Source organism: Castor canadensis, chromosome 7 (genome assembly GCF_047511655.1).
Source record: "Castor canadensis chromosome 7, mCasCan1.hap1v2, whole genome shotgun sequence".
NCBI lineage: Eukaryota > Metazoa > Chordata > Mammalia > Rodentia > Castoridae > Castor > Castor canadensis.
The window spans coordinates 133,076,609-133,146,850 of record NC_133392.1 but is presented as its reverse complement, the minus strand read 5'-3'; the positions used below and the strand labels follow the sequence as shown (position 1 = coordinate 133,146,850).

Here is a 70,242-nt window from a genome sequence, read left to right as displayed (position 1 = left end):
CACCCAGGATAAACCTTTCACATCTGTAGTTCTGACTGCCATCACCCTCCCTTTTTTGGGGGGAGTACTGGAGTTTGAACCCAGGGCCTTGTGCTTGTTAGGCAGGCTCTCTATCACTTGACCCACACCCCCAGCCCTTTTTTGCTTTATTTTTTGACTAGGGTCTTGCTTTTATGTCTGGGCCAGCCTGGACCCTGACCTTCTATTTATGTTTCCCAAGAAGCTGGTGCATGCCACGTCACCCGGCTTTTTATTGGTTGAAATGGAATCTTGCTAAATGTTTGCCCAGGCTGGCCTAGGACTGCCATCCTCCTGATCTCTGCCTCCTGAGAAGCTAGGATTACAGGTGTGAGCCACTGTGCCCGGCATGTCATCACCTCTTGTGTGGATGGCTGGAACAACTTGGGAACCGGTTTGCATTCTTCTGTTTTTGCTTGTACCCAGTCTACTCATCCTCCACACAGAAACCAGAGTGACCTTTCAAAAACAGAACCTGTTCTTTCAGCCTTCTCTTGTGCCTCTTCTCTGGCTCCCCTTCAGAGACCTTGCCCCATCCTTCACTCTCTCCTGCTACCCTGGCCTGTATTGGTCGTAGTACCTTAGAGAAACAGAACCAATTCGGCGTATATGATAAACCTGGAGAGACAACCTTATTTAAGGAATTGGCTCATGTGATCTGGAGACAGGAAAATCTGAAATCTGTAGGGATGGCTGACACACTGGAAATTCAGGCAAGAGTTGATTTTACAGTCTTGAGTTGGTTTGAATGTTTATTTGACAATACTGGGGTTTGAACTCAGGCCTTCACACTTTCTAGGCAGGCACTGTACCACATGAGCCACTCCACCAGCCCAAGCAGTCTCAAGTTGGAAGGCTGGAAACCAAGTAGATTTTTATTCTGAAGTCTGAAGTCAGGGTTCCTTCTCAAGAGACCTGTCTTTGCTTTTAGGGCCTTCCACTGATTGAATGAGGCCCACCCGTATTATGGAGGAAACTATGCTTTACTCAAAGTCTACTGATCTAAATGCTGATCAGATCCAGAAGAGCACCTTCACAGCAATGGCTAGAGTGGTGTGTGACCAAACATCTGGGCACCATAGCCTAGCCATGTCGAGACACATAAAATCACATGACCTCTTTGCCATCCTTGAAGGTTGACATAAGTCCTGTCTCAGGGCCTTTCTGCTTACTTTTCTCTCTGCCCAAAGGCTCAGCTTCCAGATAGCCACACGCCTCCAAGCTATGTGCATAGCTGGCTCTCTCACCTCCTTTGAATTTTGCTGGTGTCTGTGCAGTGCAGCCCTCTCTGACTGTCCCACTGCAAGCCTCCTCCAGGCCCAGCACTCCCTGTCCCCATGCTCTAGAGAGAATTACCCTCTAGGGTCAGTGTATTAGTCAGGATTCTCCAGAGGCACAGAACCAACAGAATATATATAATTACAAAAGGGGATTTATTAGATTGGCTTATATGATCAGAGGCTGGGTAGTCCAGCTTCTGGCTTCTGTGCATGGTAGTACCAAGTGTGCCATGCCTCAAAGGCACATTTTCTACTCTTACATTCTAGTCATAAACAATTTTGTCCTGGACTATAAGCTTCTTAATAGTTTGTGCCTTATCTAACTTGCCTACTGTGCCAGTGATTAAGCTGTTATCCTCCAGTCCCAGCCCTCCCTTCTATAATCTGCTTGGTGAGGCCTGGGCTGGGACTCTGCAAACCACAGTTTTGCTCTGCTCACTGGCTCCATGTTAGGCTCTGTCGATAGTGGATACTATGGGGTGTTTTCAGGGGGCACCTGGGGATTGCTTCAATCAAGTATGATAAGACACACAGACACAGAAATGACTGTCATGAAGGAAGGAGTGTCTTACAGTTTCCTGGAAAGCAGAGGCATGCCACTCCATGTAGCAGGGAGGGAACACATGGAGAAGCACTGGGATCAGTTAGGAGAGGGAAGCAGGGGTACCTGTGGGCAAGATCCTTTATTGTGGTTTCACTAGAAGGAACAGGCAAGGCAGGGTTAGCAGCCTTGGGACTGGCAAGTTTGAGTAATTTCAGCAGGTTCTGGGTACAGGGACTGTCCTAAGCAGATAACGGTCCAGCTGCAGAGCCTCATACAGTTGGTGGTTGGGGCTTATAGGTGCAGATTTGTTTGGCTTATTTGCATATGAAAGGCATGCTCTAGAGTGAATTATCCTTCTAGGATCAGTGTATTAGTCTGGGTTCTCTAGAGAAACAGAACCAATAGGATATATGTAATTATGAAAGGAAATTTATGAGATTGGCTTACACGATCAGAGCCTGGGACAGTCCAACAATGGCTTATCTATACTCTGGTGAGCCAGAGAACACGGTAGCTGCCAAGAAACTGGAAGCCTCAGAACAAGGGAGACCGATGGCACAGTTCCAGTCCTAGACTGAAGGGCTGGAAGCTCCCTGGAGAGTTGCTGGTGTGAGTTCGCATTGAGAGGCTGCAGAAGCTGGAGTCTGATGTCCACAAAGATGGTAGCAGCATAGACGCATTTCCCTGGGACAGCAGAGCTTGCATGTGCTGCCTGGCTTCCTCCTTCTCCACCTTCTTCCCTCTGGGACCCAGCCCACATTCAGGACCCAGCCCACCTCTCAGTTGCTGTCCCACATGTCAATCATCTTTGGAAACACCTTTACAGACACACCCGGAAGTTTGCTTTACTAATCTCTTAGGGATCTCTTAATCCAATTGAGTTGACAATCAGGATCAACCATCACAGTCAGTAAGTCTCCAAGATGTTAAAGCATCAAATAAGGAAAGTGAAGGACTGGGGGTATGGCTCAAGTGGTACAGTACAGTGCCTGCTAAGTAAGTGAGAGGCCATGAGTCCAAACCCCAGTATTGCAAAAAGAAAAGAAAGAAAATTAAAAGACATGATTAATATTCAGGGAGAGAGCATTCATGGGTAGGTGCTGGAGAAGAAACTCGCTTCCTCTGCTGATTCCCTGTGAGCTTACTCCGGGTTCTCTAATAGCTTACAGTTTCGGGGAGCATCACTCCCAAAGTGCTTCTATTCTACTCCCTGGCAGCAGCAGCAAGAAGCACCATCTTGTAGCAGTGACTGAAATGAATGTGACACTTGTAAAACCAGTCCCTTCCTGGTCTTCACAGACACCAGCACCATCAACTGGCATCCTATCCCAAGAGTCTGAATCTTGATCCCATAGGACACTCTTTCAAGTTCAGAGACACTTGCACCAATCAGCAGTGGCCTATCAGAGGTATGAGTTTCAGCTCACCAGGGCCTTTCTTCTAAGTGTCTAAGTTTTAGTAATTCAAACCCTTTCTTCTTCTTCTCTCAGCTCTAAGGGTGATAGCTGAAATTCTTACCTCTGTGATATGTTGGTGTTTTAGGTTTTTTCCTGCCCTTTTATGCTAACAACTATGTACCTTAGCATTTATTTATATTCAGTTGTCTCTGTTCATGTTACTGCTGAAGTTCTGTCTCCTGATGCGTACTGAATGATTGAGAGATTGGTTTTCCAGGAGTGGACCCAGGAAACAGATCCTCCTCAAAGATGAGATTTTTTGGGGGTTGTGTTTTGCGGTTTGAACTCAGTGTTGAGTTCCTTGCTCATGGAAAATGGGAGGCTAGCAATCCATGGCACACAGCGACATCACAGTTAATCAAATTATCACATGTGGTTTTCTATGATGAAGTGTTTATTGAAAGTTCCGGAGACACAGTGGTGCTGCACTTAGTAGTAATGATGACAGCAATGATGACTGGAAGGATTATGGTATGAGATGGGTCTTTTGCATGTGCTAAATTACTTACAGAAAAAAAACGTCAAGTCTAACTGAATATTCAGTTTGGATTATAACCAAATATGACAAATAACTAACATATGTTAGAAGTAGATGCTATGAATCTGTCTCAGAGATAGATACCATGATTATTAAAACTTTGCCTTGCCTCATTTTGGAGAGAGAAGTAAATGTCTTTGTATGAAAAATAGTTGTAGCTTTTTAGAAATATAGACGAGAATATCCAAGGTCATTCTGAAAAATTAGCAAGATATGAGATTGCAATGGTTGGGATCATAAATGTCCCACTAAAGCTGATCATTGAAGGTGTGCAGCAGTGTTCAGGATCTTTGGGAGGTCCATGATTGGATCATGAGGGCTCTGACCTCATGAATGATTAATCCGTTTATGGATTCATAGCTTAATGGGCTCGAGAGGAAGGGCTTTGTTGTAAACGTGTTTTCTCTCTTTCTGCTTCCTGGCCACCATGATGTGAGCAGCTTTGTCCCACTATCTGCTCCTGCCATGATATGCTGCCTCACCACAGACCCAAGGCAATGGAGCCATATGGCCATGGACTGAAACCTCTGAAAACTATGCATCAAAATAAGTCTTTCTTTCTTTGGCTTTCTCATGCATCTTATCACAACAGAAAGCTGACTAACACAGAGATATAAAGATTTTCTATTTTCACAAACAACCCTGCCCTAGTAGCACTGCTGGGCCATCTGTGTTGGAGGGCAAGGGAGAGATGAGGGCAGCCCAGGGCAAGAATGCCATAGATTCCCACTGTTCTTACCTTCATAGATGGTATCTTGCTCTTTCTTTAAAAGAAATTGTCTTGGATATACTTGGGCATGTCTTCATCAAATGAATTTTAGAGTCCATTTGATTAGTTGTACAATAAATCCTGCTGAGTTTTTATTGGAATGATTTGAATTTGTAGGTTTCTTTGGGGGGAATAACTGACAAGTGACAAGAGAGAGTTGTCTTTATTGTCTTACGGAAGTTCAAATACATGAAGAAAAGTGCAAATGGATGTTAAGTAGCTAAAGCAATGGATTGCATTAGTTATTTAGCTATTGTGTATTAACTCCAACCCATCCCTTTACAGTCTGCTGGGACAGAGACTCTGTGGACCACATTTCTGTTTTGCCATAACAGGCTTCTTGTTAGACTCTATCAGGGGTGGTAGGAGAGGAAGACTACAAGACTGGAGCAGAGAGAAAGGACTGGTTTCTTTTCCTGGGGTTCCTGGGTTGTGAGCATCACCCAACAACCCTTCCTCACCTTGGCCTCAATAGTTCCTTCCTGTGGAGGTTGCTAAATCCAGTTGGCAGTTTTGCCAGCATTTACAGACCAACATCACTGTGCTTCAGTCAGAAACTCCAGCAAGAGCTGAGGAGCAACCCTCTTCTCCTTGGAGAGCTGCGTGTCAGCTCTGCGGGATTCCTCAGCTAAGCTTGTGTTTTTAATAATTTAAGTACCTTCCCTTTGTTTTTTCCAGCCCAAGAGGTGGTGGCTGCTTCCTGTAATTGCTGCCTCCAAGATACTTTAATGTCATTTTCTTGCCTGCATTTTATCACCTATCCTCTCAGAGCCATGCAGAGGGTAAGTCTATCTGTGCATGCTCAAGGCATATCAAAAATTTCCTCTCATCTCATTTGTACAGATGAAGAACCTGGTCCATGGAGCAATCAATTAACTTCCCTTGGTCACACAGTTGGTGACCAATAGAACTAGACTCTGGTAGGTGTGGTAGGTAATTTAGTGTTCATACGAATCAGTGTCCTGACGCCATCTTGCTTTACAGGTACCCATGTAGACCAAGCCTTCCTGGTCAAGCAGGTTGACTTCAGACCTGGTACATTTAACCACTTTGGTATACTGGTTCTATGGGAGGAAGAGAGAGAGAGAGAGAGAGAGAGAGAGAGAGAGAGAGATAGAGAGAGAGAGAGAGAGAGAGAGAGAGAGAGAGAGAAAGGGTGGGCACCAGTGGCTCACACCTATAATACTAACTACTCAAGAGGCAGAGATCAGGAGGATTGTGATTTGAAGCCAGCCAGGCAAATAGTTCACGATACCCTATCTCGAAAAAACCCAACATAAAAAAGGGCCGGTGGAGTGGCTCAAGTGGTAGAGTGGCTGGCAAGTATCAGGCCTTGAGTCAAACCCCAGTACTGCCAGAAAGAGGGAGAGAGAGAGAGAGAAGGAAGGAAGGAAGGAAGAAAGACAAAGGAAGGAGAGAAAGGAAAAAGGAAGGAGGGAGGAGAGATAGAGATGAGAGAGAAGAAGATGAAGAGGGAAAAGAGAAAGGAGAGACCTGTGGATTATTAACACAGGTAAGTTAATACGTCAGATCTACCTTTTGCTACTTACAACTTAAATAAGCAAAGCAAGTTACTTAGCTTTTCTAAGGCTCCATTTCATCCTCTGTAAAATGTGAAAAATAATAGATACCTAAAAGGGCACTAGGTTTTAATCTAGATAATTTTTTAAATTTATAGTCCATGACTGCCCCCTAGGGGTAAAATTAATTATGATAGTTATGAATCCATAACTATCAGAAATATAATCCTGGAAAGTCTTCTCTTCACAAACTGTCCAGCCATTAAGTCAGTAATTTCTGCAAGTCAAACAGCAGTTAACAGGCTGTCATTAGTGTCTCTGATCTCTTTGAACTGCAAATTCAGGCTTTCTCGAGGGAGTCAGGGTAACCAAGTTGGGTTCTGCAGGGCAGAAGGGCACCAGAGAACTAATTCTCATAAAAAACTTAGTTACTGCCACCAACAACACATGACCCACATAGCTTTACAAACAAGTTTATCACACTTTTTTTTTATTCATATGTGCATACAATACTTGGGTCATTTCTCCCCCCTGTCCCCATCCCCTCCCTTACCCCTCCACCCCGCCCCCTCCCTCTCCCCCCACCCCCTCTATACCTGGCAGAAATTATTTTGCCCTTATCTCTAATTTTGTTGAAGAGAGAGTATAAGCAATAATAGGAAGGAACAAGGGTTTTTGCTAGTTGAGATAAGGATGGCTATACAGGGAGTTGACTCACATTGATTTCCTGTGCATGTGTGTTACCTTCTAGGTTAATTCTTTTTGATCTAACCTTTTCTCTAGTTCCTGGTCCCCTTCTCCTACTGGTCTCAGTTACTTTTAAGGTATCTGCATTTGTTTCTCTGAGTTGAGGGCAACAAATGCTAGCTAATTTTTTAGGTGTCTTACCTATCCTCATATCTCTCTGTGGGCTCTCGCTTTTATCTTGTGATCAAAGTCCAATCACCATGTTGTGTTTGCCCTCGATCTAATGTCCACATATGAGGGGAAACATACGATTTTTGGTCTTTTGGGCCAGGCTAACCTCACTCAGAATGATGTTCTCCAATTCCATCCATTTACCGGCGAACGATAGCATTTCGTTCTTCTTCATAGATGCATAAAATTCCATTGTGTATAGATACCACATTTTCTTAATCCATTCGTCAGTAGTGGGACATCTTGGCTGTTTCCATAACTTGGCTATTGTGATCCATTCGTCAGTAGTGGTATCACACTTTTTTTTTGGTGGTACTTAGACTTGAATTCAGAGCCTTGTGCTTGTGCTGTGCCACTTGAGCCAGCAAGTGTCTAGTTCTTTTGCTTTTAGCATGTGTTTCAGATATCCTCATACTGACTTCATCTGGACCGGCCTTGAACCTCAGTCACCCTGCCTCTGCCTTTGCCTCTGCTTGCTGAGTAGCTGGCACCATAGGTATGCACCACCATACCTGGCTTGTTTATCAGATAGGGTCTCTCTGACTCTTTCCTAGGCTGACCTCAAATCGCAATCTCCTATCTGTGCCTCCTAAATTGCTGGGATTACAGGCATACACCACCCCATCTGGTTCCCCACACATTAAAGAAACAAATTATCCCTATCTTATGCTAGTGACCTTGTATAAACCACTAAGTAAACAAACAACAAGGGAACATGGCTCAATTCATTTCATTAGCCTAAAACAGGTTCAAAATCTTTTATTTTAAATGTTTTGAGGTTTAGAAAGATAATCTAATGTTTATATTGTACTATATAACACCCCAGAACAATCTAGAACATCACCCCATACTCAAATATTTCTGCTGCAAAACATACTAAGTAGGACCAAATAGTATCAGTTCAGACCAAATTTTGCTAAAAGATGGATTTGATGAAAACTTACCTCACTTACTCCTTGCCAGGCAGGGTGGTTCACGCCTATACTCCTAGCTAGTTAGGAGGTAGAGATCAGGCAGATCACGAGATTCCCATCTCAACCAATGGTTCAATGTGGTTGTGCATGCCTCACCAGCCCAGCTGTGCAGGGAAGCACAAATAGTCCACGACTGCGTGGGCATAAAGTGAGACCCTACCTCAAAAACAGTCAACACAAAAAAAGCTGGTGGCTAGCTCAAGTGGTAGAGTGACTGCCTAGCAATAATAAGGCCCTGAGTTTAGCCCCCAGTACTGCCAAAAAGCAAAATGAAACTTACCACCTACCTCCCAAAAACTCCACACAGCTACTTTTCAGAATCTTTTGAGTTTGGGAATTGCAGATAAAGGCTATAGTATAATAAAAGGAAATTTAGCTCAAACTCAAATATGAACATTTTGACAAAAATTCTAAAATAAAATGCTGGCAAGTAGAATCAGGCAGTGTATAAAAATAATATATCCTGGCCATTGAAATGGAGAGGTAGCACTGCGGTGTGATTTTGTGTTCACGTTTACAGTGAGACACACATAGATTGTAACCTGAATACAAGGCAGAGGTATGGAAGATGTTGCATCTTCATCTCACTGGGAGGCCCAGCAGCCACCCAAGGACAAGTCCTGTTATGGTTGCAAGGGTAAGTACAGCTGCCCACAATGTGTGTGGGGTGACCTTGACTCATGGAAGTCACAGCCTCTATTTTCCACCATTATTTCCTACCTCCACTCATGTAAGCCCACGGCCTGCATGCCGCAGCTTACCCTCACAACAAAGGCTGTATGCATACAGCCTTTATCTTAAACTGCAGTTTCCAAGGAAACAGTAATGTGGAAGACCAAGGTCAGTGTCAGGCAGGCTTGTATCAGCCCCTGCCTGATAGGAATTTTCTCTTTACTTACAAAAGAATGACTTAGCATTTGGGAAATCTGCCACTGTGTTCACTAGTTAATTGGTGAGGGAGAAAATCATTCAATCTTTTCAAAGGTGCAAAAACAACCAACCCATCAGATAAAACTAAATACGGATTCATTTCTAAAAGATTAGCAAGCTAAGAATGGAAGGGAACTTTTTCAATCTGTTAATAGAGTATCTACCCCAAACCTAAATTTGATTAAGATGAGAGTCTGAAAATGAGGTAAGATTGTTCTTCTATCAGCATTACAACTTACCACTTCACTGGAGTTCCTAGCTAGTGTAACAGGAGAAATAAATGAGAGGCAAAAGAATCAGAAAGAGGGCTGGTGGAATGGCTCAATAGGTAGAGGCCCTGAGTTCAAATCCTAGTACTGCAAAAAAAATCAACAAAAACACTATCCGTATTTGTAGGTGATATTACCATCAGTTTAGAAAACCTGGAGAAAAGCTAGAAAAACTAATGAGAGTTCAGCAGAGCTCCTAGAAACCAGAAGGTAAAACAGGCAAAAAGATTACACTCAGACTTTCAATAAAAACAGTAAGTCGTCTACTACTGTACCTTATAAAAGGCATGCTAGACCTTTGTAGAGGGTGATCTGCAGTAATTTTAAAGATATAAAAAAGAATATAAGCAATGAAAGCTTATGGAAAGTACCCTTAAAGAAATCACATGTCCAGCACAATAAACCTACAAATTCATTTCAATAAAAATTCAGCAGGATTTATTGTGCAACTAGTTAAATGGATTTTAAAATTCAAATGAAAGAATAAAGAAATGTTGCGCTGGGGGAGTGGCTCAAGAGGTAGAGCACCTGGCCTGCAAGCATAAGGCCCTGAGTTCAAACCCCAGTGCCACCAAAAAAAGAAAAGAAAGGAAATGTCTAAGAGTATAATTCTGAAAAAAGAAAAACAAACAAAAACAAGAGACTAGATACAAAGATTTATGATGAAGCTATAGAAATCAAATAGAGTAGAACTGATTCAGTTCAGTTTAAAGGGGCAGAGTGCCCAGATACAGACACTGACCTCCCTGAGCTCATCTCAGGGGCTCACCTTGGCTCACTCCATTTCAGCCACTCTGACCTTGTTGATCATTGAACAGGACAAACCCCTGGCATTGAGGGAACCGGGCACTGACTACCCCCATTGCTTGGAATACTCTTCATGAAGACAATTCCCCTTGCTCCTTCTGATCCTCATTCAAATGCAACCTTCTCCATGAGACCCAGGCTGACCACCCCATTTCCAATCATACCTCATCTGCCCCTAGCCCAGATCTCCCCCTAACCCCTAGAACTTATCACCTTCTGACATCATCTTCATTGTCTTTATTGTTTGTTCGGGTTTTTTTTTTTATCATCTGCCCCTGCTAGAATGTAAGCCCCACAAGGATAGGGACATTTGTTTCATTGTATCTCAAGCCCTGTAACAGTTCCTGGTACATAGTAGGCACACAATAAATGCTAGCCAAATAAATCTGTGCAACATGATAATTTCCAGTAGCAATAAATGCTTTGAAGCAAACAGCTTCAGAGTGTTTGGTGATATGACTGGGAGTAACTGATGGGACACTGTGACTGAATGACTATAGTGGTGAGCTGGTAATTAGCCACTGACTCTCCAGTTGTGGCTTTTGCCCATTTCTGTGGTGTAAATATTTCCCACCACAAGCCATTAGCACACCACCACTGAATGGGGTATTAGAAAGAAATGCATACAATTGGTGCTCACAAACCAGTGCCAACACACCACTGGACTTGTATAGAATGAGAGTGCTCCATAAATGTTTCTTGAATGAATCACCTGAACGTAAAGTCCATGAAGATAGAGACTTCCTCTGTATTCCCAGCACCTGGAACGTTTCCTGGCATATCGCAATGGCTCAGTAAATAGTTTTGAATGAATGAATACATACATAAATACAAGAATTTCCTCATTTGTCAGACACCAGTGACTCACACCTGTAGTCACAGCTATTTGGGAGGCTAAGATCAGGAGGATTGTGGTTTGAAGTAAGGCAAATAGTTCATGAGACCCCCTCATCTCCAAAATAACCAGACAAAATGGGCTGGAGCTGTGGCTCAAGTGGTAGAGTACCTGCTTTGCAAGCATGAAGCCTTGAGTTCAAACCCCAGTCCCACCAAAAAAGAAAAAAAGGAATTAACTCATACTTCTAAATTGCATTGATGTATTTTTTAGAAGAAAGGGAAAATCTTACTCTCACACATTGTTCTAGCACAATGAGGAATATTATTACTGGGTAACAGTAACTCAGTGGTAGAGCTTGTGATTAGCATGTGTGAGGCCAGGGATTCAAGCCCTGGTACCAAAAACATAAAATTATCATGATTTTTGAGACTTACATCTTGCAAATTTCTGCATTAAAACTGATCTTTTTGTATATTTGTATTCAATAGACATAGAGAGATTTTCCTCTTTTCATATGTAGTTGATTGAAAAATATGTTTTCTTAATTTCAAATTAGAAAAGATGCTTTTGCATGAAGCAACATATATGCAAATAATTAGAAAAGTCTTAAGCATAAGGTAAATTTGGCAAAGATTCATAAGAATTCCATCTCACAGTAAATTCCAAAAATTAAAGTTCTGTTCATGTATTCATTCTTTAGAATTCACTCTAGCAAATTTTAAATGTCTTCTCAGTCAGAAAATTTCTATTAAAATATTTACCATAGAATTCATCAAGCATTTCCATGATATTTGGTTAAAATAAAAAAAGGTTTTACTCCTGCAAAATTCAGAGAAATTTGCTAAGCGATAATAAACGTGAGCATTTATTTGATCCCTGATTCAGAATGAGAGCCAAGTTCTTGGTGAAAACAATTTAGTCAAACATTACCCATTTATTTCTTCTGGCAATGTAAACCCACCATCTATTCTTGCTTTTCTTAGCATTCTTTTCTGAACTTAAATTATTTTTTTACCCAAACACCATTTATTTCCATTTCGCTATTCCTCAATAACAAATGAACATCTGCACAAGTAGAAAGTGATGAATTTTGTACATTAGTAGAAAGTGATTAATTTTATATCAGCTTTATTGAGGTGTAATTTACATATCATTAATATGTACATTTATTGTAAGCATATAATTGATAATTTTTTAGTAATTCTATAAATCAGAATGCGGGTATAGAACATTTTGATCATCCAAAAAGTTTACTTGTGCCCATGTTTAGCCAATCCCTGCTCTTACCCAGGCCGAGAAAAAACTGATCTCTTTTTACTGTCTGCAGATTTGCCTTTTATGCAAATCTCACAAAAATAGAATCACAAACTATGTGGCTTTTGTGACTAGATTCTTTTACTTTTCAATTTTGAAGTTCATCAATATCATAGCACATATCAGTTTGTCCTTTTTATTAAGACAATAGCATTATTACATGGATATACTACATTACATATGTAATATGTATTCAAATTTTCTGCCTATTGTTAAATTGAATAATTTTTCTTATTTTTGAGTTGTAGGAGTACTTTACATATTCTGGATGCATGTCCTTTATCAATTATTGAGAATAAGTTTTTTAAATGCCTAACTATAATTGTTTTGTATTTCTCCTTTTAATTTTTATCAGTTTTTGCTTCATCTATTTTTGAGATGTTGTTGTTAGGTGCAAATATATTTGTAGTTGTTACACTTCCTGATGCTTTGACTTTTTATCATTGTGAAATGTTCCTCTGATCTCCAGTAATATTTCTTATCTTAAAGCCTATTTTGTCTGATAATACAGCTACTTCAGCTTTCTTTGAGTTATTCTGTGTATGGAATATCTTTTCCCATCCTTTCCAACCTGCTTGTCTTTTAATCTGATGTGTGTCTCTGATAGACAGCATATAATTGAATTTTGCTTTTTTTCAAAATCCAATCTGACAAACTCTGCTATTTATATTAAGTATTCAGTCTATCTACATTTAATGTAGCTATTCTTATAGCTGTATTTATGCCTGCCATTTTGCCACTTGTTTCCTGTATTCCTCATGCCTTCTTCTGTTTCTTTATCCCTCCTTGGTTTCTTTGTGTTAAAATATTTTAAGCAAAACTATTTTCCATAAAGATGGCACCATTTCACATTCCCACCAGCAATGTATGAAGGTTCCAGTTTTTTCATATCCTTACCAACACTTGTTATTTTCAATTTTATTTTAATTTTTTGGGGACAGTACTAGGGGGAGCTTGAACTCAGGGCCTTGCATTTTTTAAGCAGGTGCTCTACAACTTGAGCCACTCCCCCCCTATCTTATTTTCAATTTTATAGTATAGCCATCCTGATGTGTGATGGGATATCTCATGTTTTGAACTCAGGGCCTACACCTTGAGTCACTCCACCAGCATTTTTTGTGATGAGTTTTTTTTGAGATAGGGTCTCATGAACTATTTTGCCTGGGCTGGCTTTGAACTGCGTTCCTACTGATCTCTGCCTCCTGAGTAGCTAGGATTGCAGGCATAAGCCACCAGCACTGGACTCTCATTATGGTTTTGATTTACATTGCCCTGATAACAAATGGTGGTCATGTCATGTGCTTATTGATCTTTTGTCTGTTTTCTTCAGAGGAATGTCTATTCGAGTATTTTGCCCATTTATTAATAGGGTTATTTGTCTTTTTGTTGTTGAGTTGCAAGAATTCTTTATATAGTCTAATGATACACATACATAGCAAGAGTAGACTGTCACTAGATATTATTTACAAATGTCTTTTCCCTTTTTTGGGCTATCTTTTCACTCTCTTGACAGTGTTCTTTTATATATAACAGTTGTTAATTGTGATGAAGTCTAACTTACCTACGTTTTCCTTTATTGCTTGTGCTTTTGATATTTTCAGCTAGGAAACCATTGCCAAATTCATGAGGCGGTTTAAAGTTTAATATTTTCCTGGGCATTGTTCAAGGCTGAGACCCAGAGTTTAATAACCTTCATTTTAATAACCTTATCTAAAACTTCACTCCAGAAAGATAACTTGGGAAAGAAAAATCACATACAGTGCCATTCTCTTTAATTTTGGATCTACCGTTTAAATGCAGGAACCCATAGTAACACAGGAGGAGAGGCATGAACTGTGCCCAAAGCGAACTTCAAGGAGTTCAAAGTGTTCTGAACCACTAAGAACTTACTCTTCAAATAACACACGTAGCAGACTTCAAGTGTCTTGGGGATCAACTATACAATTAGATTCCCAAGTTAACTTTTTAATTAATTTTTACTAGGATAAATACATCCTAATATTATACAGGGGACTCATAGTGATAATTCCAATTAGACTTACATTGTACATTAGTTGCATTGCCCCCTCATCCTGACAAATTAACTTCTATGTAGAATATAATGCTCATTGTTCATTAAAGGCAAATCATAAAAATATGCTAATTTAAATCCTATTCAAGAATAATCACAATGGGCTAACTTGCAACTTGGACCACTGAAAACTTTCTCAGGAGTATTATGTGACCGATATTCTTTGAGTTGTCTGAGCATACTCACGATTAAATGTCACTGACTGGAGTCCTTACTCCCATTTCCTGCACAGAGAGCAGGAAATGTTTCTCTTTTCCCCCATTTCTCTCTACTTTTATCCCGTTGTACAAAATTCCTTTCCTAATAAGCTTTACTGTTACATTCACTAGTTTAAAAAAATCAGACTTTTTAGTTCTTTTAGTATTGTTTTAAAATTCTCTACAAACACCCCCTTACTTTTTGCACACAGAGTGGACTACTTTTACTACGCTGCTCTATTTTTTTTTTTTTTTTTTTTTTGAAATGAAATAATTTTATTTGGTGAAGAGGTGAGGAAGTTTTAATAGATGCTGAGGATATTCACTGCCAATTTATGTTCTTAAAGCACCCTCTTCTTTTTTTTTTTTTTTTTTTTTTTCATTTTTCTTTTATTATTCATATGTGCATACAAGGCTTGGTTCATTTCTCCCCCCTGCCCCCACCCCCTCCCTTACCACCCACTCCACCCCCTCCTGCTCCCCCCCTCAATACCCAGCAGAAACTATTTTGCCCTTATCTCTAATTTTGTTGTAGAGAGAGTATAAGCAATAATAGGAAGGAACAAGGGGTTTTGCTGGTTGAGATAAGGATACTACGCTGCTCTATTAAGCATATTAATGTTACAACTTCCTTGGAAAAATGGTTCTCAAAGCGTGGTTCTCAGGCCAGCAGCTTCTACGTCACCTGGGTTTTTTGTGGTGTTGTTTTTTTGGTGGGACTGGGGTTTTAACTCAGGGCTTAACGCTTGCAAAGCAGGCACTCTATCATTTAAGCCATGCCTCCATCACCGAGGAACTTACTAGATATAACATTCTTGGCTCCAGCCAAGACCTTCTAAGTCAGCAGCTCTGGAGTGGAACCCTGCAATCTGAGTTTGAATACGCCCCCTGGATGATTCTGATGAGGGATTCTGATGCAGGGTTTTAGAATGGCTGTCTTAGGATGTAGAACCTGCCATACCTAGGAGACTGGAGCCTCAGGTGGTATTAGTGAATCCAGAGCTGTGAGATGATAGTGTAAGAAAAGAAAAGTAGTCACTGGCTATAGATTGTGGCAGACTTGGACATCTCTCCCTCCTTCTGCCAGTGGAGAAATGTGTCCCTGAATGGTAAACAGAATGTTTTAGCTTCTAGTCCTTCAGTCTCCATGGTACAAACACTGACTCAGTTAGGAATCAAAGAAAGACTCCTGGAGACTGTGGTTGCTAAGAGCAATGGGCTTTAATTTGTTCTTTTCTTTGAGGAACCTGCTACTGTGCAGCTGTTGGCACCTTGGGCTGTCACACTCATGCTTGCTGCTCCCCCTCGGTTGTTTCTCCATGTAAGTATACCTTCAGTGTTGGCAGCCCACGGCATGTGATTCAGCCTTTGTGGGGGAGGCTAGACACCCAGTGTGCCAAGAACAGAATTTGCCATTTCAACTCTATTTGAAAGAAGCTTTTTTTCCTGCTTCATTCATCACATATTAAAACTTTACTAAGTGCCAAAGAATTGTGCAGTGGGCTGGGGTTACAGTGGTAAACAAACTGACAAGGTCCCTGCTCTCAAAATACTCTTTCTCTAGTAGGAGAGAAGGGGGATGTAAAAACCAAACACAAATCGTGCTGTGTGATATGATATCTAACAGCTCCCTTCAGAAATGCAGGAGAGAGACTGATGCTCCTCATTCTTCCACAAAATTCACCTACCTAAACCTCTCCAAAGATGGGAATTGCCAAAATTTAGTCACGTGAAAAGATGAGTCCTTTTCATTGTCTTCCGATTTGCTTCTGGGCTTGAGCTCATCACTGACATCATGCACTCATGTCTCCAGAGCACAGAGCACTTGATGAGAGTGGTAGTAATGGTATGTGATCATTTTTTCCGTTCTGGTATATTCTGGCCCAGTCATTTCTGGGAATCCTTCTAAAGAGGATAATAATGTGCTTTTTAGAGGAACAACAACAATAAAAAAAAGACTACCCTGCTAGATAGCACTGTAATTTTGCACTCTCCATAAACAAATGGAATTATTATTTTGCTAATATGTGTAAACTGCTTGCACTGGCTGGGTGTCATGGGACAAACGGTGTAAAATCTCTCTCTCCAAAAGCTTCTATGGCACCGGGTAAGGTGTTTCATGAATGTAGTTCCAGCTATTCAGCAGGTGAGACCCTACGTAGCATTTATATTACCACCACTTCCCTACCATGGACTGAATTCAGTCAGAAGCTGTTGCCTCGTCTTCCTTTCCCCCACAGCACTCTGAATTCAGCATTCGGGTGACGAATCGTTGAAGTGTCCTAACCTCAACCACCATCAAGCATCCCTTCCTTGGTGCTGACATGCTGCCTCTCCTAGTTCCTGGACACCCTAGCCTGAGTTCACACAGGTCAGGAGCTCTGGGGACTTTTTTGTTTTGTTTTGTTTTTCAGCTATTTCAAAGTGTAAAAACCATTTTAAAAAAAATCCTTTTAGCAGCACTGATATTTGAACTCAGGGCCCAAGTCCTCTAGGACTTGAGCTAAGCCCTCAGTCCTCTTTGCTTTACGTTCATTTTTCAGAAAGGGCCTTGTGTCTTTCCCTGGGGTCACAGACAGCTATCCTCCTATCTCTGACACCCAAGTAGCTGGGATTACAGTCTTACAACACCACGCCCTGCCTAAATACCATTCTTAGCTCCTGTGCTTCCAAAAATAGGCAACAGAGCGTCCCACGGACCACAGCTTATCTGTAGCTGATCATCTGCGTGTGATACCCCGGGTGATTCGGTCAAGATTTGCTTCCCTTAACACCACCAGCACCGGGAGCACACGCTCCCGTCAACTCCTTCACCACCGCGCGCCTCCCGCAACGCGGGACGTTAAAGAGTCAGAAGCCGTGCCACTCACGTAAGAGTGGGCGGGGCCTGCACTTGTCGAGACGCGGGGGCGTGGCGAGGGGGCGTGGCGAAGGCAAGGGGGCGGGCCGAGGCCGGCTTCCGGCGGAAAAACGCCGGCGCAAGATGGCCACTACTAAGCGTGTGCTGTACGTGGGTGAGCAGGCGCGGGCCTGGGCCCGCGGGTCCCGAGTGGGTCGGGGCGTGGAGAGGGACGGGTCCCCGCGGGGGGAGGGCGGCGGCATTGCTTTGCCTTAGGGTGTGAGCCCGAGAGGAGCCGGTCATTCCGTCTCCCTCCACAGGAACCTGGAGAAGTGGTAGAGGAATGTTACGGTCTTCCAAATCCTCGCGCCCTTTAATCTTCAGGAATGACTCAGCCTCTGCCCTAAAGAAAGGAGTTCCCAGACTAGTTAGGAGGAAGTGGGGAGAGCCCCAAACCACGCTCTGGTGGGAACGGACCATGGGGCTTGTATTGGGAGAAATGGCCCTTCCACGAGGAGAGATGAGGGTAAACTTTGCGGATGCGGGAGTTAGACAGGTAAGTCCTCTGCAAGGGAGCCGAAAGAGCGGAAGCTCAGAGGTGTGAAATAGCCCGACACTTGGGGCAGGTGGATCATTTTTGGCAAACCCAGGAAAATTCGGGAAGCAAAGTGAAAGATGCCGGAGAGATGGGCAAGGATCGGGTTATGAAGAACCTTGTGTTCACTGCTAAGGTGTTTGCACTGTAAGCCTTTGAAGTTTAAGCAGAGAAGTGATGAGTTCAAATTTTACTAAGATCTTCCTGATTGGCTTTGTGGGGTTGGCACAGGCAGTGGAGTGAGGGAGGTCAGTTATAAAGCTATTGCAGGAATCCTGGAGCTAGATGGAGGTCTGAAAGGATGAAGAGAGAAGTGTGCTTTGTGTATGGATGGGCAGCAGATGAGAGAGCTGTTTATGTAACCAAAGGAGTGGGTGGAGAGATCCCTTCCTTTGGCTAGCATGCTAACTGGCAGTTTGGACTCATGCAAGTGTCAAGGGCAGAGGTTCAGAAGGTCCTTGGCTTATTTGCAGGTGGACTGGCAGAAGAGGTGGACGACAAAGTTCTTCATGCTGCTTTTATTCCTTTTGGAGACATCACAGATATTCAGATTCCTCTGGATTATGAAACAGGTAAGTTCTTTTGGTGTGTCTTATGTTCAAAGGCCTCCTACTAGGAAAAGAACTTTAAAAAAATTAAAGTCATATCACAATTCTGAAGTTGCTTTCTCAGGAAGGTTCCTCCAAGCTTGTCTAGCACGTAGGACAATCTCCTATGGTTTAATCCCCAACACCGCAAAAAAAAGAAAAAGAAAAGAGGGCATTTTTAAAGATAGTTGGTATATGGGAAAGTTTAAGTCAGCAAGACAGTGACATTGATGCAGAAATAATGTTCTAAAACTGTGGTTATGGGCTGTAAATACTTTGCAAAGTCTCCCTCTGTTGGGTTTGATATTTGACATAAGACAAATTTTTCAGTAGACCAAGAGGAATGAACTATATCATTCTGAGTTTTGTTTCATACTGCCTTCCAGGCTACACCTTCACACCTCCTCCTTTCTTGGCAATTCTGTTAAGTGAGGCATCAGGAAATCCTGCTTTTTAAATAAATTTATATTGACTTCCTAAGGGCTCTTTTAGTGTCTGAGTTCTAAATTAACACTTGTCATTGGCCTCTAGTTAGATCAGCATTTGCCTGAGGGTAATGACTGAATATCCTTATCAGGTTTTAGGATTTGTGCCTTATGCAAAGTCAGTGCTCAAATTGTACATTTGGTTGCTTGTTGCTCAAGCTGGTTTCAAACTGGCAGCCCTCCTGCCAGCTGGGATTACAGGATACAGGTGACCACCTCTGCTCCAAGCTTCACATTGTATATTTGGATGAACCCCTGTCCCACCCTGAAAAATAATGATAATAATTGAATGCTCATTTTAAACACTAAAAATATAGTTTGTTACTTAGTTATGTCCATGAAGAAGTTTATTACTGATTAAAATGTTGTTTAAGAGGAATGAAAGAATGAGATTTCCTTCTTCCTAAACAGTGATTAAGTAGAATTTCTGGTGTCTGGGTATGACATATAACTGATTTTACATTCTTTAGGCCTGTTTTTTCTTGTTGCTCCACATGGTAATTACTTGGCTTTTTGTTTTGTTTCTTTTCCCCTTTTTACAGAAAAGCACCGAGGATTTGCTTTTGTTGAATTTGAGTTGGCAGAGGTAAGAAAATTCTGTGCTATCTTTGTTTAGTCTTTGGTTTGTGTTATTGTTACTGATTACAAAGGAAGCTATTCTTCATTTGGTTTGGATTCTGGGCCTTAGACTGATGCTTTCAGATGGCCAAAAGTGCTGCTTGAAAGAAAGCTTCTCACTTAATCAGACTGGGGACTATAGACAAGATCTTAGACCTTCTTCCAGACTCTGCTCCTCTGGAGCTCCTACAAATGTGTTCATTGAGCATTCTTGCCTGACATGCTGGCTGTTATTTCTTATATCTTCAGCTAGATGGCAAATTGCAGGACCTCAAGCTCAAAAACCAGCCAGGAAAGTGCTCTTAACTTAGTCATGCACACAAGGGGCAGCAGTGTAGAAGTGACCTTTTCCTGGTTGTTTTGCTGCTGGGTATGTGTTTAGATAACACAGGAAGTATTCAACTGCAAGCCTAAGCTTATACTTTGTCTTTCTTTGGCAGGATGCTGCAGCAGCTATCGACAACATGGTATGGTTGGGAATCCTCATTCTAACTGAAGTTGCCTTTTGGTGGTACAGAGGGTCCTTGTTCACATATTGGTTTTCTGAACCTCCAAAGTGTCAAGGTTGTGTGAGGAAGTAAAAATTGTCATCATGTGAAAATATTCGTTGTGAATTTATCCCTTGTAAAATTAGTTCTTATTCAGACACCTTTCCGTATTTAGCAGTAGTGTACATCGTAATCATTCTGTTGGCATGTTTCACGGCTCTCCCATGCTTCGGATAATAAATGGCAAATGCAAAGCAAATTAATTGCATAGTGAAACTGCATATTTTGCAAAAGCGACAGTATTTCATGAAGTGTTTAGACGAATTAACAATTGAGAAGTTCAAGAAGGATGACGACAAGGTGTGCTATTGACACAAATAATTTGAATGTCCTGGAAAAGTCCGTGGGAATGGTGGTGCTCTTCAGTGTTTGTGTTCTCCTTGAGATCCTTACCACATTTTCCTGTCAGATGAGATGTGCAAAGGAATATCATACTGCTGATAGAATTTTGTTGGGAAAAAAATCTTCAAACTAATCATCTGTTTTACATGTTTGTATTATAGGTCAGTGCATAGTTAAGCCTAAATATTAGCTAAACCACACTTATATTTTCATTAGTTTCCTTTTTTTTGGTGGAACTGGGTTTTGAACTTAGGGCTTTGTGCTTGCAAAGCAGGCACTCTACTGCTTGAGCCATACCTCCACCTCATTATTTCTAGTTTCATCACAGTCGCTGTTTTCACTTTTATCTTGAGACAGGGTCTCACTAAATTGCCAAGGCAACTTGTGGTCCTCCTGCCTCTGCCTCCTGAGTGCTTGGATTGCAGGTGTGCACCACCGTGCTCCACTTTTTTTCATTTTTTTGCCTTGAAATGTTTACCACTGCCTTAAGAGAGTCACATGAAGTGACCTTTCCCAGAGCTGGTTATGTTTGGATAGTGAAGCTGTCCTTTATTCCTGTTCTCTATTACTCATTCGCCATACATACTCCTTAGCTGTCAGAGAAATCTTTTTCACTAATTCAAAGCTGATCGTGGCTTTTGAAGGTAAACTCAGGTTCTGGGAAATTGTATTTATCCTTGTAATTCCAGAGTCTCCTGAATTCATGTCCTTGTCTACTATATTGAAAGAAAGGTGTGTGACGCCCAAGGAAGGAAATTCCCTGCAGTTTCTTCCTTGTGTGCTGTTTTGTGGTGAGGCACCATTTGTGCTAAGGACTCAGGGATGAAGGGAGAAGAAACCATGGCTCAGATGTGAATGGGAAGCTTTCTGGCTCTAATCTGACAGAGTCTAATTTTTTTCAGAATGAATCTGAGCTCTTTGGACGGACAATTCGTGTCAATTTGGCTAAACCAATGAGAATTAAGGAGGGCTCTTCTAGACCAGGTGAGTGGGGTCAACTCACAGATTCCCTGTTGTGCCCTCCAGTCTGGCTTCATTGCATTTTTATTGCTATTTAAATGAATGCTAGCTGTGCGGCACCTTGGATCACGCCTGTAATCCTTGCTACTCAGGAGGCAGAAATCAGGAGGATCATGGTTTGAAGCCAGCGTGGGCAAATAGTTCATAAGACCCTATCTTGAAAAATCTCTCCACAAAAAAAGGGCTGCTGGAGTGACTCAAGGTATAGGCCCTTGAGCCCCGATACCATGGCGGGGGGCCCGGGGGATAGGAATGCATGCTAAATGCTGCCTCTTAGATGGGGACAGGAGGGGAGGGTGCTTCACATTGGCGAAGGACATATGCCACCTTTACAGGGAAACAGTCTGAGCTCTGTAGCAAAGCCAGGATAACTATTTCTCTTGAGAGAAACTCTGCCTGGTCTCTTTTTTTTTTTTTTTTTTTTTTTAATTTTTATTTTTGGCAGTACTTGGGTATTGAACTTAGGGCCTAATGCTTGCTAGGTAGGTGCCTTACCACTTGAGCTACTCCACCACCCCTTCATGGTCTCTCTCTTTTTTTTTTTAATAAAAAGTTCAATGGAGCTATTAATTTTGTTTCATTTTCAAGCAACCAGGGTTTGTATATTGGCTTTAATGTCAAAATATGTTCATTACTTCGTGGTCTCCTCCATCTTCCCAGTTTTCTTGGCACTCCATTCCCAAGGAAGGGTTGAAACCTGCAAGGGCATTTTTATGTAGTCCTACTGAGAGCTGGACTTCAGGGCATTCCTGATGGGAACTTTCCTTAACCTTTGGGCATTACTCAAAGGCAGCCCCTCTGGCCAAGAGGACCAGATAGACCTTCCACCTGCCGACTTAGCAGTTGCCTGACAGTCTCAGTTTCTTAGCATTTGTTTGATTCTTTCAGTTTGGTCAGATGATGACTGGTTGAAGAAGTTTTCTGGGAAGACTCTTGAAGAGAATAAAGAGGAAGAAGGGTCAGAGCCTCCCAAAGCAGAAACCCAGGAGGTGAGAACAAAGGCTCATGCTTCTAGACGAGGGGCTGGTGCTTTCCACAGAAGACTTTTTTTTTAAAAGGTTTTAACATTTATTTGTTTGTTTATTTTTTTGGTACTGATGTTTGAATTTAGGTTCTTAATGCTTGCTAGGTATGTGCTCTACCACTTGAGCCACAACTCCAGCCATTAAAAAAGCTTTTATGGAAATTTGCAAATATATATGCAGAAGCAGAAAGCATAGATACTGAATTTAGTATTTTAGCAAAGGCTGTGAATAAAAAGAGAATCTTTGGGTGTCACATCCTTGTGCTGTGCTCAGGCATGGACTCTAATGCAGCTGACAAGGAAGATGAGGGCTCCTCTTGTTCTTTCCTCACGCAGGGGCGACAGGACAGGGTGGCAATACCTTCCCGTCAGCCTATGCATGGATTCAAGGCTCTCCTTTCCTAGAAGCCCTGCCCTGGCACTTTCTCCTGGTTTCAACACACCTCCCTGACCAGTGCTGTATGGGCTTCCCCTCCTCTGCGTTTCTCTTCCCTCAGTTGAAACAATAGTAATCAACTCAGACCGCACACAACTTGGATGCTGTACTGTTGACTTTTGTGGTCTTTGTTACTAGCACTGGGCTTCATGTAGTTCTACCTTCAAGCCTCATCGGTGGCTTCAGGTTGCATGGATGAGTTTCCCACTGCTCTTACCTTAATCCTCCTGTGTTCTCATTCTTGGTTAATTTGCTACCACCCATGCACACATTGGCCTAAGCTAGAAGTTTGGATGCAAAGCAGAATGCCTTAAGTGGCCCTTAGTGAACTTTCCTTCCTGGGTCACTCTGGACCTCTTAGGATGAAACCAGTGACAGCACTTTGTTCTGCCAAGTGTTTCTCAAAATCTTCTTGAAGTCCCCCTCTTCCCCCTTTGTGCTGTGCTCGCAGTCTAGCTTCTCGTCTTTCAATTGGATAATTATCTGCAGCAGCTTCTTGTTTGGCTGGTCTTTTGGAAGCACAGGTGCAGTCATTAGTGTTCCTGCTCAGAACTTTTCCCTTCTCCCTGTCTCCTGGGACAGCAGGGGCTCCAGGCTCGTGATCCCACCACTGCTGTACCACATGTCTGCTTGTTATTCTCTGCTTAGACTCATTGACTTAGTGCGCACAGCAAGGCCTCAGCCTCCAATGTCCTCTAAGAACTTAGCTTGAGCAAATGGGCTTCCCCTTGCTTCCACAGTAGCATGTGACACAACAGCATGTTACAGTACGGACTGGGCATGGAGAGAGAAGGTGGTTGTGTGTGAGTGAGTCCACTACCTGCAGTAAGGGTGAGCGTGGGGAGACACCCTGGGGTGGGGCTGCAGTTAAGAGTGCTGAGGTCTCCTGTCACCTGGATGCTGCGGCTGTGGTTCCTGCCTTCTGCAGTCCCGTTAGGGCTCAGGGCATTCCCTGTCAGCACCTTCATCCAGCCACTCTCTGGAGTCATGTTCTGGGGCTATGCAGAATACTCTATGCCAGTGTGGGGAGTTCACTCTAACTAGTGCTTTCTTGTGCACCTAGGGAGAGCCCACTGCAAAAAAAGCCCGGTCAAATCCTCAGGTATACATGGACATCAAGATCGGGAATAAGCCAGCTGGCCGGATCCAGATGCTCCTCCGCTCCGATGTTGTGCCCATGACAGCAGGTGAGCAGTCTCCTGTGGTCAGGTCAGTGGGAGTTTGGTGGCTGAGCCCTGAATCTTCCCAGCATTCCTGCTGCCTCAGTTCCTGTGCTGTTACAGCATTTCTGACCTGAGCTAATTTGAGATACCTCGGATCCTGAGATCTAGTAACAAAGTGAAAACAGACATTTTTGAAGCTGTTGAAGTGCTGCCTTACTATTTTTCAGTAATTTTAATACAAGTAAATAAAGTTCATGTTTTAAAAAAAAATAACACATACATTCCAACAATATTACATTCACTCATGCACTCTAAAAGTAATCTATGCTGTTTCTTTCTTTTTTTGGGGCAGTATTGGGGTTTTGAACTCAGAGCCTTGCACTGGCTAGGCAGGTGCTCTACCACTTAAGCCACACCTCCAGCCCTTTTTTGCTTCAGTTATTTTTCAGGTAGCATCTTGTGATTTTGCCTGGGGCTCTCTTTGGACCGAGATCCTACTTAGACTTCACCACAGCTGGGATTATAGCCATGTACCTCCATGCCCATTTTGTTGGTTGAGATGGGGTGCTAACATTTTGCCCTGCCTGGTGTCAAACTGCAATCCTCCACCTCTTGAGTAGCTGGGATTACAGCTGTGTACCACCACACACACATCACTTCCTGTTGCTCCACCTGTGCTGTTTCTTGAGTATCCTTTCTCGTTTGATAAATACTGACTTTTATTTGTTCTTTTCTATGTAAATTTCATTATGTACACATATGGTTAAAGAGTCCACATTATAAAACTTGTTTTGTGTTGTCCCATGCCCTCCTCTGCCCTGCCATCAACACCATTTGCTCCTCCTCAGAGGTGGCCAATTTCAACTCTTACTGATTCTTTTGGTTTTGACTTCCCCATTAGTAGGTAACAGTTTTTATATTCCTGATTTTTTTCCATTCTTATCATTATCTTTTGATTGATTTTCTGCTTCAGAAAAAGAATTAGCTTATTTTTCATGGTACTGGGGTTTGAACTCAGGGCCTTCACCTTGAGCTACTCTGCCAGCCTTTTTTTTTTGTGAAGGATTGTTTTGACATAGACTCTCATGAACTATTTGCCAGGCTGGCTTTGAACCTCGATCCTCCTGATCTCTGCCTCCTGAATTAGGATTACAGGTGTGAGCCACTGCTACCTGGCCAAGAATTAAGTTTTTAAAATCCCCTTCTGTGCTGCCTTATCTCTTTCCTGTTTAACCATAAGTTTAGTTAAGTCCTGGACTATTTTAGCAATGTAAGAATCATTTGTTAACTTCTTTCTGTACGCAGCATTTTGTTTTTATTTGAAATTGATAATTGCTTATGTACTTATTCCTGATTCCTTCCCAGACTGAAGGCTGTACATCCAGCTTTTTGCCATCCTGGTGGGGGAGATAGATACGGGGTTGAATGTCTCAACATTCACTTAGTCTCCATTTGTCATTGTGGTACCTCAGCCCTCAGCTACGTGTAGGGTAGCTGGCCCAGACCTTCTGCTTGAACCCATCAGAGAGAGAACCTTCAGCTGGCTTCCAGGACAGATCTAGGAGAAGACCCCAGCTGCAGAGTCTAGGAGAAGATGTCGGGTTAACTGCTGCTTTAAACAGGACTCAGCTAGACTCTGTTTTTGGCCCATTTAATAACTGGATTGTCTTGTCTTTATGTTTTGAATTATAGGAGTTTGTGACATATCTGGGTATAAACCATTACCAAATATGATATACCGTATTTTTCCCATTCTGTGGGTTGCCTTTCATTCTGTTGGTAGTGTTCTTTATACCTAAGTTTTAAATTTTGGTAAAGTCTGATTTATCTGTTTTTGTTTGGTTCGCTGTGCATTCATGTAAGAAACCACTGCCGACCCCGAAGTCGTGAAGATTTGTCCTGTGTTTCTTTCTAAGATCCTTTGGGGGCTCCTTTTAAAAAATCACTTTACCACCACTCAAGTGTGGTTTGGGGAGGCAGCAGAGCTAGAATGCACATACTCAGTTCTCCCTCTTTAATCAGAATATGCCCTGTTGTCCTTTAGGAGGTCAATATCATAAATGTTTATAGTGAATTTTTTTAAAACAAAAATTCAGTCATCCTTCCCTATCCATGGGATCTACACCTTAGTTCAACCAACCACAGATCAAAAATATTTGGGAGAAAAAAAACTCATCTGGGGCTGGTGAAATGGCTCAAGCAATAGAGGGCCTGCCTAGCAAACATGAGGCCCTGAGTTCAAACCCCAGTACCGCCAAAAAAAAAAAATCGAAAGAAACTCATCTGTATTGAATATGTTTGGATTTTTTTTTCCTTTCCATTCCACACACAGTACATTTTTGACAGCTATTTACATCGCACTAGGCATTACGTAGTCTAGGGATGACATGACAATTCGGTGGGGGGGGGGTGTGGGTTAGAAAGGCTTGCGCACACTCAGATTTTGATTCCCGTGTGCATGCTGTACCGACATTAAACAAAATACGGTTTCAAAGGTTTTGTTGCCTTTTAACCTCAGCACTGTTTCCCCTCTCTACCTCAGAGAATTTCCGTTGCCTGTGCACCCATGAGAAAGGCTTTGGCTTCAAGGGAAGCAGCTTCCACCGTATCATTCCCCAGTTCATGTGCCAGGGCGGGGACTTCACAAACCACAACGGCACCGGGGGCAAGTCCATCTACGGGAAGAAGTTCGATGATGAAAACTTCATCCTCAAACATACAGGACCAGGTAGCTGCCCAGCAGAGTGTGGTGACGGGCTGGGCCAGGGCAGAATGGCTGTACAGGCTGGAAGGATGGGCTGTGCTTCTGGCTGAGGGGCAGGCTTGGGAAGACCCAGTTTCTGAACGCAAGAGAAAAGTTCAGCCTTACTGGGGTGAGTCTGCTTGCTTGTGACCATGTACTGCCCATTCCCCCTTCCGCCGTGCTCTACTCCTTAGTAGCCTAGCTTAGATTCTGTGGTCTGCCATTACAAGCTGTCTCTTGTGCCCTCAATCCTCAGTCAAGTCCTCGCCCACACCCTCAGTCTGACTTAACCTTTACCTCTTGAAGCCTCAGTGGTTGATCCCCCTGCAACTAGAAAAAGAATTGTGCTGAGCAGTCCCACTTGAAGTTTATGACTACAGCTGACTCCCTAGTTGGTGCTTGGTTCCAATTAGAGATGATGACTCCATGCCTGTCCTCAATCCTGAAGCCTCCATATCACCTTCCTACCTCATCTGATGCCTCGCTTCCTTCCTCTCCACACATGCATACTCTGGCTGCCCTCTAGTTACAGAGGCCAGGCTCTCCCCTACTTGGGAACTCCTGCCAGTGTCCTTCTCTACCATGTATAATGTATTTCCTCACTTTGCTAGATTGACCCATCAACATACAAGCATGCAGTATCAATCTTTTAAAAACAAATCATCCTTGGCAAAGGACATTGACTCACACCTATAATCCCAGCTACCAGGGAAGCAGAGATTAGGAGGATTGCAGTTATAGGCCAGCATGGGCAAAAATTTAGCAAGACCACATCTCAACATGCAAGTTCGGTGTAATATTACACAGCTGTAATCCTAGCTATGTAGGAGGTGTAGATAGAAGGATTGTGGTCCAAAGCCTGGGCAAAAAGCATCAGTACCCTATCTGAAAAATGAGTGACACAACCCCGCTCATCCTGCCTCACTAGAGAGTAAAGACGGAAGTGCCGCAGCCACAGGGTCCGCATCCCAAGCCCAAGCTGCCCTCAGAGAGGCTGCCTACAGTCTGCACAGTAGGCTTTCAGGGCTGGGAGCAGGTGGAGGGAGCTGACAAGGTCATTCTCTCCCAGGCCTCCTTTCCATGGCCAACTCCGGCCCAAACACCAATGGCTCCCAGTTCTTCCTGACCTGTGATAAGACAGATTGGCTGGACGGCAAGCACGTGGTGTTTGGGGAGGTCACTGAAGGCCTGGATGTCTTGCGGCAGATTGAGGTAGGTGGCCGAACAGCCCTTTCCCCACCCGGGTCCCTGGTGCATAGCTCTGTGGGAGGTTGGAGGGGACGCCCTGTGGCTGGGGAGGTTCCAGGTGGGGGTGGGGTCCCCTGAGCAGCTCCTCGCTCCCTCAGTCCCTGACTTCTCTTCTGCTCTGTCTGCAAAGGCCCAAGGCAGCAAGGATGGGAAGCCCAAGCAGAAAGTGATCATCGCCGACTGTGGGGAGTACCTGTGAGCTGGACCTGCTCTGCACCTCTGCTCTGCGCCTCTGCTCTTGCCCCTGTGGTCGTGGCTCAGAGTGTCGTGTGAAACAAGCCATGGGGTGGCTGAGCCCTTTCTCAGGAAGGTTTCTCTGCAGCTCAGCCTGAAGCCAGCCCAGCAGGGGCGCCACAACGGGCTTTCCCAGGCCTGTGCTGCCGGAGCCTGTCCTGGGCCACCTGTGGCTCCTGGATGGTTTCTTTGGTAAAATAAATCTTGGTTTTTGTACTGTAGCCTTCAGCAGTTTTTTGGGACTTGCCTATTACAGAGGACGTGCATAGCTAAGTTGTCCCCTGGAAGTGGATAGGGCTTAGTGCCTTCCCACAGCTTTTGTTTCCTTCTTGAGCCAGTTCCTTAAATGCCAGGTGATGTATCTTCATGCCAGCTGTCTCTGTCAGGCCACATAAGGGCAATGGAAATCAGAGGTCATATAGCAGTTCCTGTCTTCAGCTGCCTCTGTTCCTACACTCATGCCAGTCTTGTGGCCCACCCGTGTGCTGATTGGCCTCACTGGTTCCTATGTTTATTTGTTCACTTTCAGTCTACAGATATTTTAAATACTTAATGATTCAAGGTGCCTTCTCTTCCAGGTACTATGCTTATTTTTATCAGGAGACAGGAGGTTGGAAACTACCGGGACCTAATCCAGCTCATTGCCTGTTTTTATGAATAAAGTTTATTGGAACACAGTCACATCCATTTGTTTGTATATTATCTATGGCTGCTTTCTCACTACAGCAGCAGAGTTGAGTAGTTGGAGACAAATACTGTTTGGTCCCTATATTTGTCAGAGTTTTCCAGAGAAACGTACGTGTGTGTGTGTGTGTGTGTGTGTGTGTGTGTCTAAAACATACCTTCACAGCAACACTAGACTGGTGTTTGACCAAAAATGGGGTACCATGGCCAAGTTGATCCTGTTAAGCTCTTTATGCTCGGAGGGCAGTCACCAGCTTTGGGACAGGCATTTGAAGCTGGTGACTATAATACTGACTTCCTTGTACAAGAACCAAGAGGCCATGGGTAAAGAGCTTGGCACAGCCTACCTCTCATGAGAGGACAGAGTCCCATGATGCTAGCCTGGTCACTACTGGGTAGCCTGGGGAAGTGAGGCCATTAGGTACTTCTGATAACTCAGGTTTGGAATCATTGGGTATTCATTTCTCTCCCAGTGCTTACGTGGGTGTCCATACTGGAATCCTGCACAGGTAAACTGAAGCTCAAATGATGTGACTGCCACAGGTCACTCAATGGTGTGGCAGAGCTGGCCTGCCTTTCACCATGGCAGTGGAGTTCCAAGGGGCTTACTGGGCTCAATCTCAGCTCAATGGGGGTGGAAGGCCCAAGTTCTTGTGGGGAAACAGGAAATGTACTATGCTGGGCAGGAGGAGAAAGGATGCGCAGTAGCCTGGCTACCTCAACCACTCAGCACCAGCCCCTGTTCCCATCTGGGAAGCGGACCCAGGGGCGCTGCATTGGGCCCAAAGGGCAAGGCTGTCCCTTCCTGTCCATGTTCCCATTGTTCCAGCACCAAGACCAGGTGCAGAGTTCGGCACCATTATGTGCCCTGCCTGTGACAGCTACACAAAGACCAGGACTGCTGCTTCCAGTTGCTGCAACACCTGGCATAGTTAAGGCAGCTTCCACAGCCCTCAGGAATGGACGCCGACATTTCAGTGGTGAAGAGTCTCCTACAGTCTAGGTGATGGGGAACTACGGAGTCATGTTTCAAAAAATATTAGTAGGAAAGTTTTCACTACATAATGAAGAAAAGCATAAGTAATTCATGTAGTATAGCATACTAGTTTTGTAAAAATTATAATATGTAAAAAATTTTATATGTATATTTTAAGAAGCCTAGAAGTAAAGTAACCAAAATAATAATGGTGTATTTATCTGAGTCACTGGACTATGGGGATTAGAATTGTATGGTTTTTTTTTTTTATATTGTCCACTTTCCTCCAAAAGTGTTTTAGAAATGAAAGTATTTTTAAAAGTGGGTCAAATGCTTGCACAAGGTCTTCGTATTACTAGTAGAACCCTGGATGGTCAATTACCTCATTCAAATTACGTGGAGGGTACCTGGTGTGGGCCTCAATGTCTTTGGGATCACAGGAGGTTCACAGTGGGTCACCCTTCTCATCAGGTATTTGCCAGGCTTTTACGGGTAGTGAGACAAGTCTTGCTCGCCAAGGAATGCCTTGTGTAAATTTTTTAGGAAAAACAGCTCTGAAATAAATAAACACTCCATCATTTGCAGAACACGGTTTTGTTTAATGGACAGACCCAGAAACAGTTCTGATGAGCAGTTCATTTGTAAGAGTAACAGGTACCAGTTGTAAGCACTTCCATCCCAGGTATCCTACATGTTTGTACATGTCTAATCTTTGTAATGTCTCTGGAAGAACCAATGTCCTTCTCTATAGAGGAAGAAGCAGAACCTGGATTTGCATCCATTTTCTTTGAAAAATCTGTACTCTCAAAACATAGCCTCTTTTCCTATTTCATAGGAATTTTTCAGGAATGGGTGACATGGCCTGGAGGCCAGTATTGCTGTGCATTTCTATTTTTGAGTCTTCCTTCCTGTCAACTGTCACTGATTTCTCACCCCATCAGTGGGTCTGAACTGACCACCTTTATTTAACCTCCTGGTCTGGTGCAACCAGATAAACAGGCCCCTCCCTAAGGCAAGGGAAGGGGAAACAACATCAGGGCTGCCAGCCAGGACACCAGTTCAGTTGTTTCTGCTTGGCTCAGCAGAAACGTAACTCCCAGGGAAAATGCATGGGTTTTGTGTCCATTCACAAACTGTTTCATTGCTCAAGGGCTTTTCCACTTGATTTCATTTGCTAACCGTCAAAAATTCCAAGTTGATGGCCAGGTAGGTGGTGATGCCTTACTGTCTTTCAATTCTGTGTGGAAAAAGATGACAGCTGCTATCGTTCCTCCTATTGTGCACAGCTTGACTGCCTAGAAAACTTTGTGACCTCACAGACATTCCCTAACTATGCCAGATCATTGGCTACTCACTAAAGATACCAGAAGTTAAAAAAAGTTGTCAAAATAACTGGCTAATTTGAATTTTACAATTGTGTAAAAGACAATCCTTGATGTCGAGAAGAAAGATTTGGTAGAGAAGTTCTAGAAAGCATCCATGTTGTGTGCCAACTGATTTTGTGGCAGCTACCTGGGCTCCACATTCAGCAACACGAGGCTGCATTTGTGCCCAGTGTGATAGACTTGGACCTCTCTGCTTAAATTCCCTGGCTGAAGGCCCTTTTGAAATCAAAAAGTCCCATTTCCTCATGTTATAGAGAGAAATGGAGGCCAAGATAAAGTAGCTCCTTAAGGTCAGGTCTCCTTATATGCAGGCAGGAGCTGAGATTCCCACACAGATGGGGAACCTTCTAGACTGTCTGGACCCACCTCAGGGAGGGTCCCTTCCTCTGCACAAGGGAGGCTCTCCCAAGCCCAGGTAGAGGGGCTGCTGTCCTGCAGCGTGGCCCTGGCCTCACCCCTGCTGCCAGATCTGCCTCCTGAAGGCCCAGCAGGTGTGCAGAGGAGCACATCCCTGGGCCCCACCTTACTGTTGTGCCTGTGGATGGGACGGGCCCAGGATCTGCTCTTAATGACACAGTTTGGGTAGCTGGACTCTGTCTGTTCCCGCAGGTAAATTACAGGCTTAGTGAGTCCAAAATCAAATAAACACTGCAACTCCCAGCAGCTGCTCCAAGGAGAACAGCCATTTCCGGGAACAGTGGAGGCTGAGACAAACCTCTCCACCCAACTTAGTCTAATTACTACCTGTCACTCCCCTGGGACAGGGGCCCTTCTTTGACTCACATGCCCCAGAAACAGCACAGGGCTGCTGGGCCCCAAGAGTGACAACAACTTTAGTGACCCATGTTTTTAAAACTCTAAGACACAAAAGCACGTGCTGACAAGTCCCTGACCTTGCTTAGGCCAGGTGACAGGCTGCTCAATGTTGCAGATACATTGCTCTGGGGGAAATGGATTGCCCTTTAACATTGCAGAGGATGGCAATCAGGTCTCACTTCACATGCCACTCTGATCTGTTGTCAGACTGCCTGGAGTCCTGTGCTGATCATTTGGGAATTCTGTCCAGATTCAGAAGAAAAAACATCAAGGTTGAATATCGATGTCTGCCATGCAGAAGGAAAAGAAAGATGGTAGCATCTGTGCTATGCACTGTCTTCATGGACCACCCAGAACAGCCACCCTGCTTGCTCAGCAAAAACAAGTTTGCCACAGCCCTGAGTGCCTGGTGGGTCAGTGTGATGGCAGACAGATGGGTGAATTGGAAACCCCCGAGATTTTTCTGTTTCTTCAAAACAAAATGTCCATGTACTGTATGTCTTTCCCAGACAAGGCAGGAAGATGGGGGAGATACGTGCCATGGCGTTCCTTCAGCTTGTTTGTGAGCTGACCCTGAATGCCTATCTGTGGCCAGAGGGTTGGTAATTCAGATTCATAAATATACACTACTGAGGGCAGGTCCGTATTTAACGCTTCTCCAGAAATGCCCACTTTTGCACCTGGGAGGGACAGGCTACAGGTTTGGAGGGGTTGAAGGAGTCAGACCAGACCCTGTCCACACAGGGAAATGGACAGTGAAGAGCACCAGGTGGCCAATTTAGGGCTCCAGGTGCCTTTCAGGTCACACCACACCTGCCCACAACACGGACCTGTAATAGGCATGAATAGGACTACAGACAGGACTTTTATGCCAACGCATGTCTCCGGTGAGGAGCTGGTGGACTGCTGCTAAGGACTCAGACCCCTAGGGCTGCAGGCAGGACTCTCACTATTCTGGGCCTGGACAGGACCAAACCCTGGCGCGAAGGAGGAAGGGGTGGGGACATGAGGTTTGAAGGCCCTCCCTGCCACCCTACCCTTGGGACTGGTTGGGTCTGAAGGTTTCCTGCCTCTGGAGAGCGGGCTGACCCCGATGGGGAGCGGCGGCTGCAGCAGGGCAGGTCCGCAGGGCCTTGGTGTGGCCTCAGTGGCAGCCGCAGGCCTTGACCACCATGTTGCGGTGCTTGCGCAGGATGACGTTGTTGCTGCTGTCATAGTAAAGCACAGACGTGGCGCTTAGCTTGGTGGGCGCACAGCACGCCTTGGGGACAGTGTCTGGCTTCATCAGGTGCACCTGGCCAGGGAAGGGACACAGGCAGGGTCATGAGCACAGCGGCCTCCTTCAAGGACCTGCCCAGCCCAGCCCCAGCTCGTGCCTGCTGCCCACCCCAACCTGTCTCACAGGTCTCAGTCCCCTAGCCACACCTGAGGTCATTATCCACCCACGACCAGGGCACGTCCCCCCATGCAGGTCTGTCCTGCCCACTGCCCTCAGGGCACAGCTGGGACACCTGGCAAGGCTGATGAGACCCTGCACACCTGTGCTTCAGCTCTCCAGACCCCCTGCCCACTCCCTGCATCACCCACTCCGGCCCAGACGTGGACAAACTTGCTGGCCAGTAGCACCACCTCCCCTGGGGCCTCCCTTCCCTACTCTTCTCTGTGCTTCTACTATGTCCCATCAGGTCTCAGCAGCAGCCTTGCAGACTGTCAGCCAAGGAATGCACACGGAATCAAAGGGTTCCCCTCTCCCAGCCTCTGGCCTCTGGGGAAGAGGGTGGGGAGACGGGAGTGTTTCAATGGACACATATAACAAAAGCAGAGCCAGCTGAGCACAGGACACATGGGAGGTTGGATGGGTAGGCAGGGTGGCTAGTGAGGGGCCTGGCATCCTAGGCCAAGGGCTAAGAGCTGTTCTGGGGATAACAGGAAGGACCCAGAATCTCTCAGTCAAGAATAACACAGGCCAGTTTCCATATTAGGAAGATCCCACAGGTTGCTGTGTGGACAGAGGCTATAAGGGGTGCTCCTGGAGGGACAGCTCTTGGCCCTCAGGACCCCAAGGCTCTCCTCATGAATCCCAGACTCTCCTTGGGCCACTGTGGCTCCTCTTCCTGCCCAGGTAGCCCTGTCTCCTCTCCTTCCTCCTCCCCCTCATCCTCCTCCTCTTCCTCTTTGGCCACTTCTCCTGCAGGGTTGCTGCTCCTCTCTAGGGGTCTCGTCTGGAGTCAGGACAGAGATGTCCACGTGCATGGCTCTCACACTCCAACATCGCCTTGGACCTCTGCTCAGCACCACCGTGCAGATCCACCTGTGCACCTGGCCTACCATGTGGGGTCTGGTAGGGCCTCAGCACGGCTACTGATGTCCTCTGACCCTGACAGCAATTCTGCCTCCATGCCAAACCGTCCAGTCTTCATCCTCACCTCACCTCAGTGGGTGGTGCCCTCATCTGCGTGGGGCTCAGGCCCTACCTGGGGCCTCCTTGGCTCCCCTCTTCCTTCTACCTGCTCCCCGAGTGTGGAGGATGCTCAGCACCCACTGTCTACGCAGACCACTTCCCAACCCCCACCAACCTGCCCTGACTCCTGTTGGGGCCATAGTCAACCTCACTGACCTCCTTGCCTCCTCCACTCTTCACTCTTATGGTCTACCCTGCCACAGCTGCTACACTTCTAGAGAGGAATTCAGTTGCAATAGGTGCTTTGCTAAACCTCCAACAGCTTCTCAGTTTACTAGGACAGCTTCTCAGTTTACTAGGACTGATGTCCTTACAGGGATCCCAGGCCATAGAGGAACCCGCCATGTCCACCCCAATCCCATGCCCTCCCCCCTTCTTGCCCTTCTCCCTGCAGGCCCCTCCAGTCTTAGGGCATTTGCACTTGCTCCTTGTCGTGGACAATTTTCTCTACCCCCTGCTCCTAGTGCAAACAGGCCCAGACCTGGCTTCCTCTTCATCTTTGAATGACTTCCCACTGGGCTTGCCTGTGTCCTCACTGTGTCTTCCACAGAAGACAGTGGCTATTCTGTCTTGTTTGCTGCTTGACAGGTGGTGAGCACTCACTTTTCTGAGTCCCTGGGGCCTGGGAGGCCAGTGGCTAGAGGCCATGGCTGAGACATGGTGGGGAGGGGATGATCCCTGAAGGGGCAGCACACCCATCACACCAGGGGCCTCCCTCCCCTGAGGCAAAAGGGCTGGGTGCCTCGGCAGCCCACACATCCTATCACCACCCTCAGTTGCTTCTTTCAAGACAGCATCTTCTGGGCATCCATCTAGTGACGCACTGCCCGTTGTGAAAGGAAGTGGTAGTTAGCATGGCTCAAAGGGGCTCCTGTTAGTTCCTTACTCTCTTCCAAGAAAGCACTTGGAACAAAGACCTGCTAGAAAAACATAAGGTGTAGGATACTGGGCTCTAGGATTCCAGGCAAAAAGTTCAACACCAGAACCAAAGCACAAAACTTGGCAATAAGGCACCGTGATCCCACTGGAAACTTCTCCATGGTGAGTGTGGCTAACTGAGGCTTCACCAACGCAGCGAGCTGGGAAATCACTGCCAGGAAAGAAGCCAGGGTACGCCCCAGTAGAAGCCAGGTGCAGGGCACACTGGGGAGTATCTGGCCAGGCGAGGGTGGTGAGTAGGCAGATGCCACATGTGCACTGTGTGTCTGTGTTTCAGGGAGGCCACCTACCAGTGTACCCAGTGGACCAATGCATGGAGATCACACAGGCATGTTCATCTGTGTCATGTGCACCTGACTCAGACCACAGAGCTGTGCCTGTGTCCATCAGGACCCACCCCACAGGTCACTGAGCCCCACACAAGAAGCATAGTGTCCAGAACCTGTGTGGACCCAACTGTCTAGCATTAAGTCTGCTGGGCACACATGCAGCTGAAGGAGGAAGCAGCTTTTCAGAGTGGGGCTGTGGCTACCTGGCTGAGTCCCTGCAGAGAAAGCACCTCTGGGCAGCAACTCTCTTCCTTCCAGCAGAGAATTTCTTTCCTCAGCCCCCCACCCCAGGGGTCCAGCGGCTGCAGTACTGACCAGGGACTGCAGGATGGCATGGTTGGTGGCATTCATGCATGAGTCCAGCGGGAAGGAGCACTCTCCATCACAGTAATAGGCCGAGTAGCCCTGAGGGGCGATGACCCAGTCCTAGGGGAAGGGAGAAGGTGAGTTCAAGCCATGTGGCCTCTCCAGGGCTCTTCAGCCCAGTCCTGACAAAGGAGGCCTGGGGCTGCCCCTCAACCTCCCTGAGCCTCAGTGCCCAGTATCCCACCCTCAGTTCCTCTTGGGTAGCCCACATCCCAGAAGCCTGAATCTGGTCAGTGACCCTCAGTAGATGGGGTTGGGTGCAAGTTCTGTCCCTGACACACCCCATCCTCTGCTGTTTTCCCTGAGCCTGCCACCTTACATCCCCTGGGGCTGCAGTTATAGCAAATGGTGGAGGCCCTGTCCACGAAGCCTCAGTTTCCCTGCAGTAACAATGACAGTTCAGTTGGCTGAGGGCTCAGGTAGTCTCCGTGTTCATGGTTTTTATATTAAAACCACTTTTACACCATGAAAGCAGCGTGTTCTCACTTTAGAGAACTTGAAAAACTCAGAAGGAAAAACTACAGAACAAAATGAAAGCTGTCTGCATTTCCATCCTCCCAGGATATGCCATGGCAGTGAGTTTGGGAGAAGGAAAGGAAGGAAGTACCAGCCATCCGAGGTCCTGGAAGCTGACGTAGAGCTCATGCCGACGGCATAGCTGCCGACCACGGGAGCCGTGGCTGTCATCTGCAGGGACAGACAGTGCCAGGTCAATTCTGGGGCTCCTGCTCTGAGCAGTTACCATGGCGGGGCAGAGGGGCACATTTATCAAATAAAGGAGCAACAGGAAACTAAACCATTGGGTTTCACAAATCCTATTCTGGATCCCTGCTCAGGTCTTGACCCAGCTCAACAACCTTCAATGGCTCCAATCGCCTTGTCTTGCAGGCCTTCGAACTTCAGAATCCAGAACACAGCCCAGCAGGAACCTCAGCCATCTATCCCATGCTTCCACTTTCCTCTGAACACTGCTCCTGACTCCAGCCCACCTCCCTGCCAGGCCCACTCCACAGGCTCAAGGGCTTAGGGATCCTCCCTGGGAAGTAGGCTGCAGCCCAAGCCCAGGCCCAGGCCCTGCACTCACCAAAGATCCCTGGGAGTTTGTTGGGGTGCGGCAGCTCATTGGGCTTTTTTGGCTGCCTCCTCTTCGGGGGCCTCACTGCACGTGGGACACGGGTAGGACTTGGGCTGGCTCTGAAGAAGGTGACCATGAAAGGCTGTCTGGAGCGTGGTGCCTGTCGCCCCAGCAGACCGGCCAGGCCAGGATCCACACTGTGCCCTGAGACAGAGAGGACAGAGAGTTACTCACTGATGGTGGCCCTGCTGGGGACACAGCAGGGGCCTCTCTGCTCCTCAGCAGGAGCTAGAGGCTGGGGACCTGAGAGGACCCTCTGAACCTTGGTTTCCTCATCTGGAGCAGGGAGTCCCAAGTCCAGCTCCAGCTCCCTGACTGCTGTCTGAGGTGGGGGAGGGGGATGTTGTCAGAGGGCCTCAGGGACCCCAGGCATCACTGCCAATGACCTGGAGGTCATGGATATCTGTGCACCATTTGACAGGTTTTTCCCCACTAGTTACCTCAGCACTCCTTACAGTAGTCCATATTTCATACTTCACAGAAAACCCATCAGGGTCACCCAGTGATGACCACAGTCCACTGCTAGTGTTACTAGGAACCAGGGCTCCCTCTGCAGCCAGAGGACCCAAGGCCCGGGTGGGCCCTGTCCTCTGCCCGCACTGTCTGGGGACGTGAATGTGTGATTTATGAACCAGCAGCTCATGGCAACCTTAGCTAGGACTTGGCCAGGACTTGTTCTGCCAGCAATGTCCTGCAGGGCCTTCCCCAGTGGGGACATCACTGGGAAGACATCAGAACAAAGTCATAGAGCCCGGAGTTGGCCTGAGTCAACTCATTCCAGGGCCAAGGTCACTAGACCGGGCTGGTGGTTAGAAAGAAAGAAGGAAAAGGATGCAGGGAAACATGATCTGGGCCTCAGTCCCAGAAAGAGGAAGACCATGAAATGGACTTTACAGATTGGGGATGCCATTAAAAACAGAGTCAGCCTCAATATGCAGGCCTCCACCAAAACCAGCCTGCCTGCTGCTGTGTCCTGCAATTGGCCTCTTGTCTTTTTCAGTGATAAAAGCAGTGTAATAAATAACCACAGTGAAGAAACTCCTGATGGACCAAAGTGGTGCCATAGGCCTGTAATTCCAGCTACATGGGAAGTAGAGATTGGAGGATGGTGGTTTTAGGCCAGCCTTGGCAAAAAGTTAGGGAGACTCTCATCTCAACCAATAAGCCAGATGTGGTGGTACACCTCTATAATACCAGTTACACAAAAGCAAAGATAGAAGGATTTCAGTCCAAGTCTGGCCCTGGGCAAAAATTCAAGATCCTCCCAGCACCGATGCTCATTTCACATTTCTGGGCTTATTCCATTGTGCTGATTTAAGTTTTACACAGTCGTCAGCACAGCAAAGAAGTCTGTATTTTTAAAAACTTTCTAACATAAATGTTTTCCCTATTAAGCTTAGATCCCACAGAAGGGAACCAGCAGGGTGGGGGAGAGGCTGATGGGGTGAATATGCTCTAAGTACATCATATGCATGTATGAAAATAGCATAATGAACCCACTAAAAGCTGTTAAAAAGAAGGGGGTTAAGAAAGAGGAATATAATTTGATGAATTTAAATATACATTACAGGTATGTATGTAAATATCACAATAAAGCTCTTTGTACAATTGATTCATGCTAATTAAATTTTTTTTAACTAGTCCTGACAGGAAACATTTCAAATTCCTAAAATCCCTTCGAGCAGATATCCTGGACTTAATCATTAGCTCATCATTAGGAGTCAGGTTATTTCCTGGTTCTGTTATAGAGATGAGGATGCAGAACCTCCTCACTCTGAAATTCCTCATACCGAAGCACAGAAGCTCGGTGCTGTTCATTTTTGTGTCTCACTAGACACAAAAATGAACAGTTAACAGAAGAGTACACTGTATGTCCATGTTGTAAGCACCAATGCACAGGCACACATTGCTCTTTTCACAGACAGACACATGCACGTTCATGTGTGCATTCTGCACTCAGGTCTGTTTATTCCACACGTATCCTACCAGCTTCTCCACTGCACAGCACAAGTCAAGGCCACTGCCTGCTCCACCTACAGTCCATGCAAAGGTCAGCCCTTCAGCAGCTGGGGCCTCAGACCAGGTGTCCACTGGCTATTTGATGGAACGACCCATCCACCTGGAGACCACACTTTGATGTATACATCATCTGCACCAACAAATGTGCTGGGACCTTGAGGTCAAAAGGCATGGGGTCAGCGCTACAAACTGCAGGGCTGGCACTGAGAGGAGGCCAGGGAGAGCCATACGAGAGTGCAGAACTGGCTGGGTAGAGGCCATGAGGAGTCAGCCGCTGTGAGGATGCTGAGTCACAGGTGTAGAGGAAAAGGCAATAGAGATCCCAGAGCACACGATGGATTGGCTGTGAGCAGAACTGGTATGGGAGGTGGGGCATAGTGGCACGGGGATGGTCATAGTGCTTAGCACAGGAGTGGGTCCCACAGTCTGACACATGGGGTTGCCTCAGAGCTAGGGCAGACGCTAGGCCTGTGTGTGCCACTGCTCCCTCCTGGGGAGCCCTGAGCCCTGGTTGACAAGAAGCTACCGAGGCAGTCTGCCCCATGCTTGGTCCTCCTTTGCTTTTCTTTTGGAGAACTGTGTTCAAGGGTCTTCCAGGGTTTCTGGCCATGGAACTGTATAACATATTAGGTCAGTTATGTGGAAGATCCTTGCAGAACTCCTTGGAGCCAGCCTGGGTAGGTATTGGGGACCTCTGGGGCTTTCACAGCCAAGAGAGCTAGACTGAGGGCCTTTGGGTGCAGCAAATCCAAGGTTCCCATTTTCCAGAAGCATTAATTAAGGCTTGGAAAGAACAGGAATTTTTCAAGTGCCTGAAGCAAACAGATGCAGAGAGGGATATTTGTACCCTGCCCAGCAGACAGTAGAGGCCTGTTTGGGGTCTGGGGTAGGGGTAGGGTAGGAGCGCAAGTAGTCTCACACTGGCTTTCCTTCTGAGCTATGCATCCAGCATTGCTGCAGAAGCCACCACCCTTGCTGAGCCCAGAGCTCCCCCATCCCGACAGATCTTCACTTTGCCCCTCAACCTTGGACAGACCCCTGTTCCAACTGGCTTCAGGGGAGGCCCAGAGAGGCCTGGGCAGACCCCCACCCGAGAAAGGCAAAGGTGGGACTTCACGAGCCTCAGGGGTCCAGGATCCCTGTCTCTGGTGTGACCTTGTGAGTCAAGTTGAGTGTGTGCTCAGCCTTTTACAGTTGAGTATATGCTGGCCTGTGCTAAGATGTGGGAAGTCCTGTGTCCTTCCCCCATAGGCATTGATGGAAGATGCTACCCCTCTGGGCCCAGGGAGCCCCCTGAGGCTCCAGCTTTACCTGCAGCTGTCAGGCTCCTCCTGATCCCTTGCAGGGTTCAAGCCTTCATTCATGTCCATTCCACAGTTGTGTCAGGACACATGTTGCCCCATCTCTCCCCAAGGTGTCCTTCTGCTTTGGGGCCAGGTGGCCCTTCCTGCAGCCCTGGCCCCACCTCGCCCTGCAGGTGAAAGTGACCCTGATGTCATTGGACCATTTGTCTCCCTCTCCTTATTCTCCTGACAGACCTCCCACCTGTCAACATCTGGAAACTTCTGCCTCTCTACACTGCTTCTGGAGACTTTTCCCCACCCCCAGGGCAAAGCAGGTGTCCAGAGGCCCAGAAAGTGCCTGGTTGTTGACTCAATATATCCCATCACCCCCATCTGCTGGAGTCCCTCCCCTTCCCCACACCATAGGTTGATCTCTCCATCCTGGGATCTGATCCTTCCTTGAAGTGAGGATCTAATGCGGCCCTCAGAAAGGAGAGTAGAATCTACTCTCTGACCAGCGCTCCTGTGGCTGTGAGGATCCTGGAGTTGAAGGTACCAAGAGAACCCTGCACAACAGGCCCTCAAAGCACCTCCACATACAACACACACACTCTCACATATAACACACACATTCTCTCTCTGACACACACACACACACACACACACACACACACACAGCTATCTACAGATTGTTTGACTTTAGGTGTGAGACTATAGATTCACATTCCAGAGATGCTGTTCAGTGAGGAGGGAAAATTTCACACAGGCCTGTTGAGCCTCCAGAACACAAGGGAGGACGGACATTATGTAATGTGGCTGACATGGGATACTGCAGCCTAAGTAGAGAGACCTGGTCCAGGCCATCAGCTAGGTTTCTAGGCCTTTGTGACACACATGGGGACTGGTTATGTACAGAGGAGCCATCTAGGTAGAATGCCAGCACCACCCATCCCCCCCCCCCGCCCTCCCCAGTTACCAGGTCCCTTCCCATGAAGATGTTCCTGCCTTCCTTTTAAGAACACCTATGCAGCTCCCAGGAGAAGGGATGAGCGAGGAGGAGGGCAGGCCACAGGGAAATACAATCAGGATAAAATGCAGGTCTGGGAAGAGGGGTCAGAGGGGCTAAAGGACAACAGCTTCCATGAGCACAGCCTTATGCAAACTTAGGTTTGTGTAGTTTTCATGGCAACCGTAAATGGAACCATAGGTGAACTCTGGGTGCGGTTCTTTTCTCTGTCATCATTTCCCCACATGTCGAGATTCAATTGTGAGGAGAGGCACTGAAGTGAAATCCTGCTGGGGACCCTCTGGAGCTACAGGTGATTTACTGTAACACCACAGAGGGTGGCTGAGGGAGGGACATCTAGTGGCCTCAGTGAGTTTGGCAGAGGTCTCTGTGGTACTCACAGGACACATGGGTTCAGGTTAGACTTTTTCCCTCTGTTTTTAATTAAAGTCACCTGCTCCTGACGGAACATAGTTTGTCTGGCTACAGAAGCCTGAGAGCCCAGCAGCACTAGTGAGGTCCTGTGCAGAGCATTCAGGTGGTCACTGCGCTCTCTGGGGAGAGCAGCCCCAGAGCCCACACTTGGGTCAGGGCTGCTCCCACATCAGGTTGCCACCTGCTGCATGGGCCTGAGGTTTGGGGACACAGCAAAGTCACAGCCTGTGCTCTTCTTGAGTTCATCCATGGTACAGCCTTCCCAGAGCTCCATTAGCATCAGCCCCTTGCTTTCATTCACGTCAAACACGGCCTTCTCAGTGATGATGCGGTGCACACAGTTCTTCCCGGTCAGCGGCAAGGTGCATGTCTCCAGGATTTTGGGGGTCTTTTCTTTGGTGCAGTGCTCCATGGTGATCACCACTCTAGTATTGGGACTGGACACCAAATCCATAGCCCCACCCATCCCTTTCACCTTCTTTCCAGGTATCATCCAGTTGGCCAAGTCCCCATATCTAGAAACCTGCATTGCACCAAGCATGGTCAGTTGGAGGTGTCCCCCTCTGATCATGGCAAAGGACTCATCACTGGAGAAGAAGCAGCCCCCAGGAACCACAGTGACTGTCTGCTTGCCTGCATTGATGATGTCCGGGTCCACTTCTTCCTTTAATGGGAAGGGGCCCAAGCCCAGGATCCCGTTTTCGCTGTGCAGATAAACTGTCTTGTCGGGGCTGATGAAGTTGCTGGCCAGGACAGGAATCCCGATGCCCAGATTGGCATACATGCCATCCTCGAATTCCAGAGCTGCGCGTTTGACGATCCGGGTCTTAATGTCCTCTTTCAAGCTGGATTTGCTGTCTCCCTTGTTCCGAGTGGTTAGACGCTCGATTCTCTTCTCGAATTTTGGCCCCTTGATCACGCGATCTACATAAATGTTGGAAACGTGAACATCTTCTGGAGGAAATGTGCCCACATCCACAATCTCTTCCACCTCCACCACGGTGACATCAGCGGCCTTGCACATGGGCAAGTTGAAGTTGCAGGCGCTTCCCCTGAAGACCACGTTGCCTGAGCGGTCAGCCTTCCAGCCCTTCACGAAGGCGAAGTCCGCCCTGATTGCATGCTCCAGGAGGTAGTGCTGGCCCTCGAACTCCCGCACCTCCCGGGGCTGACTCAGGCTGAGCCGGTGGCCATCTGTGGAGTAGAGGACAGGTGCACCCCCTTCCTGCACCATGGTCCCGTATCCGGTGGGCGTGTAGAAGGCAGGCACACCTATACCACCCGCACGAATGCGCTCGGCCAGAGTGCCCTGAGGGGTCATCTCCAGTTCCAGCTGGCCAGACAGGAACTGCTTCTCACACAGCGCGTTCTCCCCCAGGTACGAGCAGATTATGCGCTTGACCTGCTTGGTGGTGAGCAGGAGGCCCAGGCCGAAGTCGTCTACGCCCACGTTGCTGCTGACCACCTTGAGGTCCTTCACGCGCGTCTTGAGCAGTGCCCCGATCAGGTTCTCCGGGATCCCGCACAGCCCGAAGCCCCCGAGCATGACGGTCGCCCCGTCTTTGACGTCAATCACCGCCTCCACAGGGTCTGTGTAGAACTTGACGCGGGAGCAGGGACTGGTGGAGAAGCGGCGGGCGCAACCCTGGAACAGCTCGGGCCCCGCATGGCCGGCGGGGACGCCACGCCCCAGCGCAGACGCCAGGAGCCGCAGCGCCGCCATGGTCCGCCCGGCTCCACGGCCAAGGACCGGCCAGAGACCCGCCAGTTGCACCCCAGGAGCGCGCCCTGGCTACGGCGCGCGTCACAGAGCAGGGAGGGCGCGCATCCCGGACCACGTAACAGCTTCACCGAGTTCCTGGCCAGCCGACATCCCAAACCCGCCGAGCTTCCCGCGACAGTGGGTGCCTGATGAAGGGGCGCTGCAGGATCACCTGATCTGGCTGATGCCCAGGGTACAGCCACCGTTCACTGAGCAGTGGTTAAGCACTTGGTTAGTCCCCTTGGTAACTTGCAGTGAGTCACTCAATGTGGGGAAGTTACCTCTCCCTCTTAGAAAGGGAGGGTCTTATTTTTTTCTTTGTTTTTTGTCGTACTGGGGTTTGAACTCAGGGCCCCTTGCTTCCTAGGCTGGTGCTCTACCACTTGAGCCACTCTGCCATCTCTGTTTTGTGTTGGAATTTTCAAGATAGGGTCTCGAGAACTATTTGCCTGAGGATCCTTCTGATCTCTGCCTCCAGAGTAGGTAGAATTACAGATGTGAGCCACTGGCCTTGGCTCAGAGGTTGTTTGTTGCTGTTGCTTTTGGCACTACTGGAGTCTGAACTCAGTACCTCACAGTTTGGTACCCCATCACTTAAGCCACACCCCCATCCTCTTTTGCTTTTGCTTATTTTTCAGGTAGGGTCTGGTGTTTTGGGTCTGACCCAGCTGGACCAAGATCTTCCTATCTAAAGCCTCCCATGTAGCAGCATTACAGGCCACTACCACACATGGCTTATTGATTGACATGTCTCAGGTTGTACGCCAACAGAGAACTTCCTGATCCAGAGAGTTCTTTAAGATCCTGATACTAACTCTCGCTCTCTCTCTCTCTCTCTCTCTCTCTTTCCTGTACACTGCTGTTAAACTCTGAACACCTTGCCCAGGTCTAACCTGACTCAGAGTGACCCCTAGCCACTCCTCTGTCACCTCTCCTTCCAAACTCTCCCTCCAAGGCTCTGCTCCTCCATTTGGCCATCTTGCTGGACCTTAGTCCAGTCTTGTGTCCACTTTGGGCCTCGTGCCCACTTTTGCCTCATGTAGAGGAAGCGCTACCAAAACACTGTGTGAATGAGTGAGTGAACCTCATTCTGTGGATGAAGAAACAGCTGTGGAAAGGGCAGTGGCCTGCCGAGGTCACTGACTTAGGACACCGCAGAGTCAGGATTCCAACCCAGACCCTAGCACTCAGAGCCTGAGGGTGCAAGATGTCCCCCCTGTGCCCTGCAGTGAGGAACCTAGGCTGCTGCATAGGGAGAGGCACCCTTTTCTGGACAGGACCAGGGACTCTCTCTTAGGAGCTCAGATGCTCTGTAGACCCAGAGGAGGAAGCAGTCTCCTGAGGGCACCTCTCTCTTTCCACTCACTGAGTCCTCATAGTGGGCACAGACAAGAAAGCTGGGCACATGGCCCCAGTGAGGCCACTCTGTACAGTAGCCAGGCCTCTGCTGGAGCCACCAGGAGCCCAGAGGCAGCTCCCAGCCGAGCACTGAGCCTCACCATCCTCGGTTTCCACACAGAGGCGGAGTCCCAGGTCCTTGTTACGGTTCAACAGCCAGCGGTCACTGGCTGCCGTGACGTCCAGCACCAGCCAGCCCTCGTCCCCAGCTCGGAGCGTCTGAAGATCCAAAAAGAACAAGTCAGACTCCCTGTGGACACGAAAGAACAATTAACTGAGGGTGCCAAGGCCAGGCACAGAGCCTCTGTGTGTCTGTTGCCCACTTTAGGGGCATTACTGGAGCATCTCGCTGCCCTGGCTCTGGGCTGGGCCCCTTTGGTGCCATACTTCACTGATAACTCAAAAATGTGTTATTGTACCCATGTACAGATGGGGAAGCTGAGGCTCAATGGTTCAGTGACACATCCAAAGCCCCCAGTCAGGACAGCAAGGTGAGGACTTTCTGGCCATGCATCTTTTCCCAACTCTGGGGCTGTCCTCCAAGGAACCTTCCCTTTCTGGGAAATGTCCTACCATACCCAGGGCTCCACAAAACCTTAACCATTAGACAATGAGGTGGGGTGGGTGCCTTGGGCAAGGGAAGGTACCTGTTGGAGTGCTCCTGGACCACCTCGAACATGCTGACATGCAGGGTCATGTTGAGCAGATGGATGCTGGGCTCCTTATAAATCCGGAACTCAGCAGCTGTGACTGCCTCCCCGGCTGGAATCTGGGTCAGGTCAAAGTGGAACTCCTTCCAGTGGGGCTCCTGGTGGTCCAAGGCACGGTCACGCTCCACTGGAAGGCAAAGCAGGGGCCCACAGTCACTAGCAGCTGGGATGGCTTGAGCTTCAGAGTAGGGCTCCAGGCAGCCTGCTTCCTCCTCTGCAAGCAGGCTTGTTCCAGGCTCTGCCCCAGGTGTAGATGGGGATCCAAGAGGTCATGTGCTGAGGAACTCAGCAAATGCTCAATAGGCTCAAGCCCCACTGTGACCCTCACCAGGTACCCTACTTGTTCCATGAACCACAGATGAGACAGCAAACAGGCCCTCCTCTGGGAGCTCCCAGGAAAAAAGGGAGATGGATGTCAGACCCAAGGCAGAAAAAGGCCACAGTCCCAGGAGGAAACCTGGTGGACAGGGACATAACTGACTGCATTTAAGTGGGACAGGGGATACCCCAGAGCCTGACCTTGTGCTTGGATTGGAGATGGGAAGCTGAGAGCTTAAATTTGACAGCTGAATGGGGCCATCAGGGAAAGAGCACCACAGGAAGGCCCAGTCCAAGCAAGGCTGAGGACAGAAGGACCTGAGGGCAGGGAGGGAGAACCACTGCCAGAAACCAGAGAAGAAATTACCCAAGTTCTCTTTAGGGGGTAAGAAGGAAGAAGAGTCAAGGCGTAAAGGAATAAGAAACACAGAGGCAGAATGACAAACTCCTGGAGAAGCTTTCAAGTGCTAGAGAAATCTCAGGATCCATCAGTGTGGTGAGATCTGAGCAACCTTCATGGAGGAGGTGACATCTAAACTGCCTTGAAGGATGGGAAGGTGTCCTAGTGGGTGGAGGAGGTGGTAGGGGTGCTATAGGCAGAAAGGAACTGGTATTCCCAGATGAGGAAGATAGGAGCCATCCACACACCTGCACTGTGGGGTGCAGCAGTACTTTCAGTCGGGGGGAAGGTGGAGGGACTTGGAATCAGGGCTGGAAGTGAGCTGTGCCTCTGGTTAGTGTAGAGCCGTGTGATCTGAGAGGTGGACTGGAGGAAACCATGGAGGTAAGGGTGAAGGGTTAAGGATAGGCTGGGGATGTGAGCTGAGGTAGAGACCAGGGTGGGGCAGTCCTAGCTGTCTGGACAAAGCCTAAAGTTGTGGAATAAAGTCCACATCTGCTCAGCTGCACCAAAATGTCCAGCACGGTATATTTCGGGCAGTCAGTCTTTAGCCTCCTGTCACTTTCAAACATCAGAAATCTGTGTTTCCGGAAAGCAGGGGTGGGAGCCATGCAGTGCCTATCCCAAACCCAACACTGAGATTTTAATTATATGTGTTGTGTGTCTTTTTAAAAACTGTCTCTGGCTACTGGGCTTAGCAACCACATGTCAGGTTTTAAAAAGCACCAGGCTATGTGGCTGGGGCGGATGTGGGGAGCACTTCCTGTCCTAGTGGTGGGGACCTGGTCCAGGGATGGACATGCACACAGCTGTGCTAGGAGGCCAGGAGGTGGGAAGGCACATTGTGCAGGAAGCTCCATCCCCAGACCAGGGAGGAGAAGAAATGGAACATGCAGTGCCCCATAGCAGCTCAGGCTAGTTTTTGAAGTTTTACTTTATGATCAGAACAAGACTTTAAAATACCTTTTCCAAAATAGATGTATTCACTCACTCATTTATTCTTGCATAATACTGTTCTGGATACTGTAAATGCCTGAGGCCCTGGGTTTGATCCTCAACACCACAAAACAAGTGTGGCTCAAGTGGTAGAGTGCCTGTCTAGCAAGCACAAGGCGATAAGTTCAAAACCCAGTATCACCAAAAAAAAAAAAAGTAAAATAGGGGATCTTTTTTTGTAAGTGGTAAGAAAAACATAGAATTATGGGCTCAAGAATGATGGCAGGGGTTAGATGCTTTCCATAGGGGCTTAGCATGGCCACTGAGAAACAGGTGAGATCAGATGTGAGCATTCTCACATAATGCTGATAGCATGCTGTTTAGAGGCATTTTGTAATGCTTAGCAAAATTTCACATGAATTTACTATTTGGCCCATCAATTCCAAAGGATCACTAGGTAAACTATGAAAAGACCTGGAGAAACCAATTCGCTGGGCACAGGAAAAGTTATGCCCAGTTCCATAGGCACCTCTAAATGTTTATTTTCCACAAAATCATAAAGCTGCCCAAAATGTTCAGACAGTGAACCAGCTTCTGTGTAGGGAAGTAGCAAATGGATTTACTTTCTTCGGCCTTAATGTGGCTCCCAGAAAAATAAACAATCATGAATCACCAACATGTGCCAATGGAACCCATGGCCTCTGCTGGAGTCTGATAAAAGCACCTCCAGATACCATGTTTCCTCCTGCCCACTGTGGGCAGGAGGAGGCCTCCCTGACCAGGCACTGTCCACATTCTGCCTATTCACACTAGGGGCCCTGTACCTACCATTCACCCAGCCCTTCAGATGTCAAACCATGTATCTATCAGTCCAACACCAACAAAGAACTGGCTATTTTTGATTCCTAGACAAAATGAGACTCACACAGATGACCTAAATCTGTCTTGTTTCTGACCAAAAAAAAAAAAAAAGACTTCAAAAGATTCTCCCTTCTTCCTCCAAGTCAGAGTGGCTGTCAGGAGAATCAAATATTCTGAGCTGTCTGACCTCTCCTGCCTCCCCTCAAACCTTTCTTAGCTCTCCCCTCAGGGCCCACAGGAGGATCCTATGCTCAGTTCTGTGACCCAAGGTCCTCTCTGAGCCAGCCCGGCCATGTGTCTATCTGCTGTGCTTCTGCCTGCAGACATCTTCCTCCAGAGTCACTTTTGGGGCTGTGCTCTCTGAGGTGGCTCCCTCCTGCCATGTCTAAAGGCTGCTCTCCCCTCAGTTCATCTGAGGAGCATCCTCTTCCCCTTCCCACCCCTCACAGACCAGGCAGTTGGCCTGTCCTTTCCCTAGTGATGGGAGTATATGTCCTGGTATGCTGCCCCTCTGGATGAACTCTTTAGGGTAGAGGCTGAATATGTGGGGTGTCAGGTAGCTCTCAGCAGCAGACTCATTAAGTCCTGTGTTTCAGGATGGAGAAAGTACCTTCTGTCCTTTCTCAGGGTGCTTGTCCCAGCACAGAGGCTCAGTGTTCAGCCTCCAGTCCCTCAGGCTGGGGCATCACTGCTGGTCTGGAAGTGGCTTCCACATCACAACATCCTCACCAGAGGCCACTTAAGATTCTATATTGCTAGGACTTTTTGCTTCTCCTACCTAAGGTAAGAAACAGTCTCCCCAGAGCCCTGGAGGAAGATAGACTGGGACTGTCTGGCTAGTCCTGCCTACTAACAAAGGCTGAGGAGCCCCATTTAGACCTAAAAAAAGACCCTGGTCTCCTCAGCCCCTTCAGGTTAGAGGAGGAAGAGCCAAGGAATTGGTGAACTGTGGATTCTGCATCCTGAAGGGATTTCTTACACCAGATACCTCAGCACTGTGGAGAGGAAGCCCAGGTTCATTTCTGAGGTATTTTCAGCCAGTCTCATTACAAACTTTCTTCAAGAGCTGTTGTCCTAAGTGGCTATGCACACATAATTACTGGTCCACTCATCAGATAGATTCAGACCCTAAATTAAAAGAGAACACCCGCCCAGGCTACCACATCAAGCCTGCCAAGGTCAAAAATAGTCCCCAGGATATGAGCAAGAAGGATGCAATTCCTCCCGTTGAAATTCGGGAAAGAACTGAACAGTGGGAATTTTCCAGAAATTGGTGATCATGGTGACAGTTCCTCTTGCCTGAGAGGGAGGGGCTTCTGTGATGAGGTATGTTAGTTTATACCTCCCCACCTCATGCTCATCACTGGTGGATCCCATAAGTGGGCAGGGAGTGAGCACATTCTTTGCTGCAGGGGTGGGGAAACTGAGGCCCAGAAGGGGCAGAGACTTTGTGAAGGTCACATGTGAGGTTAGGGGCCCTTATGTGGACTTTTAGATTTGGTGCCAATATGAAATGAGTGGCCCTAGAGTTCGGTGTAGCTGTGATATTGGGATTGGGGGATCCCATTAACAAGGGTCCCTAGAATGTCTGCTGAATACATTTTCCTGCAGGCAGGGCCCGGTGCAACTTAGGGTCTCAGGGGAGGACTCAGGAAGTTGCTGCACCCATTATCAGCACCACAAAAGGGTGGACGGGTGGTTTCTGTCCCGCTGGATGGGACCCAGGCTCTATCACCTGACTTCAAAGGTCCCAGGCCCCTGCCACTCCTCTCCACCTTTGTGTCTGCCCTGAGCACCTACACACAGGAGCTGGGGCACATGGTGGAATGGGGATGCCATGACGAGTCAGATTTGGTCTGTTTTCAGGTTGCTCAGTTTCCCAAGGACCAGGAGAAAGAGGAGCTGGGGGTGTTTCTGAATTAGACAGAGTGAGCCTGGGATCCTAAGAGACATATGCACTATGTGGGCTGGGACTCCATTGCTGAACAAGCCTGCCTCTGCAGCATGGAGTTGGGCTGGGGTTTAGGGAAGCCCTCGTCTACCCCCTTTTAAAAGAGAGGTGGAATTCTGGCAAGCAGAAGAGGAGATGGAAATGTTCTTGGCAGAGGGTACAAAGCAAGATAAGCACAGAGGTAGGACATAATAGATCAGCTCCATTTATTAACTTCCTGCTGTGTCTACATCCAACTGGTCACAATGCACATCTGCCCTGTTCTACAGAAGCCTGGGGGACCAGCTTCACTTACTTTGCCTTAAAGATATAGAAACTTGGTTTGGAGACTTTAAGCAACATCTCACAGCTCCTAGTTGCACACTCAGAATTAAAATCCAGGTTTAATATATCCATGGAAAGATGTGTACAAGAATGCCTAGGGCTGGGGATGTAGCTCAGTTGCAAAGCACTTGCTTAGCATGAGCAAGGCCCTGGGTTTGATCCTCAGCACCACACACACACACACAAAAATTCAGAACAGCTCTATTTATAATAACCCAAAACTGGAAACAACCCAAATGCCCACTGATAAGAATAAATTAATAGGGGTAAAATACAAATGAATGGGAAAATGAAAGAATTCCCTGGTAAAAACACAAAAGGAGTGACTCTGAAACCCTAGAGAGAAAGCATCACTTTTGAAGGTCAAAGGGCTGGTAAGGCAGGGAAGGACCCAGGCCCCTATTCCCACGCATCCCTGATTCTCCCAGTTCTCCCAGATCCAACAACCTCAGCTCGTCAGCACTCCTGTCTTTGGCCACTTGACAGCACAGGAATAAATTAGTCTGGTTCAGGAAAGGGTTGGGATCAAGGTGAAGATCCTGCCTAGACTAACAGCCTGTTAGTGCTGTTTGTGCCTCAGTTTCTCAGTCTGGAACAGGGGCACCTGCCTCTCCATTGAAAGAAGGGAAAAGGATTAAGAAAGCACATGCAGAGTTGGTTCTTCCTGCCTCCTCCCAAGGAGAACCTCCTCCTCCTAGAAGGGCCAGGCAGTCCCAAGGCGATCAAGTACAGGGATGGGGCAGCCTTGTGAGCAGGGGTCTCTGGCACAGGCTGAAGATCATGGCTGGGAGGTCCCTCACTTTTCTGACACCACCCATGCAGATTGAATGAGAAGGCAGAGGACCAGAGAAGGGATGTGGATGGAGACAAGCAGAAACTAAGGACAGGTCCAATTGGTGAAGATAAGGAACCTGGGTCTTGTGCTTAAGGCTCAAGCTCAGCTCAAGGAGCACAAGGAGACCAGGGACAGAAGCCATCTGCTTCACAGGGTTACAGCTCCCTTTACTGCACCCTGACCCTGAGGGCCCAAGGGTCTTCAGGCTGAGATGGACAGAGGCCAGGCAGGGTCCACAGCTCTGACCGTAGCCCTGGCTCACAACACAGGCTCTGAAAACCATGCCAGGCTTCTAAAGGACCTCCTCCTCACTGGTCTGAGCCCTGGTGGGAGGCCCAAGATGAACCCCAGCTGTGAGCCCTGCAGGCTACTATCAGCAGTCAGGGGCCTCGCAGGCCCAGGCCTGGCTTCTCAGGAGCCAGAGGAGGCTCATAAGAGAGGTGCAGCTGGAGATAGCAGGTGTGGGATCTGGGCATGGACACCAACACCACAGGGACTCTGCTATTAGACTCCACAGTGGTTCTGGGGACCTGACCTTCAGGTTGGACCTGGGCCTCCAAACATGGAAGGAATCCTGGTACATGTCTAATCCCCACATATGGCCTGGGTAATTAGCTGTTAAAACTACTGTGGCCAAGGGAGTTGTACTAGTGCAGTGAGTCCATCCGAATAAAGAAAGCCCTTCTGATGGTGCCACCCACAACCAGCTGCCACTGAACAAAGGTCTGCTTGTTAATCCCAGTGTCAGAGGCCCAGATCCTAATGGAACACACAGAGACAGTGTGGGAAGAAATGGGATGTGGGATCCACAGCCATGGATGTTGCTCTGGATGTGCTGTGTGGCCATGGGCTGGCCATTTAACCTTTCTGAGCCCCTGTAATGGGGCTGGCAAAAGTTTCTCATGTTGTTGCCAGGACTAAACAAGGACTAGAAGGTGTGAAAATTCAAATGGTAGATTTTATTGTAAATGTAGGTTCAAATGCCTCTTGCTAGCTTTTAGAATCCATTTCTAGATTTCCATGCGCATGAGATATGTGGAGATTACTGGGCATCTCTAACCACAACTGGGCCACAGGGGGATGGGGGTCAGCAGTGACTAGGCCTAGGTTTAACCCTCCAAGATGAGTGGGGCTGTCTTTCTGCGCTTGACCCTCTGTCAACCAATCATATAACAACCCTGAAGATAGATCTCTAGGAACTCCACTTTAGAAGGAGAGATCCAAGGCTCAGAGAGGACAAGAGGACTCTACTAAAGATGCACAGCAGCAGTGGGCACTGCTCCCTTCACAGCAGCAGTTCCCATCAGGCCTGTGCATGCCTTGACCCAGGGGATGCTACAGAAAGCAGGACATGGGATGGGCAGTGACTCATTCTGATGGGCGGCTCCCCTAGGGACATTCTTGGGCAACTCCATCCTCAACTCTTCTTGGTCCTGAGCCCTGGGTCAGCCTGTCCTAAGGATGGAACTCCAGTCCCAGTCCCATACATGGTCTCCTCTGTTCTAATTCCTCACCCTACCCTCTAAGCAGGCAGGCAGTGTCCAGATTCCACTGGCCTGGCCCTGGCCCTGAACTCTAGGCTCTGGTTTGCAACTGCCTCCCACTCTGCTCTCCCCCACCTCAGCCCACACCAGCACTGGGTGGGGACAGCAGAGACTTGGCTGTCCCCTCTTCTTGATCTGGTGTAGGAAACAAAGGGCTAAGGACCCCCACACACCCCGCTGTCCTGTGTTCCTCCACCCACAACCCTGAAAGCTCTGTCCATCCTCAAACCCTGGCCTGACAACAGAAATATCACCTCCTTGAGCACTGGGTGTAGAGCCAGACAACTTGGGCCTGTCCTGTGCTATTTGAAGCATGCCACTGCCTCTCTGGGACTCCCTGTTCTCACCTGGAAGATGGGGAGACTGTGGCTGCTCCCAGGGATGCTGGGAGGATTACAAGGGCTGCTGCGGGTGAGGGGAGTTGGTGGTCATAGCAGGGGTCCTCTCCCTGCTCTCAGCCTCATGGCCTGGTCCCCAGACTCAGCCTGCTGTCTGCTCTAGCCCAGGCCCTGCTTGTCACTAGACACAGACAGGAGGCAAAGCAGGTGGGGACCTGCCCCACAGTAAGTTCTCATGGCTTGGATGAAAGGGACTGGGGAAATAGTGCTGAACTTTCAGGGATAACTGGCTCCAGGGCTTGTAGAGGATTCAGCAGAGAGGAAAAGCCAAGCTTACCCGGGGAGAAAGCCAGGGACCCAAGCTGCCCCTTGGGTCACTCACAGGTCTCTGAGCTGGGTGTCCCTCCTTCCCCAGCTGCTCCCCGACAGTGCCTCACCCAGGCTTCCTGCTGCTCAGGCACAGCCTGCATGGGAGGCAGTTCCGGTCACTTTGATGATGTGACCACAGGTTTCCATGCTGACCTTTGTCCCTCTCCTTAGGACTGTCCTTATCACAGCCTCTGCTTACTCATCATTTTCTTCAGGACCCGACTGTCTTCCTGGTACCACCCAGGTGGGCCCGGTCCTCGCCCCGTCCCGGTCCCCGTCCTGGGTGTTTGGGGGCCGGGCGAACGCTGTCCCGGGAGCTGTTCCTGTCGCCGCACAGCTCAGGGAGAACCGCGCCGGCCCCCAAGCAGTCGCCGTCCCCTGGCTCCTGTCCACTGCACCTGACTCGCGGTCGCCGCCGGGGCCTGGCATTGCCCTAGGATGCACACACTGCATGGCAGCCGCAGTTCACTCCCGAGGGACCAGCGTGAGGGCGCTGTCACCCCGACCACGACGCACACCCGCCATCCACTCCCGCGGGCACCACCGCGTCCCGGCCGCCATCCCCGGGCCGCACTCACCCATGTTGACGAAGCTCATGACCAGGTCGGCGCGGCCCAGGCGCCGCTCCAGGGGCCCGGCGTCCTCGTCGTCGTCGCCGGCCATGGCGTGGTAGAGGTCCAGCATGAAGAGCGGCGCGGACGCGGGCAGCCGGGCGGCGGCGGGCGGCGCGCGGGGCCGGGGCCGCCCGGGCAGCCCGAGCACCGCCAGGATCTCGCGCTGCATGTCGCGGCGCTCGCGCGCTCCCAGGAGCCGCTGGGGACAGCTGGGCGGGGGTCGCGGGCCGGGGCCGCCGCCCAGCGCGCACAGAGCCAGGCCCAGGAGCCAGAGGGGCCCGGGGCGCGCGGCCATCGCGGGCCAGGCGGGGGCTCAGCGGGCGCGCATCCGCTCCCAGCCGGGCCCAGAGCCCCGGCCCGCGGGACGCCCCGACGGCGAGCGGCTGGCTGGGCGCGCGGCCGGCGGGACGGGGCGAGCGTCGCCTTCGGCCGCGGCGGGATCCCCACAGCGTCCGCCGCGTAGCACCTGTCCCGCCTCGGCGACGCGCGGCCGCAGCCGGCACCGCTGAGGGGCAGAGGCTGCTTCAGGGACTAGGGACTCCCGGCTAATTCGTCTGTCGCCGCCGGGCCTGCCAGTCCCACGAGGCCAACAACTGCGGAGCTGGCAGAGGCGGCGGCAGAGTTCCGTGGGAAACCCGCGGCACAGATCCGCGAGTTACCTCAGCTCGGTGAGCCGTCGGCGCCTAGAACCGCAGCTACCGCCCTTCGGCCCCGCCCCTCCTTGGGCCGACCAATGGGGACGCAGGGGGCGGGGCCAGTGCCCTAACAAGGAGGCCCTGGGAGGAGTCTGTGCTGCAGCTGGCAAAACTCGCGGTGCGACCTCTGGTGGGGAGGGGGGACCGATGGGGGGCGGGGCGGTGGAATGGGGGCTGGGGGTAGGGGGTGGGGAGCAAGCGAGGGGTCTTCAGGGTTGCCCTGGGCCCTCCACTTACCCGCTGGGGCGCAGTCCAGGGCTTGGCTCGGAGACTTCATAGTCTCGTGTGTCCCAAGAAAGCAGGCACCTGCGCTCCCGCGGGCCCCTTGGCGGGGATCCCGAGTCCTTAGCCCCGCGTCGGTGCGGGGAGTCTCCGTGGGGCCCCGCTCACGTCCTCAGTTCTGTCTGGAGAGGCCAGCCATGCTCCGAGGGCAGGGCACGTTCCTCTGCCGGCAGCAGCCCGGCCACCGCGGCTCCTCGCCAGCTCCGTGCGTCTTCCCTGCGGTCCTCTTGCTGGTGCTGCTGGGGACATCTGCTCCGACACGTGCTCAGTGGCTTCCCCCGGCGCCCCTGGCCACTTGGCTTCCGCGTGCTCTCGGGCATCTCGGGGTCTGCTGTCCCCGCCAGTCCCCGCCTTGTGCCCTGCGCACCCCGCTGCCGATTCGGTGGCACTGTGGAGACGCGCGCCTGCCTCCAGTCGCGCCATGAAGCTCGTAGGCCCTCCGGAGCACCTGGGGCCACCTTTGCCCACCGTCTCGCTTGTCACGGCCGCCAGCGGCTTGCAAGACAAGGGTCCTCCCGGAAACCCACGGACTAGCTCAGCTCCTTTCTGCACACCTGCCCTCCCCAGCGGCCGTCTCTCACTGCATCGCCTCACCGGTGGTCAAGGTGCTAAGCGAAGTGGCACCTGCACTGAGCTCCGAAGGCTCAGCGACATTGGCCCTGAACGACAGGAAAGGTCAGTGGGAGGAAAGTACGCAAGCGGAGGGAACAGCTTGTGTCAAGACCCTAAATTCGAGGGAGCCTCTTAGTGGAGTCAACAGCACTTGTCAGGTGCCAGGCAACTTCGAGTGTGTTCTTTATCAGTTCTGTAATGTAACAAGTTGATATGGGGTATACACCTCTTTTTAAGAGGAGGAAACTGAGGCACACGGAAGTTAAGTAAGGGACTACCCCCAGGTAGGTCACACAACACTGGAGCTGGGGTGGGGCAGGTTGGCACCTGCAGGTTTGTTGCTCAGTGGACCCAGGAGAACTGGGTCCACTCAAAAAGCCAATGCAGGAAGAGCTGTCAAGGGCCCTGCACCTTAGGTAGGATCCTGGCATCTAGCGATTATGGTGCCTCCGTGTGGATTTAGAACTGAACTCCCCCAAAATAGTATGATGTCACCAAAATCACACTCTGCCATGATGACTTCAAAGCTTTAAATATCAACGAAATTTTTAATGCAATTATTTGCTGGTGCTTCAAGCACATGCCTAGCTTGTCTTTTACCCAGCAGGTAAATTTCCACACAGCTTGCAAGCCCCATAAAGACTCTGAACCTTAACATAAGGACAGTGCATATTAGCTGATGTGCCCAAGGTGAGACCAGAGCCTGGAAGCTGAGAGCAATATGGGTTACAGGGAGTCTGCAGTCAGGGTCTGAAGTTGGAGGCAGGCAAAGTAGGGGGGAGATGGATAGGGGGTGACAGTAAGCACCAATGGTGATGGGGTGAAGGGGCAGAGAAAGCTGTTTGGGAGTCTGAATCCATACAAGTCAAGGGGTTGTCCATGCCGCTTGATCAGGGGCTCTGAGTCTCCTGGCCACTGTCTCCTTCCCGTTACAATGTCCACTTGGCCTATGGACCCTCCCCACCCCTGCACACCACAGCATTGGGAGCCTACCACCTAATCCTCAGATTTCCAGCTAGATCACTGATTCTTATGACGGAAGTTAATGATTTCAACTTAGGATGAGTGGAGGTAGCCATGTGCTCCCAACAGTGGCTTCATATTCCTGCAAATCCAATCAGCAGGTTTTAGCCACCCAAGGCACTCGGTCCACAATTCAATTCAGCAACCACCATGGTGAACTGCTCTGTGCTGGGCTCTGAGCCAGGGATGAAGCAGGCAAGACCCTGCCCAGAGCAGTCCCTGCTTTAACAGGGGTGACCGTCAGTGAATTTGACCATTTCTAAAGGCAAATGAAAGCCGTGTCCCCAAAGGAGCTGACAAAGTGCCTGGAAGGTCAGAGGAGCTGGTAAGTAGGGGGTGGTCCCTATGAGCGGAACCCAGGAAAGCAGAATAGGGAGGGCCTTGAGGAGGGGGAAGTTTCCTAGAGAAGTATCAAACAAGGTTTCTCTCAGTTATCTGGTGACTCTGTGACCTTAACCTTTCAGGATACTTCTCATTGATTAAAAAAAAAGTACTAAATGAGGTGTATATAGAGCACTAGGTACAACCACTGGCCTACAGAAAACACTGAATAAAAATTAGCTATTGTTACTGTTACTATTGTTATAATATTATCACACAATTCAAAGCACCAAAAAAAAGCCCATATTTTTCCTCATTACCGTAGTATAACTTTTTATTATAAAAAGTTTGTTTGTTTGGTTTTTGGTGTACCATCCCTGTAGGTACTGCAATATGTGTTTGATGCGTGAAATGGATGGAGCAAGCTCTATTCCATCTCCCTGCTCCAAAAATCCATTTAATATATTATCCTCAGATAGAGGATGTATCAGATATTAAACTGATAAGAAAAGATACTACACTGGATCTTAGCTAAAAGGCTGGGAAGTAAAGCAACTGTTTTTAATTGGGTTCTGGAAATTGAACTCAGGGCCTCACTTGTAGAAAATATGAAAAAGAAGCCAGGCATGGTTTTGCCACCGTAATCTCAGCACTCTGTAGGTGGAGGCAGTAGAATCACAAGTGTGAGACCACCCTGAGCTACATAGGGAGACTCTGTCTTAAAAAAAAAAAAAGGAAAAGAAAATATGAAAGAGTAAAATCTTTCTTTCTTTCCTTTATTTCATTTTGGTAGGACTGACTTTTGAACTCAGGGTCTCACACTTGGAAAGCAGGCACTGTACCACTTGAGCCATACCTGTAGTCCATTTTACTGTGGTAATTTTGGAAATGGAGGTCTCACAAACTATTTGCCTGGGCTGGTCTCAAACTGCAATCTTCCAGGTCTCAGCCTCCAAAGTAGCTAGGATTACAGGCGTGAGCCACTGGTGCCCAACTTGATGTATCTTTGTCTGACACACTTCTGAATATATATATATATATATGTGTGTGTACATATATATAAAGCAGTGCTGAGCATTGAGCCGAGGGCCTTGTACATGCCTAGCAAATGCTCCATCACTGAGTCACATCCTCAATCCGGTGTGTTATTAATACAAAAAAATAATTATACTTGCTTTATTCATTTCATGATATGTTCCAACATTTCACCATGGCAGTATCTCATACATATTTTTTACAGGCCTTATGGTAATTTTTTTTACTATAAAGCTATCATAATTTACCTAAGGAAACCTGTGTATTATAGAATACATTCGTATTTTTATATTTTACATAATGCTATTATGAGCAGTCTTGTAGACTAGCCTGTGCCCATCCATAATGATTTCTTTTCTTTTTCTTTTTCTTTTTGCGGACTGGGGTTTGAATTCAGGGCCTTCACCTTGAGCCACTCCACCAGCTCTTTTTTGTGATGGGTTTTTTTTTAAGATGGGGTCTGGCAAACTATTTGCCCAGGCTAGCTTCGAACCACAATCCTGATCCCGGCCTCCTGAGTAGCTAGGATTATAGGTGTGAACCATCTGCACCTCAGCTTCATGGTGATTTCTTTCAGGGTACATTTTACAGATGAAGATCTGGACCAAAAAGAATGCATACGTTTTAAGGCTTTTGAAACATTTTTTTTCTGTTGCTCAAATAGTATGAGGGTGTCTGTTTTCTCTTACCCTTGCTAAGTATTATTGTTAAATACATACATATGTAAATAAATATCTGACAATTTGACAGGTCAAAACATCTCTTTGCTGTTGTAACTTGCACATGAGCAATTACTGTTTTCTTCCTTTTCTTTTTCTTTTTTTTTGAGGGGGGGGACTAGGATTTGAACTCAAGACTTCACTCTTGCAAAGTGCTCTACAGCTTGAGCCACACCTCCAGTCCCTTCCTTTTCTTTTTATTGGTGATACTGAGAATTGAACTCAGGGCTTCCCTCTGTACTGCTTGAACCACTCCTCTAGCCTACTCTCTTCCTTTTGAAACAGTCCCTCCTCTGCCTTCCAGGACACCTGCTGTCCTGCTTTTCCTTCCTTAACCTCGGTGTTCTGGGTCTGTCCACAGTGCTGGTCTCCCGCTTGGGCTCTGCTTGGTGACAGGCTCGTCCCTCTGACACTCAGTGCTGTTGCATGGCCGTGCCCAGCTTCAAGCATGTTCACGGCACACACCTCCCCCAGATGCCAGAAGTTATATCTGCAAACTGATTCGATATGATCAAAGCTGCGACCTAGGAGCCCATGCAGGCCTTCACCACTCTAGGATTCTTTCTGCCTTCTAATGCCTTTTTTTTTTTTTTTTTTGGCAGTATGGGGGTTTAAACTCAGAGCCTACACCTTGAACCACTCTACCTGCCCTTTTTGTGTTAGGTAGTTTCGAGATAGGGTATCATGGAACTATTTGCCTGGGCTGGCTTCGAACAGCGATACTCCTGATCTCTGCCTCCTTAGTAGCTAGGTTTATAGGTGTGAGCCACGGGCACCCAGCTTCTAATGCCTCTTGAGTCCCCTCTTATTTTCAGGTTCACGAGTGTCTCTTCCACTCTGGATGATGGCAGCAGCTTCCACCTTGTCTCCTTGTCTCCATCTCATGACATACCCACCCTCATCTCATTCCCCAGCATAAATTTCTAGTAAAAATCTGCTGGTCCCCCTTGAGGGGGCCTGAATGATGCCCACTCTGTGTCAACTCTGAGAAGCCGTGTGGTAAATGAAACAGGTTTCAGCTTCAACTCAGCATCTTCCAAATACATCTTGACCATGACTTTGTTTTCCTAAGCACCATGACCTTGGGGACCAGGTGGCACTACGTGATCAAATGCCCAGCACACGGTGACCTGGCACCCATCACCTTATCTTTACTACCAAACCCTCTCCAGTCTTGCCTGGCCTCCAACTTTGTACACTTGGCCACCATCACACTGTGACCCTCCAACTGTCCCACTGTTGATACTCCTGTTTGCCTAAACCTGTGGCTTCCTGGACCCAGAATGTCCAGATGTCCTCTGCCTGTTTGTCCAATGTCGCCTGTTTCTAGGATGAAGCTCAAGCAACGCCCCCTTGACCCAGTGACCTCTCCACCTCCATGGGCAGATCTATCTTCTCTGCCTCACACTCCCAATTCATTCACTGCATCAGCTGAAGGGCATTTCTGTAGTCCCATGTTTGCTCCCTGCCAGGGCTACAAGCTTCTTGAGGCAGGGATTGTCATCTTAATTTATCTGGGAATTCCAGTGCCAGGCTCATGTTTAGGGTTTCAACACATACCTCCAAAACTCTGTAGCCTCTACTTCTCAGAAATGGCCTCTGAAAATGGGGCAGACTCTCAATCATTTCAAGGTTGACAAATCCTACAATCTTCATAAAGCCTCCTATTAAGAAGTGTTCTTGGCAGAGTGAGGTAGAGATCAGGAGGATCACCCCAGGCAAAAAGTTAGTGAAACTGCATTTTAGCAAACAAGCCGGATGTAGTGGTATACTTGTAATCCCAGCTACATGGGAGGTGTAGGTAGGAGGATCATGATCTGAGGCCAGCCCCTGGCAAAAACACAAGACCCTATCTGAAAAATAACTAAATTAAAAAATGGGGGGGGAGCACTGGAGGCATGACTCAAGTGGCAGAGCACCTACCTAGCAAGCATGAGGCCCTGAGTTAAAAACCCCAGTACTACCAAGGAGAAGTGGGGAGGGGGGAGGGGGAGAGGGAGGAGGGGGGAAAGGGAGGAGGGGGGAAAGGGAGAAGGAGAAGGAGAAAGAGGAAGAGGAGGAGGAGGAGGAGGAGGAGAAGGCTCCTTATTTCATAAGGATAAAGAACAGGAGCACAAAACTGATGTGTGGGGGTCGATGAGCACCAAGACCTGCTCTCTAGCTCTGTGACTGGCTCTCTGGCACACTATCTACAAACCAGAGTTCTCATTACTGAAACTCATGGTTAAAATCATGACTGTCAAGACCTGCTGCTGTGCATTGAATGTGATAAGAAAGAGCAATTTGGAGAGAATGATTTTTTGGTTTTCCATCAGAAAGATCTACAGTAATGGAGATTGTCCAGTGTTATCATGGACACAGTTGACGGTTGCTGAGCTCCTGTTTCATGATCGTGTCAGACCCAGAGGCTGCTGTTGAGCAGGGGCACTGCAATGTCTTGTTGGGCGAGTTGGATGACTGCTGAGGGCCTCACTGGCCTTCCCAGCTGGGTGCCTGCAGGATGCTGGGAAAATGCAGTTCATGAGGTTCCCAAGGTGTGTTCATGTGTCATGAAGAAACAAATAAACATAATGACATAGCAAGGCCCTGAGTTCAACCCCAGCAACAATAACAAAAAAACCCTAAAGAAACACATTTTAAAAAGACATAATGACGCTGTCCTGTCTTAATGGGGAGTTTCTAACCAATGCCAGTTTCTAACCAATGTCAGGTCACCTCCTGTTAATGGACTAAATACTCCAGTTAAAAGACAGAGGTTGTCAGCTGCATTAATGGGGAGAAAGCAAGAACAACTGATTTGATATCTATAAGAGATACACAGGTTGAAAATAAGTGAGTACAGAAAAAAGAATTATCATGGAAATAAAAGAGCAAGAAGCCTGAGTGGCTTTCTCAGCCAGGTAAACTAGACACCAGCATGAAGAACATTAGCAGAGTGTCACTTCATCAGAAACCATGTCACTAAAACCAGAGGGCATTATGAAGAACAAGTTCAGGCGACACTAAATATTGGTGTGTCTGATTGAAAAGGGGTTAAAAGGTACTCAATTATTTGGAGAGTTGGTGGGAATGGATGTTTTTGGTTTTCACCTGAAATTAAATTTATTTAGGGACTCCAGTGAGACATACCAATGGATGATGGACTGGTTTTGCTAGCTAGACACCAAAGGAAAGAGCTAGGGTAGAGGCACTTCTCAGAGTGAAGTTTACACTTTGCCAAATCTGAATCAAACCAATTTTGGTAAATTCTTTGTGACTGATGCAGAATCCCAGCAATAGTTTTTTTTGTATAAATACACACAGCAAGGAGCTGCCTCTCTGACAAGCAGACATGCATGCTGTCTGGCTTCCTTTCTCCCGTAGATGGTTACCACAGAGCAGAAGGCACTCTTACTGTGGAACTTAGCAGCCTTTCCTCCAGACCTCGCCCCTCTGAGCATCTATGAGATCCCTGTCTAGGTTGAGGTCCTTATGCATCAGCTGGTCTGTGGCCAGCTATGGCTTCACCTTATATGAATGAGCAAAGGCCTGCAAAGGGCTTCTTTCAACTTCTGCCTGAAAAAAGGACACAAAGCCCACCATGTTTAGGGATCCATTTTCATGAATAGCTATTGTTTGAACTTCATATAGAGAGGGACCTCCATGTTGGAATAGTTAGAAATACAGTCGAAGGGACCAAGCTGAAACCAAAGGCAAAGACGACAAAAGAAAAATAGATCAATTGGACTATTAGACCTCATCAAAATTTAAAACTTCTGTGCATCAAAGGGCAGTATCAACAGAGTAAAGGCAACTCACAGAATTGGAGAAAACATTTGCAATTCATATAAGTGATTGGCATACAGAATGTATTTTAAAAATACAACTCAATAACAATAAAACAAATAACCCAGCTGAGTGGGAAGCTGAGATCTGGAGGATCTCAGTTTGAGGCCAGACCAGGCAAATAGTTCTTGAGACCCTATCTCCAAAATAACTAGGACTGGAGGTGTGGCTCAAGCAGTAGAATGAGAGCTTTGCAAGCACAAAGCCCTGAGTTTAAACCCCAGTCTCACATAAATAAATAAATAAAGTAGAATGGACTAAGCAGAGTGCTGGGACAGGTATAGAGGCTTCCAATACCTAACAGTCCAATGGCTATGCATATGGACACACTCTGGTGACCCAATTCTACATGAATTCTTAAGACCAATTGGGCAGTGCAAGGCATTGGTTAAGGGCTAGTACTTGTTGAGTCCCGGACACTGCTCTGTAGTCAGGCAGGAGTTCTTGCCAAAGCCTCACATCAGCTGTGTGACACATGACCTCTCAATCTGACCCTTTATGTATACAATAGGATCATAATGACACCTCCCCAGAAAGCTTCAGTAACAGTATTACAACTGTCCCCCAGTCCCATTCACCTCAGGATCCAGGCATGGCACCTCGACCATGGTGGTAACCCATCACAGGACCAGGCTCAGAGCGCTTCCTGCACAAATGCCCATCTGATAGATAAGAGAGTGGTCAAAGGAAGAGGGAGGCCCTCCTGAGGCAGGGTGGACATCACACCATGGCTAGGGAGTCCCTGAATCTCCAGCCCCACCATCGCTGGACTCAGAGCCTCACCTCTTCCTTGTGAAATAGGTGTGACAGACACTTGCCTCAGGTCACTGCTGGACAGCTAGCTACTGATGACAAAAGGCAGCAGCAGCTCCACAGCGGCCACTTGTTGGGAACTTCCTCTGTGGTCAGAGCTCTCAGTCCAAGAGGAGGGTACCTCCTAGCTCTCAGGGTCAGGAAATGGCACTGCGCCCTCTCTGTGTGCAGGGCAGTGTGACCCTCTGTGTCTGTGGGGGTCACATGCTGGGCTCAGGATCCTTGCTCATCATGCCCCTCCCACCTTCCCCCAGGGCCCAATGTTGGCAGGTTGGAGGTCCAGGTGCTAGCTCCACTTCTGCCCTTGATTGGCTCTGTCACCTGGGCCAGTCACTGTTCCCTTCCAGGACTCAGTTTACCGTATGGTAAAGTGAGAATGAAAGTGTCAAAGTCCTTGATCATCAAAATCCCTCACCCACCACAAAGAAAGGCTCAGGAAAACATGGGGCCTGTCTGAATTCCCAGCCTCCCTCTGCCCTCTGGTGGACACCAGCAGCCTAGCAACCAGGGAAGATGGCAACTGAACACTGAACTCTGAGACATGCCCTGTGATTTCTGCCAAGGTTCCTACCTCTCTGGGCCCTGGTCACCATCTGTTAAATAGCAATAACAATATATAGTCCTTAGGCTGTTGTGAGGCTGAAAAGAGATAATACATGCAAAGTGCTTGAAAGCAAGGTACAGTCTAACTTGTCCACAGAGGGCAGATCCTACAATGGGATGGGAAATCCTTGTCATCAGTGAAGAATGTAATGACTACCACTTAGAAGCCATGTTTGTTATTGGAAACCTCTGTCGTTTACTTAAGCCGTAAATGGAATTGTGGTCCCAGGGATAAGTATTCCCTGACGGGATGTTCTGTGGTTTATTTAACCTATCCCTTCCTTAGTAGTAGACACTTGGGTTGTTTCCAGACTTTCCTAACACAAGCGATACTGAGATGCATAACCTTGTGCGAGTGGGCTGAGGATGGGACGAGAACATCTAAGGCATGGCTGTACCTAACTGTTACCATATTGAAATCATTCATAGTGAGTGGGAAATAGCACTTAATTGGTAACTTAATTGGTGCACTTAATTAATGGTGTAAATTCTGTTATAAACTTTAGTTTGAGCTTGGGTTGGGGGGCATCAGGATTTACTCAATGGGCCTCTGCCGTTCCGGCTTGTGAACCACGGTATAAACCTTAGGACTCTCTGGGACGTCAGCCTCTGCCAGGAGAAGCAGCATGACTGCGTGACTGTCTGAGCGTTGTTTACAGAGCCCTCTATATTTTAGAAGATTCACCAGTTTTTGTTGTGGTAGTGGTGGTTATTTTGTTTTTGCAGGGCTGGGGATTAAACCCAGGACCTTGTACATGCTAGGCAAACATGCTACCACTGAACCACAACCCAGCCCAAGAACCATCAGTATATCATTATCCTCAAATTATCTCATTGCTACTGCTTATAAATAGTTTAGTCTCTACTGAAATTTTATTGGTTCATTTTAATCCTTAGGTATGATGCATTCAGGGCTTTGATATTTATAACTTTAAGATGTATAATAAGACATTATAAACAAGCACCAGAATGAAGACACAAGGAATTTTGGATGAGTTTCTTATTGCTTCTTTGATGTGTCTTAAATATGAATCTTCTCTCTCTGGGAAAAGGAGAGGAGGAGGGGAGAGAATACAGAGCAACAAGTAATTATAGCCTGGAATATCTTTTAGATACTTTACCAAAATCTGAATATTTATTGATAATGTCCAAAAATCAGTGCAAAATAACACATATTTCTGAAATAAAAACAAACTTACAGACTTCTTCAGGTAATGATGGACTGTGTGATTCTGATCAATCCTGTTTCTAAGGACATCTAGAAAACCTGGACAAGATAATTTAAACATAACCCTGCTTAACTGCTGTGGTGGACGTAAAACATGTCCCTAAATTCATTGATACTGGGTCATTAAAGGCATGTGGTCCTTTCCTCTCTGCTCTTGTCTCCTGAATTACTCACTCTAGAAGTTAGCTGCCCTGTTACAGGGGCACTTACGCAGCCCTAATAGAGAGGAGATATCTGCATGGTGGAAAAACAGAAGCCTCTTGCCAACAGAATGGTCCCAGGCATAAGTGTGCCATCTTGGAGGCAGGTTACCCAGCTCCAGCAGAGCCTTCAGGACTGTAATCTCAGTTACAAAGGAGGCAGAGGTAGGAGGATCATCATCCAAGGCTGGCCTGGGCAAAAAATGTGAGACTGTATCTGAAAAACAAAACAAAAAACTAAAAAGGGCTGGAGGCATGGCTCAAGTGGTAGAGTGCCTGCCTAGCAAGTGTAAGTTCAAGTCCCCATGTGTGGGAGCACATGGTAATTCTATTTCTAATTTTTAAAGGAACATCTATATTGTTTTCTATAATAGCTGTACTAATTTATATTCCCACCAACAATGTATACGAGTCCTTCCTTCTCCATCTCCTCTCCAGCATTTGTGATTTTTGTCTTTTTACCAATAGTTACTCTAGCTGGTGTAAAATGATAGCTCTCAATTATTTTCTGACTTGCATTCTTTTTATGATTAGTAATGTTGAACATTTTTTCATATGTTTGTTGGCCATTGGTATTTCCTCTTTTGCAAGATATATATTCAGGTCCTTTGCCCATTCTTCAATTGGATTTTTTTTTCTTTTTTTTTTTTTTTTTTTTGCTGTTTACTTGAGTTTCTTAGGTATGCTGGATATTCTGTATATTTAATGATACTCTGGAAAGTAATCCCTTGTTGAATGAATAGTTTATAAATATTTTCTCCCATTCTGTACGTTGTCTCTTCATTGTGTTTTCTTTGCTATTCAGAAGGATTTTAGTTTAAGGTAATTCTACTTTGTCAAATTTTGCTTTTGTCACCTGTGCTTTTGGGGTCATAACCAAAAAAATCTTCGCCTATACCTGTAGTGTTTCCTCTGTGTTTTATTCTAGGAATTTCATAGTTTCAGGTCTTGTAAGTCTTTGATCCATTCCAAGTTGATTTTTTTATATGGTGAGAGATAGAGGTCTAGTTTCTTCTTTCTTTCAGTTTTCCTAGCATAATTTATTAAATCTTTTTTCTTCCTCAAATGTGTGTCCTTTGTCAAAGATCAGCTGGCTATAAATAAATACATGTATTTATTTCTGGGTTATCTATTCTGTTCCATTGATCTATGCATCTGTTTTTATACCAGTACCATGATGTTTGGGTTATGATAGCTTTGTAGTAGGTTTTGAAGTCAGATATTAACATACCTCCTGTTTTGTTCTTTTTGCTTAAGATTGCTTTGCCTATTTAGGGTCTTTTGTGGTTCCTTATAAATTTTAGAAGTTTTTTTCTATTTTGGCAAAGAATGTCATTGTTGCCGGGTGCCGGTGGCTCTTGCCTGTAATCCAAGCTACTCAGGAGGCAGAGATCAGGAGGATTGCTGTTTGAAGCCAGCCTGGGCAAACAGTCTGCAAGACCCTGTCTTGAAAGAAAATATCACAAAAAAGGACTGGTGGAGTGGCTCAAGTTGTAGGCCCTGAGTTCAAGCCCTAGTACCGGAAAAAAAAAAAGAGTATCATTGTTATTTGATAGAAATTGCATTGAATATGCAGATTGCTTTGGGTAGTATGAACATTTTAACAGTATTAATTCTTCCAATCCATGAACATGGTATATCCTTTTTTTGTATCCTTTCCAGTTTCTTTCATCAATGCTTTGGTATTTTCATTATATACAGATAATTCACTTCCTTGATTAAATGAATTCCTATGTATTTTATTTATTCTTTCTGCAGCTATTATGAAAGGGATTGTTTTCTTGATTCTGTTCTCAGCAATGTCATTATTGGCATACAAAAAAACTACTGATTTTGTATATGTGGATTTTGTATCCTGCAACCTTACTGAATTCATTCAATTCTAACAATTTTTGGGTGGAGTCTTTTTTTCTGTGTGTAAAATCATGTTATCCGCAAACAGGGATAATTTGACTTCCTCCTTTCTTATTTGGATTCCCTTCATTCTTTCTCTTGCCTTATTACTCTGGCTAAAACTTTCAATACAATTTTGAGTCAAAGTGAATATTCTTGTCTTGCTCCTTATCTTGGAGGAAATGATTTCAGTTTTATGTCCATTCAGTATGATGTTGGTTGTGGGTTTGTTGTATATAACCTCTATTGTGTTGAGGTATGTTCCTTCTACACCTAATTTTAAAGAATTTTCATCATGAAAGGATGTTGAATTTTATTGAATTATTTTTCTGCCTCTATTTAGATGATTTTTTGTCTTTCATTCTGTTGGTGAGGTTTGTTGATTTGCATTTGTCAAACCATCCTGGCATCCTTGGGTTAAATTCCGCTTGATCATGGTGTATAATCTTTTGTATGTGCTGCTAGATTTGATTTGCTATTATTTTGTTGAGATTTTTGCAATATGTTCATTATACTTATTGGTCTGTTGTATTCTTTTTTTTAATTTGGTTTTGATATTAAGGCAATGCTGGGTTCATGGAAAAAGTTTGGAAGAGCTTCCTTCATTTCAATTCTTTGGGATAGTTTGAGAAGAATTGGTACTAGTTCTTGAAAGGTTTGGTAAAATTCAGAAGAGTGGCTATCTAGTCCTGAGTGTTTCTATGATGGGAGACTTTTTATTTCTGATTCAAACTCATTGCTCGTTATTATTCTGTATAGATTTTCTGTTTCCTTATGGTTCAAGTTTGCTAAGTTAATATGCATCCAGAAGTTTCTCCGTTTCTGTTTTTCAATTTATTGGCATATAGTTGTTTATAATACTCCCTAATGTCATTTGTATTTCTATGGTATCAATTTTAATGTCTCCTTTTTTATTTCTGGTTTTGTTTATTTGGGTCATCTCTTTTTTTTTTTTTTTTGGCTAGTCTAGTTAAAGATTTGTCAATTTATTTATCTTTTCAAACAAACTCTTCGTTTCATTGATTTGTTTGTATTTCTTTTTTGGTCTCCATTTATTTCTGCTCTGATCTTTCCTTCTACGAATTTGGGATCTTAATATCTGTTTTCTACTTTCTAGGATTGCATTGTTAGATTGTTTATTTGAAATATTTTTGTTTTGTCATAGACACTTATTTCTATAAGCTTCCCAATTAGTATTGCTTTTGCTATATCCTATAGGTTTTGGTATGTTGGGTTTGTATTTTCATTTGTTTCAAGAAATTATTAAATTTTCCTTTTGATTTCTTCATTGAACCATTGGATGTTGAAGAGAACATTGTTTAATTTCCATGTATTTATACAATTTCTAAAGTTTCTTGTTGATGTCTAGTTTTGTTCCATTGTGGTCAGAAGACATATGCTATGATTTGGGTATTTTTGAATTTGTTGAGACTTGCTTTGTGGCCTAACATATGGTCTATCCTGAAGGGCATTCAATGTGCTGATGAGAAGAACATATATTCAGCAGCTGTTGGATAAAATAAATGCTCATTTCATTTTCCTCTTTAGCCAGCTTAAATGTCACCCTCCATCATTTCAATCACTTCCTTGCAAACATACTGAATTCCATGTCCTCCCTTTCTCCTCAGCACCTACCTATGGAAACTCAAAATCTACATGAGCCTGACTGCCCAACTCCTTTATGCTTATATCCAGGTGGTCAGCATTTTTAAAGAACTACTGGTCATGTAAGTAGCACTATAAGTTCAGTTACCAGCCTCAGTGCTGCTCAGCACTGTTCTCAGACTCTTGTCTTCTCTTCTACCTCCTCACTCTCAGCAGATGATGTAATGTTAGTGAGGTTCAAGGGCAACCCAGCAAATAGTCCATGAGACCCACCTGCAAAATAACCAGAGCAGAATGGACAGGAGCTGTGGCTCAAGCAGTAGGGCACCTGCTTTGTAAGCACAAAGCCCTGAGTTCAATCCCCAGTCCTACTAAAAAGATATATCTGTATCTGTATCTATTAGATATAGATATATTTAGCAAGTGGATATGATAGAAATGTATTTTTATTATAAAGTTATTTCAATAATTTTGATATATAGTCATACATTGCATAATGATAGGGGAAAATGTGTCATTAGGTGATTTCGTCACTGTATGAACTTCATAGAGTTATATAAGCCTAGATGACTTAGCCTACTATAGACCTAGACTATATGGTATAGCCTAGGCTATAAACCTGTACAGCAATTACTGCGCTGAAAACTATACACAGTATTGGTATATCTAAATATAGAAAAGTTACAGCAAAGCTAGGTGTGGTGGCACATATCTGTAATCTCAGCACTCAGGAGGCTGAGGCAGAAGGAGTGCTAAAGAAAAAAGAAGGTAAAAAAGAAAGTAGAAAAGTATAGTAAAAATACACATAAATGATAAAACATGGAGCCTCTGCACAGGGCATTTATCATGAGTGGAACTTGCATGACTG

The 70,242-nt window shown here is 46.9% G+C and overlaps 3 protein-coding genes and 1 non-coding gene across 10 annotated transcripts; 1 reads left to right on the top strand and 3 right to left on the bottom strand.

Moving 5' to 3' along the window:
* Positions 1-17,389: 17,389 nt before the first annotated feature.
* Positions 17,390-28,547, top strand: Ppie (peptidylprolyl isomerase E). 7 transcript variants are annotated; one of them, XM_074080474.1, is made up of 13 exons: positions 17,411-17,458; positions 17,604-17,839; positions 18,352-18,450; positions 19,493-19,536; positions 20,009-20,035; positions 21,148-21,249; positions 21,361-21,442; positions 21,571-21,680; positions 22,367-22,467; positions 24,002-24,125; positions 26,644-26,829; positions 27,914-28,056; positions 28,223-28,547. In XM_074080474.1, the coding sequence occupies exons 10-13, from the start codon at positions 24,047-24,049 to the stop codon at positions 28,289-28,291; spliced, it is 477 nt and encodes a 158-aa protein (XP_073936575.1). In that variant the 5' UTR covers positions 17,411-17,458; positions 17,604-17,839; positions 18,352-18,450; positions 19,493-19,536; positions 20,009-20,035; positions 21,148-21,249; positions 21,361-21,442; positions 21,571-21,680; positions 22,367-22,467; positions 24,002-24,046; the 3' UTR covers positions 28,292-28,547. The 7 variants fall into 7 exon arrangements, with proteins under 7 accessions (XP_020027242.1, XP_073936573.1, XP_020027245.1 ...); XM_074080473.1 differs by lacking the exon at positions 21,571-21,680; XM_074080472.1 differs by lacking the exons at positions 21,148-21,249; positions 21,571-21,680 and having other exon boundaries at positions 17,395-17,450.
* Positions 28,548-30,564: 2,017 nt separating this feature from the next.
* On the bottom strand, positions 30,565-54,815 carry Bmp8b (bone morphogenetic protein 8b). The gene is made up of 7 exons (XM_020171664.2): positions 54,485-54,815; positions 45,968-46,157; positions 45,422-45,570; positions 37,367-37,561; positions 36,890-36,969; positions 36,232-36,342; positions 30,565-33,481 (listed from the first exon to the last, which is right to left on the bottom strand). Exons 1-7 carry the CDS (start codon positions 54,813-54,815, stop codon positions 33,332-33,334), a joined length of 1,206 nt encoding a protein of 401 aa, XP_020027253.1. The 3' UTR covers positions 30,565-33,331.
* Positions 41,786-43,910, bottom strand: Oxct2 (3-oxoacid CoA-transferase 2). The gene has a single exon (XM_020171661.2). The coding sequence runs from the start codon at positions 43,881-43,883 to the stop codon at positions 42,330-42,332; it is 1,554 nt and encodes a 517-aa protein (XP_020027250.2). The 5' UTR covers positions 43,884-43,910; the 3' UTR covers positions 41,786-42,329.
* Positions 54,816-57,814: 2,999 nt separating the features above from the next.
* Positions 57,815-58,004, bottom strand: LOC141425099 (U2 spliceosomal RNA). Its single transcript, XR_012450204.1, has one exon. It is a non-coding gene; the product is annotated as a U2 spliceosomal RNA (small nuclear RNA).
* Positions 58,005-70,242: the final 12,238 nt, after the last annotated feature.

Bases quoted from the DNA above. Each gene is read 5' to 3' on its own strand.
- Oxct2 (XM_020171661.2), bottom strand. From the start codon at position 43,883: ATGGCGGCGCTGCGGCTCCTGGCGTCTGCGCTGGGGCGTGGCGTCCCC.
- Bmp8b (XM_020171664.2), bottom strand. From the start codon at position 54,815: ATGGCCGCGCGCCCCGGGCCCCTCTGGCTCCTGGGCCTGGCTCTGTGC. The intron at 45,571-45,967 runs GTACCTTCCCTT...TCGTGTCCACAG, and splicing joins GTCCAGGAGCACTCCAACAG to GGAGTCTGACTTGTTCTTTT. The intron at 36,343-36,889 runs GTACTTCCTTCC...CCCTTCCCCTAG, and splicing joins TCCAGGACCTCGGATGGCTG to GACTGGGTCATCGCCCCTCA.
- Ppie (XM_020171653.2), top strand. From the start codon at position 17,428: ATGGCCACTACTAAGCGTGTGCTGTACGTGG. The intron at 17,459-18,351 runs GTGAGCAGGCGC...GCTTATTTGCAG, and splicing joins TAAGCGTGTGCTGTACGTGG to GTGGACTGGCAGAAGAGGTG. The intron at 18,451-19,492 runs GTAAGTTCTTTT...CCCTTTTTACAG, and splicing joins TCCTCTGGATTATGAAACAG to AAAAGCACCGAGGATTTGCT.